Consider the following 53,814-nt stretch of genomic DNA (forward strand, 5'->3'; position numbering starts at 1 on the left):
TTAAATAGGCTGTTTAAAGGTGATAAGTTGTGTATTATTGTACGTGTTTTTTAGAGTTCATTTAGTTAGTTTTCGAGTCTAGATTAGTTGTTCATAGCTTAATTTGGCTTAATTAGGTTAATTTGTGATCATGACAGGGTAAAGTCGTATCCCCTAATCAAAAATAATTACCTAAGTCCTCTAACTAAAGTAGATAGGGAAGTAGGGTCGAACTCCACAGGGAAACAAGTCTTTCTATTCCTAATTAACTGATATAATCTAGATTATGAAATAACCAATATTTTTATATTTGAATAATAAACTAAACTATGAAGATTGAGAATAGGGAGAAAACAATATATAAAAGGATCTAGGTCATAGGTTCACCAATAAATAATATTTCAGGGTAAAACATAATAATCAATCATTGACATTGCATAAATAACATGATTAACAGGCTCTCGCAATTTATTAATCAACATAGACCTAACAGGCTCTCGCAATTTACTAGATCTAAGTTCCTATTGAAAATAGCCTTTAATATCAAATTAACATCTGCTCGATTCATCAATTCAATATTGCTATACTTTTACTAGACATAATTGTAAAGCGTTAGAACAATTCAATAAGAAATTATCATGCAATATAAAAAATCAATAATAGTCAATCATCAATGCATCAATTAACCAGATCGTAAAGGATTTTCGCTACGTATTACAATCACAGAATTAATCTACCGGTATTAAATCTCATCTCTCGAATCTCGACTTAACCATTTATAAATTAATCTGCCTATTGAAACTAGACCTAAACATCAATTCTCATCTGTCGAATCTCGAATCAATATTTTCAAACTCATGCATAAAAGATCAGGCCTAATCTAGTCACAAAGCATTAAATCAATCAATAGGAAATTAATCTAGCATTGATAATTAACAACAATAAATTACCCCTTCATATTATTTAAGGTTCCCCATAAACCCTAGAAATAGAACTACTCACACATGATAAAAACTAAACTAATAAAAGCAATAAAGTAAGACATAATTAAAGGAATAGAATAAACAACTAAGATTAAGAGAAGAGAAATAGTTACAAACGAATCTGGAATTAAGAATGGATTAAGAACAAAAGTTTAAGAGAGAGAGAATCTAAGAAAACAATTAAGAGAATAAAGAAAGAGTAAAAGGAAAGAAGAAGAGAGACGTAAAATCGTATTACGGAGGAGTATTTATACTCCGTACAAATCCTAAATTAAAACAAACTAAAATGACGCTAATCGTCTCCGAATAAATACACGCGCCCGATTAGGCGCGCCTTCTTGCTCGTCAGTACTAATCTCGCGCCCGGCCGGGCGCGTCACCAGGCGCCAGCCTTAACTTCTCCCGCCCGGCCGGGCGCGCCTCCGGGCGCCAGCCTCTTTAGCCGGGCGGCTCTCTTGGGCCACTATTTGGACTACGATTGGGCTCCAATTCTTCGGGCCAATCTGGGTTTCCTCTTCCGGTATTGAATACTCGGTCCAAATGCTCGGTATCACCTATACCGAGCCCTTAATCACCGGTTCGATGGCTCTAACCGGCTCTGGGCTATAAAATCTGGTCGTGCTTCTCTAATGTTTGTGATTGCTCCAAAATATCTCGGAAAAATACTCCAAAAGTATAAATCCCTGCAAAAGTCAACCAATTAGTAATAAAATTGGCTCTAAAGAGCCAAAAACACTACTAATTATGACCAGGGGACGGGGGTAAAATACTATATAAAATAGACATATCAGATCATATGATGCTTCTATGGGTAAATTCGTTGTTTTTTATGTATTTCAGGAACTAATTAGGTTATATAAAGGTATTATGAAGTTGCAAATCTTGATCATAGCTTGCAATTCACTTTAAAGGCTAATGTTTGATGTTGAAGTGAAAAGAAGCTAAATATCAGCCAGACATGCCCACACAATTGGACTACGAGAGGGTATTAGGGACCATGGTAAACATTTCGGCAATTATTATTTTCGAGCGAAAAAAGTCTAAAAATTCAAAAATTAAAGACTATAATCCACGCTTTTTGAGAAATTTTGGAGGTTTCAGGTCCCGGTATCGAAAATCCTTGAGATTCGAGGGAATATATCTCGAGGTCATATAATATCGTTTGGAACCATATGTGATTACTATTTGTTGTCATAAATGTTCGTGTTAGGCTTGAGTTAATGAAACAAGTTGTAAATCGGTAAATTGGCTTTAAAACCAAATTGGATGGTTTCACCCACACAATTGGACTACCAGAGGGTATTAGGGACCATGGTAAACATTTCGGCAATTATTATTTTCGAGCGAAAAAAGTCTAAAAATTCCAAAATTAAAGACTATAATCCACGCTTTTTGAGTAATTTTGGAGGTTTCAGGTCCCGATATCGAAAATCCTTGAGATTCAAGGGAATATATCTCAAGGTCATTTAATGTCGTTTGGAACCATATGTGATAACTATTTGTTGTCATAAATGTTCATGTTAGGCTTTAGTTAATGAAACAAGTTGTAAATCGGTAAATTGGTCGTTTAAAAGAAAGTTGGATGGTTCTACCCACCCAATTTGACTACTAGAGGGTATTAGGGACCATGGTAAACATTCCGGAAAATTTAGTTTTCTTGCTAAAAAAAAGTAAAAAATTCTAAAATTGAAGGCTAATATCCACGCTTTTTGAGAAATTTTGGAGACTTCGGGTCCCGGTGTCGAAAAGAAATGATATTTAAGGGGATACATCTCGGTGTCATATAATGCCGTTTGGAACCATATATGATCATTATTTGTTGTCATAAAAATTTGTGGTAGGCTTGAATTAATGAAATCGATGCAAGTTGTAAACCGGTAAATTGGTCGTTTAATTGCAAAATGGATGATTCCACCCACCCAATTGAACTCCCGGAGGGTATTAAGGACCATGGTAAACATTTCGGCAATTTTTATTTCCGGGCTAAAAAAAGTCAAAAAATTCCAAAATTGAAGGCTAATATCCACGCTTTTTGAGAAATTTTGGACATTTCGGGGCCCAATGTCGAAAAGTCTTGAAATTCTATGGGATACATCTCAGGGTCATATAATGTCGTTTGGAACCATATATGATCATTTTTTGTTGTCATAAATGTTCGTGGTAGGCTTGAATTAATGAAATCGATGTAAGTTGTAAACCGGTAAATTGGTCGTTTAAAGGAAAATTGGATGGTTCCACCCACCCAATTGAACTCCCGAAGGATATTAGTGACCATGGTAAACATTTCGTCATTTTTTATTTTCGGGCGAAAAAAATTCAAAAAATTTAAAAATTAAAGGCTAATATCCACGTTTTTTGAGAAATTTTGGAGGTTTCGGGGCCCGGTGTCGAAAAGTCTTGAAATTTAAGGGGATACATCTCGGGGTCATATAATGTTGTTTGGAACCATATATGATCATTATTTGTTGTCAGAAATGTTCATGGTAGGCTTGAGTTGATAAAATTGTTGCAAGTTGTAATTCGGTAAATTGGTAGTTTAAAGGCAAATTGGATGGTTCAACCAATTCAATCCAGTGGGACTCCCGGACAGTATTAGGGACTATGGTAAAAATTTTGTCAGTTTTTATTTTCCGACGAAAAAAAAGTCAAATATTTCAAAATTGAAGGTTAATATCCACGTTTTTAAGAAATTTTAGAGGATTCAGAGCCTGGTGTCGAAACGTCTAGAAATTTTAGGCGATGCATCTCGAGGTCATTTAATGTCGTTTGGAACCATATATGATCATTAATTGTTTTCATAAATGTTCGTGGTGGCCTTGAGTTAATGAAATCGGTGCAAGTTATAAACCGTTAAATAGGCTGTTTAAAGGCAAATTGGATAGTTTCACCCACCTAATTGGATTCCCGAAGTGTATTAGGGATCATGGTAAATATTTCGGCAATTATTATTTTCGAGCGAAAAAAGTCTAAAAATTCAAAAATTAAAGACTAATATCCACGCTTTTTGAGAATTTTTTGAGGTTTTAGATCCTGGTATCGAAAATCCTTGAGATTCGAGGGAATATATCTCGAGGTCATATAATGTCATTTGGAACCATATGTGATTACTATTTGTTGTCATAAATGTTCGTGTTAGGCTTGAGTTAATGAAACAAGTTGTAAATCGGTAAATTGGCCGTTTAAAAGCAAATTGGATGATTTCACCCACCCAATTGGACTACTAGAGGGTATTAGGAACCATGGTAAACATTTCGGCAATTTTCTTGCGAAAAAGAGTCAAAAATTTCCAAAATTGAAAGCTAATGCCCACGCTTTTTGAGAAATTTTGGAGGTTTCGGAGCCTGGTGTTGAAATTTTTAATATTTTAGGTGACATATTTCAGGGTCATATAATGCTGTATGGAACCATATATGGTAATTATATGTTGTCATAAATGTTCGTAGTAGGCTTGAGTTAATAAAATTCGTGCAAGTTGTAAACCGGTAATCAAATTGGCCATTTAAAGGAAAATTGGATGGTTCCACCAACCCAATTGGACTTCTTGAGGGTATTAGGGACCATAGTAAACATTTCGGAAATTATTATTTCAAGGCGAAAAAAGTCAAAAAATTCCAAAATTGAAGACTAATATCCACGCTTTTTGAGTAATTTTGGAGGTTTCGGAGCCCGGTGTCGAAAAGTCTTTAAATTTTAGGGGATACATCTTGAGGTCATATAATGATGTTTGGAACCTTATATGATCATTATTTGTTTTCATAAATGTTCGTCGTAGGTTTGAGTTAATGTAATCGGTGCAAGTTGTAAACCAGTAAGTTGGCTGTTTAAAGGAAAATTGAATGTTTCCACCCACCCAATTGGACTCTCGGAGGGTATTAGGGACCATGGTAAACATTTCGACAATATTATTTCCGGGCGAAAAAAATTCAAAAAATTCCAAAATTGAAGGCTAATATACACGTTTTTTGAGAAATTTTGGAGGTTTTGGATCTCGGTGTCGAAAAGAAATGAGATTTTAGGGGATACATCTCGGGGCATATAATGTCATTTGGAACCATATATGATCATTATTTGTCGTCATTAATGTACGTGGTGGGCTTGAATTAATGAAATCGATGCAAGTTGTAAACCGGTAATTAAATTGGTCGTTTAAAGGCAAATTGGATGGTTCTACCCACCCAATTGAACTCCTGGAGGGTATTAGGGACCACGGTAAACATTTCGGCAATTTTTATTTTCGGGCGAAAAAAGTCAAAAATTCCAAAATTGAATGCTAATATCCACGCTTTTTGAGAAATTTTGGAGTCTTCGGGACCCGGTGTCGAAAAGTCTTAAAATTCTAGGAAATACATCCCGGGTCATATAATGTCGTTTGGAACCATATATGATCATTATTTGTTGTCATAAATATTCGTGGTAGGCTTGAATTAATGAAATCGGTGTAAGTATTAAACCGGTAAATTGGTCGTTTAAAGGCAAATTGGATTGTTCCACCCATCCTATTGGACTCTCGGAGGGTATTTGGGACCATAGTAAACATATCGGCAATTTTATATCCGGGCGAACAATAGTAAAAAAAAAAAAAAAAAGAAGAAGAAAAAAAGAAAAGAAGGATAATATCCACGTTTTTTGAGAATTTTTGGAGGTTTCAAATATAGTTTTCAATTTGGGTAAACGGGTCGGGTTTGGGTCGGCTCAACTCGGGTCGGGTCAATTCGGATTAATTTTATAACCTATGCGGGTAGGGTCATGCTTGAATCGGGACACATCGGGTCATACTTATTATCGGGTTTAGGTCGGGTTACATTCGGGTCGGGTGAACAATAGGTCAGATTTAATTTGGGTTTTCATGGGTTAAAACGGGTTAGGGTAATTCTCGGGTTCGAGTCGGGTTTGGTTCAAGTCAATAATTTACGGGATAGAATCAGGTTGGGTCATTCTCTGGTTTGAGTCGGGTTCGGTACAAGTCAATAATTTGCTGGTTTTAATCAGGTCGGTTCATTTTCAAGTCGGATCATTCTCGGGTTCAAGTCGGGTTCGGTTCAAGTCAATAATTTGCGGGTTATAATCAGGTTGGGTCATTTCCAAGTCGGATCATTCTCGGAGTCAAGTCGGATTATGTTCAAGTCAATAAATTACAGGTTACATTCAGGTTGGGATGCATGTCCTGCAAATTAAGAGAACTACTATATGAAGTATGAATGAAGATTAGAGTTGTACCTTGTACCCTTGTTTATAAGGCTATGAAAATAGGTTAATGTGTTTTAAATATTGTATTTCGGTCTAATATTTCAGTGTTTCAGCTACACAAGTGTAAATGAACTGCAAGGGCTTAATTTTTTTTGACCTTGGATCTCCAAAACTTTTGAGGCCAACTATTATATTCTTGGGCTCATGGGCTTTATTAGTTTGAAGAGCCCACTGTGTTTACATTCACCAATAACAATCAAACTCTAGAATATATCTCCAAAATTTTTGTTCACTTCATAGTCACTCATACTACTATATGTTTTACTTTATTTTTATATATATTAAATGTATGGTATATATTTTTGATGGGTAGAGGAAGATATTTAAATAATATATGGATGATAAAATTAATATATTATTTGTTGAATATCATAATATTGAATAAATAACACCACATCCTCAATATTTATACTTCGTATATAAGAAAAACATTTTACCGTATTAACAACCTTTGGTTAGGACATGAGGGCAGTGTTTGTCGTAGCTCATAAGTACAACATTATTGTTTGGAAAAGCTCGTTGTACAATTGCAAATATATAAATTGATTTATAATATCATAGTTTTGTACAAACTTTAATTAATCGACATATGCATTTGATAAATATAAACTTATGGTAGAAATATTATTGCCTTTTGTGTGCACATTGTTTGAAATAGATTCTTCCTTCAAGTAGACACATACTGACCATTTTAATACTAAGATCAGAACGTATATTCATGTAACCTGACCATATTAGGTGATTTTTGGTTTTCAATGTGAGAAGAATTCAAAGAATTTTGGTTCACAAAACCAAAGAAAATCCTGACAACCATATCTTCTTCGATCAATTGTTTCTACATAAATATTTCTGCAGAGATTTTCAATCAAATAAAGTATGATCTTCAATCAAATAAAGTATGATTTCGATCAAATTCTTAATGAAATCCTGACTAAGTAGTACCTACCATACTCTCTTGTTTCTCTGTAATATAAGATTCTTCTTCTCTGTCTTCTAACATTTTTTTATGGCCTTTTAAATTATTAATTGTACACATTTTGTGAAGTTGTGAGTTGTGGATACCAAATCGATCTTCAATAATACTACTAACTTAATTTTGATATTGTTTTAATTAGTTGGGAGTAACGAAGAAGAATGATTGGCATAAAATTTGATCACGGATTTTAGGTATCATCTTCTACATAAAAAAAAAGGCGGAAAAAAAATCAACTACTCGATGATTGTACGATAGGTAAACAAGTAGAGCTATGAAAAAGAACGACTAACATGTAAAGTATATAAAGTTTAACGCCGCTAATTAGCTTTCCTTTTAAATTTGTAGGTAAGCAAAAGAGATCCATATTGGAGTGAATCATAACGGGACATTAGGGTGTACAAAGTGATCTTTATATTGACATTTTTTTAGGCTCAAATCTGATTTGTCTGAAGATAGATGTAGACATAATTATGGGTATGATAAGGATATGAAAAAGAAAATAAATAATTTCAATCTTTTTAAACATACAATATAAGCATATGTGTTCAAATTGAATCAATTTTGATATGTCACGACTTCAAATGTTCTTAACATCAAAATTCAAATATGGACGGAGTACAAAATCTACTTTGTATTAGCATGTGGCTAAAAAAACTCGATCTCTCTCATATTACAAAAACATTAAAAAGAGTTTCTTGTTATGTTTAAAAGTTTTAAATCCACTCTCAAAAAAATTGATTTTAACAATATTGGACTAATAAGTCAAAAGCTCATAAGTCATAACTCTGATTAAGAGTCAGAAGAAAAAAGGAAGAAAAAATTGGAGTTGTTCAATGTGAACAAATATCAATCAAGTAGATACATGAATGATGGTTTAAATTTATTTATGTTATAGCTAGGGTCTAGAATAAATTCGTTCTAACATTTTACACAAGACAATGGCTTAAGAGATCAACTAAATAGGTATACATTACACTCCGACAATTAACAAACAGGAAATTTGGACCATGTTGAATAAATTTATAAAGCTATTAACCTATCAATATCTAATTTTCTCGGTTTCACCTGTAAAACACAACATATTCGCTTATATGTGAGTCATTCATGGGATCTCAACATTGAATTGTGTAAAATCTTGTCTAATTACAATTCAAGACGGAATTTGTCATTTTGCCTATTAGGCACGTTTGTAATTAATACAGCAGTAAAAGGGAAAGTCCTAGTGAAAGCAACACCAGACAATGATGTAACAAGAGTAGTTTAACATCAACTACATGCATCGCATCTCTTATTCTGAAGGTGATGATAGGTTTATACTATCTGCGGCTTCAAAACATCCACCATATTAAGTACTTCGTCGTCAAATGTGCCATCCCCCACTTGTCTATCACTTGTTACATATGTACTATTCTTTGATTACACATATTCTTTATTCTTTAATTCATCTCAATTTATTTAATCATTAAATATCTTTAATTTAATTACGAGTTATAAATAATACTCCGTATAATTATTTTTAATCATTTAAGTATAAAACTATGTCTCAATACCAATTTATTGTGTTGAAAAATATAAAAGTATCTTAGAAATGGAATGGGTTTTAATTTTTATTTAATCATACCCACAATCTTTCTTTTTCGAGCATTTTTACCCTTGCCATTCCTATTTTCTATGTTAGACCACTTTCATATTTTAAAATGACCTCACTAATATTAAATAATTTATACAAGTAGGGTATATGTTGTGAAAGTATACTCACTCTGTTTTCGAGAATTCAATTCACATTAAATTTTGAGTCATTTCAAAAAGTTTGAGAAAAAAAGGAGTATAAATTATGGCTTTAAATTTGATAAAGTTGATTTTTACTAATGACTAAGAGAATCTAAAATGGTATTACTGCTTGTTTTAGAGTATAGTAAGAAAATTTGACACATTAAAATTGTATTTAGCCTAACAAAATCTCATATACTCGTACTAATTAATTTGAAGTATCTTTTCTAGCATATATATAATGAGTATAATCAGCATTTATTATTTTGACAAAAACTAAAACTAAAATAAGGAGACTTGTGTTTAGCTCATATGATTTAACCTAATATGAATTTTTCTAATTTGTTCTGATTTTCATATTTGACAAAACTTTGACTTAATAATTTACACCATATTTAGGGTCTGCTCTCTTCTGCTTAAGTTAAGTTCAATTTAGTTCAGCTTCAATCAATTCAGTTCAACTCCTAATTTTTTCTCTCATAAACAATTCATTTTAACTCTATTCAGTCCAGTTCAGGTTCAATTAGTTCAGTTCAATTCATTAAATCAGAACAGGCCTTTAGAGACTAAATAATTTAATTTACTTCAACATTGGGGCCATTTAATTACTAACAGTGATTTGTTGCAAAATGGGTGAACAAAATGAGATAAACAGTTAAATGGGGGTGGTCCCTGTACCAATTGCTGCTGCTCTGGATGGATATCAACTAGAGCTGGGCATGGGCCGGGTCAGCACGCGGGCGGCCCGGGCACGGCCCGAGGATGGCCCGGCACGGCACGGCCCGCTGAGTGGCCCGGCCCGGCACGACGGCACGCCCCTCGTGCCTCGTGCGGGCTGCGTTTAAAAAAAAGCAAAAAATGGCACGGCCCGGCACGAGCCCGTGAAATGGCCCGCCGGCACGGCCCGCCGGCACGGCCCGCAGGCACGGCCCACGGTGGAGGCAATATGTTATATTGTTATTTAATTTTTGTCTAATACTTATATAGTTATATGAATAATATGATATATAGTAAATTATGAATGAACAATAAATATTAATATAATTTAAACAATATTTAATATAACTTAACTCCATAAAAAATTTAATAATTATTAAATTCAAATATTAAATTGTATAATTATTCAATTCAATTTTTTCTTTCATAAAAAAAATTCAAGTTTTTTTAAAGTTTTTTTTAATTTTTTTTTTTAAAAAAAAAAAAGAAAAAAGGGTAAGCCGTGGGCCGGCACGGTGGCCGGCACGACGGGCGGCCCGGCACGGCACGACCGGCACGGTGGGCCGTGCCGTGCCGTGGACAGGGGAAGCTTGAAGGCCGGCACGGCACGGCACGGCCCGCCTCCACCGTGGGCCGGCACGGCCCGGCACGACACTGTTCATGGCCCGCCTAGGCACGGCCCACGGCAGGCCCGGCACGGCCCATGCCCACCACTATCAACCACGTGAGGTTTGACAATGCAATTTTATTAATGGATGGATTATGGAAAGCAATAACCAAAAAAAATTGATTGTTCCTTTTTTAAAAAATAATTTTAATTAGTATTATTATTGAGTAATTTATGGTGTACTCTCCATAAACATTGGGATGTGAATTATTGACTTTTGGTTGATATAAACACTCTACATAGGACAGACCATTTACCACGGAAATATGCCGGAATAAAAGCACAGAGAAATTGAAGATGGTCACTTCACTTTCCACTTTGGTTGAGATAGGGTTTGCTTTGCATTTCATCATTTGGATCCCATTTTGGCCATTGTGATCGAATTTGTGATAAAAAAAATTATATATGTCGCAAAGTGCTCTCTTTAACACTTCTTTTCTTAGCTAGTTTTATTTTGATTATTCTCCCATCGAAATAAAAACCTTATCTGAGAGGACTTAGTGACCTCACCTCGTCTTGTTAGTTAATTTATGGTGTCTTGTTTTGGATTTGTTATACCCTCCTTTGCTTTATATATATATATATATATATATATATATATATATATATATATATATATATATATATATATATATATATATATATATATATATAAAGTTTTAGTTTTTAATGGTTCTGTTGAATGAGCTTATTAAGTTATTCTTAGAATAACGATTTTAATTTGTGAATGAGGAGTCATATTTTTTCATGTACAGATTTGTAACTCGACATGAGCTTGAGAAACTAAATTAATATAAGATAATAGATTATTAATGTTAGAGATATTAGACTCACTGTGAGTCCGACTCACCCCATTTTTTTCGATTAAAATTTGAATTTTCAATTAATACTACCTCAATACTATACGGATAAAGACTCGGTTTTGTAGTTGATTAAAATGTACTTTTGTGCAGTACATTAGTACCTTTATGTAAGAATGATTTGTACTCCTTATATTTTGAATCTATTTTAAACAAATTATAAAATGCCCATTTGACAAAGTCCATTTGCATTTAAATTTGAGATTTTTTTTTTTTTTTTTTTTTTTTTTTTTTTTTTTTTTGTGTAAAAAGTTATGAAAAATTATTCTCTATTGAATATAATGTCGAAGTATCTTTAACACATACATTACACATATAGTAAGGACATAAACTTAATGAAGTACCAAAACCCAAATAAAAAAAATGATTAACAACAAGAAAATCTCTTTAGTGACCAAATCAGATCTTGCTAGTGTGTTTAAAATATAATTAGTCAATTATTACTACAAATTATATTAATTAAATGATAACCCTTTCCTTTACCCATTTAAATGATACCCTTATTTAGACAGCTCTTGGTCCACCGTCCATAAAGTTTGATATATAAATGGATGAACATATTTTTTTTTGTTATATTAATAAAAACTATACCATATACAAATATACAATACATTATATTATACACCTTCTTTTCTTTCTTCTTCTCTTCTTTCTCTTCCTTCTTTTACAGCATTTTTATGGTGCCCATTCTTCTTTCTCTTTGCAATTCGCATCATTTCTTAATCTTATAATCAATAATTAATCCAAACCCAATTAATTAATCACAATTTCTTTTTGCTTGTTAATTGGGATTTGCCACTTATTCAAAAAGATCTCTCAAATCCCCTAACCCTAACTACCAAATCTTCTTCTTTTAATTATTTTTTTCTTATTTACTGAACCAAATCTTCTTGAAATAAAACTTTTTTGATCTCCTCCATGTTTCCATTTCAAAGTGGTGAGTTATCTTTTCAAATTTCCAATGATTTAGAAAATAATAATAATAATAACAATAATATTACTACTAATACAAATACTAATTTTCTTTTTGAGCACCATATTAGTAGTACTAATGCTGCAGTTGCAGCTAGTACTACTACTACTAATATTGACCCCGTTCATCAACCTCATTATGGTGTTGATTCTAAACTCAAGAGCCCAAAAACACGAAAACCGCGATCCGGGAAGTCTGTCCAGGATAATACTAATGTTAATAAGATTAATAATGAAGATGAGATCAAAGGAGATGATAATACTAACAAGAAGGTTATTCATCGAGAAGTCGAACGACAACGAAGGCAAGAAATGTCCAATCTTTATGCTTCCCTTCGCTCCCTCCTTCCGGTAGACTATGTTAAGGTAAATTCTATAAATCTTTCCTTTTCTTTTTGAAAATAAATGTAATAAAAGTCTTAATTACCTAGAATAGTAACAAAAAAATAACAATTTTGGGGGTTTTTGGTTAAGGATAATATAGTAATTTACTTTCATACATTTGTTGTTGTTGTTGAATACTATTAAGCATTTGGCAATCAATCATGTTCATATTTTTTTTTTTGGTTATGTTCAAGATTGAGTTTGTTTAAGCTTGAAAAAATTTGTTTTGGATATTTTTAGGTTGATTTAAGTTGATTATCTAGTGATGGGGTTTTCAGGGAAAAAGATCGGTATCGGATCACATAACCGAGGCTACAAGGTACATCAAAGACTTGGAGAAGAATGTAAAGGAGCTAGGAGAGAAAAGGGATAGTCTTAAAGACACATTTTCTTCATTAGAAAATCGACGAAATAATAAAAGAGAGAATAACAATGTTGGATGTTCATCATCAAGTAGTACAACATCTACTACTTCAAGAAGTAGTAGTAGTTGTAGTACTAGAGATTATAATGTCAACATTCATAAATTTTCTAAAACACTTCAGATTGAGATAACAGCCGGGGTTGAAGAGGATGATCCATGTCCTATATCGAAAACTCTCAAAGTGTTAGCTCAAGAAGGCCTTGATGTTGTTAGTTGTGTTTCTAATAAAGTTAATCAGAGGTGGATTTATGTGATTTATTGTGAGGTATATATATAAGTTTTGTTATTGTAGGTTATAAACTTTGGAATCATTTTCTTGTATTATATCAATTTGATCAGTATTGTGTTGTTGTTGTTGTTTCTGTTGTTGTTGTTGTAGGTTACTGAAGAAACAGCCGTCGATTCGTGTCATTTGCGAGAGAAATTGATGAGTGTAGTTGTTTCTTCAAGTGATGTATAAGAAGTGGCCCTTTCATACGCAGGTTTGTTCTTGATCTCTTTATTTTTACCTTGCATAAGCTTTCTTTGAATCACTAATTCAATTACTTTATTTACCAAGTCAGCAGAATGACCTATTTTGCTTAAAATCACAATTTATGCTTAATGTTAGTTAGAAAAAGATTACAAATTTACAAGTAAAGGTTGGAAGAATAATTTGGTTGTTGTGAGATCAATTAATAATTGGGTTATCACCATTGTTGTTGTTGTAGATTTACTATGTTACGGGTGTTGCAAATGAAGTGGTTTTACACTTGCAAACCTTAACTTGTTTTGTGCTAATATTTTTGGCAATATTGATTTTGTCCCTTATTTGAATGTGCTCTACATGTGTAGACTTATGTCTTAACTTTCCCCTGCTTATTTATAGGCTACTCTCGTACTCTTTTTATATAGAGATTTTAAGTACTCATATGTATTTCATATTATTGTGAAAGAAGGTTGTGTATATCTTAACCTCTTTTTACACTTTTAAACTTATGAACCATACATATTCACGGATTTTTGAAAATTCATCTAATTTGTACGTAAATGAGATAGCTAGATAGACCTTGACCTATGGAGGGATACTTATTAATTACCATATGCTAAAGATCAGATCTTTTTCTTGCATGAAATCTTAGTTTCCTGTACTCTGAGAAAATTCCACATCCACAAACATGTCATCTGTTGTTGTATGTCTCTTTCTCAACACAAAAATAGTGGCTTGAGATATAGGATGACACACCATAATTAGCTACATACCGTTAAAGAGAGCATACTATGTCATTGTCAACAAGGTCCAGAGTTACAATAATTTTTGATGTTGATACTATATAAAGTATCAATAATAATCGAAAAATCAATGGCTAGCTTTCCTTAACTACGTTGAAAAGTTGCTAGGAGTTTTGAGTGTGACGACCCCAAACAGTCCACCATAACAAGTGTAAAACTCAAATGGATGGAGAAATTACTCATAGGCTCCAAGAAATTCAACGTGTTGGAAAGAGACTAATGATATGATGTTACATGTACGATCCATATTATTGAGGTTTTATCTCAAAATCAATTGGTGGTGGACGTGGAAATAATAAGAGGATATAATATAGCGTAGTCTTCCTTCAAGGATTATTGTTGTTACTTGCTGGCATGTTATGGCCTTTTGATAGTAACCTATTAATAAGTTTATATACAATTAATTGGAGATGAAACGATTTTGTTGTAAAAATGTAATGTATATGTTAGATAGCATGCATACTCCACGGTTTATCTTAGAGCAACCGAGGAAGGCTGGAGTGGCATCGAGCCTAAACCTTTGGAACGACTGAAAGTTCTCCTAGTTCCTAAGTGATACACCTTAGATTAGCTTCCTACATGAATTGGAATGATATAGATTTATGGTATATATATATAGTTTACAATTTTACAAAGAAAGAGTGCAGATTTACGTAGGACATATATATAAACACAACATCTACAATAATGTGTCAACTTGTACATTATCGATCATATTTCAACCTTCACGATCAACTAATGTGTCACTCATCATTTGAAATATTGTCAAATAACTGTGTGCTGGCCTGGAGTAGTACACATTTTCTCAAGTGTCCTTAAGTGTTACTTGAGGGTTGACAAACATCATTTGATCTCCTCTAATAATTAGCTTAGGTAGAAATCAAACATCATTATTAGCTAATTGATTTTGATTAGTCAATTGGAACATGGTTAATTATTGTGCTTGACAGATTCTTAAGCAATGACAAAATGAAAGAGATAGCTCTTTATTTTACTTTTACTTACTCTAGTATTTTAGTTTAATTTTATAGGATAGTGTGTAGATATTTTCAATTAAGTGTTTATTTACCTTAATAAATAACTTTGGCTTGAGTTGTTACTTTCCAAATTAAAGTTATTTTGATTTTTTCTCCCTTTTTTCTTACCCTTTATATATGCAATCTTAAATGAAAGGAAAAAATAGACATTATTTTTTGTATTTTTCCTCCTTTATTTATTTCATTTTGCATTTTAATTTCCATCTCTATTACTTTTACTCTAGATCGATGTAATATGTATAGAAAATAAATAAAAATTCGTACATTATTACGAGAACTGTACCATAGATAAGCTGATAAATAAATTAAAGCATGCAAGTGAAGTAAAAGAGAAAAACGGAAAAGAAAAAACTTTTGTTTGTAGATATTTATATGTTAGACATGACGACTATAAAAGTATTGTATATACAGCTAACTGCTTATATAATTCATGAAAGTTGTATGATGACCCAGATCATCAATGCTGTTAAGTGTTTGACAGGAATTCACTAACTAGAATTTCTGCACGTGATCCAAACAAGCAAGTGGATAGATCGGATATTAATATCGCTTTCTTGATATTTTCTGTGATTGTTTGGTAGACATAGAAAGTACGTACTCAATATATAAAAAAAGATATGAAGTAACAATAAATACTGTTCTATAAGAGTGAAATTGTTTGATCATTTGATTGAATGAAATAAATTTATTACCTCAATTTAGATCTCCCAGTTCATTTTTATCACATATCACTAGATTAAAGTCCTTTTTTTTTTTGAGAAAATTAGATTAAAGTCCTTAACTTATACCATTAACGTGATAATTAGTTCAATAAAGTATACTTAATCATACAAAGTATAATTTCCCACTTTCAACATTTCATACTATATATATAAGACCCTATTTACTTCACCTTGAAAAATTATGTTAAGTAAAAATAATTTCAATTCAGTAAAAATAGTTTCGATTCAGCAAAATTAAAGTGATGTGAACAGGGCTTAAGTGGTGTATGTTAGGGTATGTAGTACCTCTCAATCTCTCATAAAATCCAGTGGCTCATGCATCTGCCCTTACATTTACTAATGCTAAGTCCTACCTGCATGAAATGTCATAAATCTGCCTGGACTCCCTTCTCCCAACTAAAAATAATATTGTTACTTAAACTTATTTGATTTGTACTTTCCACTACGAGTACTTTTTTCTTTTTTCAGATGTTATAATTCATGGCATATTTAATTTCTGAGTTTGATCCTTCTACTTATTGATGAACTATGACCATTGATGAAAAGGAGACCTAAATATAGTGATTTCTTTTGCTATATACTCCATATACTTGGTATACTCCGTATTATATGCTACTCATCTTAATTAAATGTGGTAAGCTTGGATACATGATAAAAGTACATATTTCCTTTTTTTTTTTTTTTGAGTTTACATATTTCCTTTTTAATTTGATAGGATTGCATTACTTTGTATGGAACCTTTTTTATTTAATTAGTAGCAGCAAATAGATCAGACGAAAAAGTACCATATCAAAACACATACGAAAAATTGCATATTGAGATGAGTCATTGTGAGACTATATATATATATATATATATATATATATATATATATATATATATATATATATATATACACACGGTGAATTACTAATTTTAATTAGCTAGCCTTATAATTCTTAACGAACATGTCATATGCATAATAAGTTAGTTTGAAATCGCTAACAAATACAAATGCACATGAAATCTAATGCCATGAATTTAATGTGTTACTGTTGATACAGGTCCGAGCCTTTGCATAAATAGTGCACTGCATTATATTGTGTAGTTGGCCTTGGTGATCTTTGCAGTTCTGCCATGACATGACTACTACTTCAAGGCTTACAAATAAATCAGCAACATTTTGGCAGATAGAATTAATGCAAGAGGCCACATTATTTTGATTATTTTTTGGAAATTTGTATAATTGTATGGATAGAAAAAACTCTTCTTTGATAGATCGAATGATAGACCTATTTTTCTTAGAGACATTAATTAAGGTAACAGCTATGGTAATTATTACTATCGCTTTTGTTTTTTTTGGAAATATTTATGTTGTCCAAGGTTTTTTTTTTTAATTAAAAACTGAAGTTGGATATATTCTCAAGTCCAATGATTTCAAATAAAGGATGAAAGGGAAGATGAGAATTCTGGAATTGATGGAGGTGCACATATTATTGTTATCATATGATCAGGTTGGACTTAATTATTTGTAAATCATATAATTGTAAAGTTGTGTATCTTTGTCCAAAAAAAAAAAAAAAATATTTATCATCATGTGAGGTTGGTCATGTCAAGTTAGTTTGTACTTGTAGGATGACTATTCAATAGTTACATAACAATTGTGGTCACTATATATATTAGTTTTAAAAATTACCATGATTTAAAAATTACGGTGGCTACAAAATTTATGTATCCAGTTTAAAATTGTCTTATCTTTTTAAGAATTTGCTAATTATACTAAGGAAAATTTGGTTTTGATTTTCCCAATTTTGGCTAATTTTCTTTAAATAATTTCGACTTTTGGTAGTCTTGAAATAATGCTAACCTGAGGGTGCGTGTTTTTCTAATTGATTGATTTCAGAATTGAGATTATTAAAAAAAAAAAAAAAAAAAAAAAAAAAAAAAAAAAAAAAAAAATCTGTCAAAATTGAGATTATTTTTAGTACTTCACTACTTTGTAGGGAGGAATGAAGGCCGACCAAGTTTAGGCATCAATAGACAATAACCCAACACATTAGATATCTCACCTAATTCAATAATCAACAAATTCCCTCAAAAAACAGATATAAAAAAATATATAAATAAAAAAAATTAAAAAAAAAATCAACAATTAAACACAGTAGCATTCCCACCAAATACAAAATTTTTCCATTTAATTAACATGTGTGCTGTGTGACTGTGACTACAGTGAATATCTTTTGACTGAATATTCTTTGCTTTGTTAAGGTCAACTTCTCTTCTAAGCACCTCAAAAGCCTTATTTCATGACCTATTCAACTTATATTAATTTCATTTTTAATACCTGCATGTAATTTTTATATTCTGCTTTTTTTCTATAATTATTTTTATAAAGAGAGACCATAAAATACAGGTTAATTCTATTACATGATTTAAGATCTCTAGCATGACCAACAGAATCTCTACAGGTCACCAAACTTGCATCCATTTTTTGGAATTTTAGTATTTACCAAATGCAGCAATTTTTCTATTACTGACTATATATAGAATATCACGAGTTAAAAGAATTGTGAGCCGATAATTATTGTGACCTGTTCTCTTCTATAATGTTCGAAATAAAAAAAAAATGACATATTATAAGGGAATGGATAACAGTTCAATATAGATTAATGTTGCAATACCCCTTCACAATGGTGTGCTTTTGAATCCATCTTAACATTGAGAACTATTTTTAGAATGATATGATAATCCCATTGTTATTAATATTTTTACAAGGCATATGTAAATGCGCCTAGAGTATCATGGATGATACAAACAACAAACCTAGTCCAGAAATTTGGTTTTTAGACTTTTTACAATCAAATTATAGCACATTTATTAAGAGTCAAATAGAGTTCAGAATATATAGTCTTACGAGGACCTACTCTTAACAAACATGCACCTTTCATGAAACATATTTTTTTTCTTAGAGATCAATCTTGAGGAAAAAAAAATGATTTGAATATATTGTACTCTATATTTAGAAATTATAAATGGGTTTAGCATGTAAGAGACCCGTCCTACCAACCTATTCCAAAACTTCATTGATCAATTGATCTTCTGGCTCTACCAAAGATTGTTTGACAAAATGTAATCATCTTGTTGGATTCTGTTAATCAAGATATACATATTTATAATAGATATAGATCAAATGTCCCAAGATTAATAAATAAAATAAATTTTTTTGATTAGCTCCCATTAGTTAAAGGGTCCTAACACTAGGACATGGACATCGACCTTATCAACAAACCTACTATATGTTGATAATATCAATCCTCTTACTAATTGTATTTTGTACTATAGTAGTATTCTGATTTAGAAGACAATAACCTAATTTTGAAATATTGTTGATGTCACTAAACATCAACTATCTTAGATGACCATCAACAATTTAAGGTAATGCTTAGAGCTGGATGATTACTGAAATTTGTGTATTTAGACCCTTGAATAATAATTCTTAATCATCGTGTCTATTTTGTGCTGAACTGTAATAATTATGATTTATGTTTGTATGTCTCAATGACATATTTGCTTATACGATGTACTAGCTAGTTTCAGCGAATTTTTCATGTTACTTAAAACTTATATTGGTTTTCTTGGTTTAAATTTATAAGATCTAATAATTTCATTAGAAATTGTCGATTAATCAAGTTAAGTAACACAATTAGCCCTACCTATAAGTTACTAGACCATCTTTCTCTTTATGTCATTATATTTAAGGCCAGATTCAAATAAAGCCATATTATACTGTTATATGAAGATACAAGTATAAAGTAGTAGTGTATTAGATTACTAATCCTAGTAATAAAATAATAAATATGGAGTATAATATAAAGTGTGTCCAAGTCATGGTCAACAAATGGTAAGTGTTCGTGATTAAAAAAAAGTGGGGGCCACCTACATCATGTTATCATGTTATTCGCTGGAAGATTATCCTGTTTGATACACTGTTCATTTTGCTGCGACCCTTTTTGATTTTCCACTCAGGATAATTACGGACTACAGACCAATTATCTGTATGAATAATATAATAAAATATAATATAATATTAATACTCGTAGTCGTTTTCCGTACGTGTTGTTGATTAGTGGTCTTGTCGATTTACTTTGATATTTTAAGTTCCACCACAAATTAATATTCCACATGTTTTTGGTTTGTTGTACTTCAGTCTTTTTAAGAAGTTGGGTGTTCTTTCACATAAAAAATAAATAGATTAATTAGAAAAAAAAGTTTGGTGTAAAATGACCATTTTCCATCTATGACGGATTGAAAAATAACAATTATTAAATTGATAAATTGATTGTATGTGTAAATCACAAATTTTTATATGTGACTAGTTACATGATGTGACTATTTCATATGCAATTAATTAAATAATGAGGGTTATGGTAATGAACAAGTTAGGTTACTTTAACGGATAAAGGTTTCACAATAGAAAATTGGTGTTACTACCAATCAAGTGGAGTTTTTTTTTCAATATTAAAAAAGAGTCACTTAAATGAACTTTAAAACTATCCCTAATTCGGTAATTCCCTATCTAGCACCATTTTTGAATATTTGACACCGTCGTAACTTTAATTATAAAAGTATCATTATGTTTATGATAAATCTAACAAAATCTTTCTTATTAATGAGTAGTATATTATGGAACGAATTGAAAGTTTTTTTTTTTTTTTGGTGTTTAAAGAACCACAAGGGCGGGGGTGAGAATCGATCCCAGGATCTCCTAAAATCGGGAGGGAAGCTCTAACCACTTGAGCTATCTCTCACTCTCGTATTATGGAATGAAAGTAGTATTACTAAAGTGTGGTTTTGTTTATTTGTTCACAATACTTTGCATAAAAATTACTGTACATAAAAGGACTTGTTTATTCTTGTAAACTGATAAGAATCAGGCTCTGGCTAAGGTGGTCAGCCCATAAATCACTAGCCCATTAATCTCTCTAGGCATTATTACACTTTTATAATTTTATATATCAACTCGATGAGTGAAATCATTTTAATTATTTATTTATTTTTTTTAAAAAAAGGAACCATTTACTTTTGATGTTTTGGGTTCAGAAAAAGGTTATTCATAATCAAGTTTGTTGTTTGGGTTGTGCGATGTGTTAAATTCAACATATTTTTGCCTATAACTAGGTTAAATCCCGTGCCATATACGGTAATTTCAATATTTATCATTAGTTTAATACAATTATTAGACTATAAAAAATAATATCAAATTGTAAAATAGGATGAAAGTTCTGTAATTACAATTTTTTTGAATCTTAAAAAAAACAGAGGAAGAAATGCATGCACGACTAATAAAAATAACTATGGATTACATTACAAAGTTATAGATAATATTACATTATTGTATTACATGACTTTGTTCCCGTCATAAAATAAATAAATATATAAATCTTTGTTGAATGTGTAAAAATGAATATACTTGCCAAATAGAGAAGAAATATTATTGTAAAGTAAGTATTAAATTAAATACTTCTCTAAGAAGCTTTGGCCAAAAAAAAAAAAAAAAAAAAAAAAAAAAAAAAAAAAGACATTTTGGAGGAAAATTTTTTAACAGGTTATGACAAGTGTCATTTCTGATTTCGCCTTTAGTATAGGTATATGATATGTAAATACATTCATCATCCATAATCTCCAATATTTCGCATTATAAAGTACTAATTACGGTTCCCTCAAAAAAAAAAAAAAAAAATTACTAATTACGGACTACTTTTTATCAAAATTTAAACAATTCTAATTTAATAGAAAATGTACAACAAAGCATCATTTTAAGTTTTTAACAACTTTTTAATATTTTAACAAGATAAATGGAGAAATTAAAAGACATCAAGATTGATACAGTGATACATACAACTAGAGCTGTCAATTCGGGTAAATGGATCGGGTAAGAGTGGGTCGGGTCAATTAAGATTAATTCCATAACCTATGCGGGTCGGGTTTGAATTGGGTCATGCTTGAGTCGGGTCGGGTCGGGCATACATCATATCGGGTTTTGGTCAGGTTTAGGTCGGGTTACATTCGGGTCGGGTGAACAATAGGTCGGGTTTAATTCAGATTTTCACGGGTTAAAATGGGTTATGGTAATCACCGGTTTTAAGTCAGGTTCGGTTCAAGTCAATAATTTGTGGGTTATAATCAGGTCGGGTCATTTTCAAGTCGGGTCATTCTCGGGTTCAATAAGTCGGGTTCGGTTCAAGTCAATAATTTGCGGGTAATAATCAGGTTGGGTCATTCTCGGATTCAAGTCGGGCTATGTCGAGTCAATAATTTGCAGGTTACAATCAGAACAGGTCATTTCCAAGTTAGGTCATATTCGGGTTCAACTAACTATAAATATATGATTATCATTTTTATCAAGCTAATTATTTCCCTTTGACTATAATATATATAGCAATATAATAAGGAACTATAGTCTATAATTTAGGAAGATAATTATCTCCTTTGACCATACAACAAATACATATTATATTTAACTCTTAAATTTGAGGATGATACTCCTTTCTTTTGCCAGCGAGGACCGACTTGGTCTCCCAAGACAAAATGCTTTGATCAACCATAATAAAGTGATCTAAATTGCATTTAAGGTGATTTGAAATTGGGTCAAGAACAATTTGGGTAGAATTTAGGTCAGGTCAATAACAAGTCGTGTTTATTTCGAGTCGGGTTAGTAACAAATCGGGTTGAATTTTTGGGTTAGGTAAGTAATAGGTATGGTAAAATTCGGGTCGGATCAATAATCAGGTCAATAACAAGTCAGGTTGATTTCGGGTCGGGTTTGTAATTGGTTGGGTTAAATTCGGGTCGGGTTAGGAACGGGTCGGGGTTGAATTCAGGTCAGGTTAGTAGCAAGTCGGTTTAAATTCGGATTTTGACGGGGTAAAACGGGTTTGGGTCAATTTCGGTTGTTAAGTGCCAGTTAATTAAATTTGTCGTTGTAAACCAGTAAATCGGTGCAAGTTGTAAACAAGTAAATTGGCTGTTTAAAAGAAAATTGAATGGTTCCACACACCCAGTTGGACTCCCGGAGGGTATTAGGGACCATGGTAAATATTTCGGCAATTTTTCTTTTCTCGCGAAAAAATGTTAAAAAAATTCCAAAATTGAAGGCTAATATCCACGCTTTTTGAGAAATTTTGGAGGTTTCGGGGTATGGTGTCAAAAAGTCTTGAAATTCTATGGGATACATCTCGGGGTCATATAATGCCGTTTGGAACCATATATGATCATTATTTTTTGTCATAAATGTTCGTGGTAGGCTTAAATTAATGAAATCGGTGCAAGTTATAAACTGGTAAATTGGTCGTTTAAAGGCAAATTGGATGGTTCCACCAAACCAATTGGACTCCCGAAAGGTATTAGGAACGACCATAGTAAACAATTCGAAAATTTTTATTTTTGGACGAAAAAAGTCAAAAAATTCCTAAATTGAAGGCTAATATCCACGTTTTTTGAGAAATTTCAAAGGTTTCGGGGCAAGGTATCGAAAAGAAATGAGATTTTATTAGATACATCTCGGGGTTATATAATGACATTTGAAACCATAAATGACCATTATATGTTGTCATAAATGTTCATTGTAGGCTTGAGTTAATGAAATAAGTGCAAGTGGTAAACCAGTAAATTGGTCATTTAAATGCAAATTGGATGGTTCGACCCACCCAATTGGACTACTGGAGGGTATTAGGGACCATGGTAAACATTTCGGCAATTTTAATTTTCGGGCAAAAAAAAGTTAAAAAATTCCAAAATTGAAGGCTAATATCCACGCGTTTTGAAATTTTTTTTTGGGTTACGGGGCCCGGTGTCGAAAAGGTTTGAGATTTTAGGGGATACATCTCAAGGTCATATAATATTGTTTTAAATCATAAATGATCATTATATGTTGTCATAAATGTTCGTGGTAGCCTTGAGTTAATGAAATCGGTGTAAGTTGTAATTCAGTAAATTCGCCATCTAAAGGCAAATTGGATAGTTCCACCCACCTAATTGGACTCTCGGATTTTGGCAATTTTTATTTACAGGCGAAAAAAGTCAAAAAATTCCAATATTGAAGGCTTATATCCACGCTTTTTGAGAAATTTTGGAGGTTTCGAGGCCCGGTATCGAAAATCCTTGATATTTTGGGGGACACATCTCGGGGTCATATAATACCTTTTGGAACCATCTATGATCATTATATGTTGTCATAAATATTCGTGGTAGGCTTGAGTTAATGAAATCGGTACAAGTTGTAAACCACTAATTTGGTCGTTTAAAGGAAAATTGGATGGTTCCACCCAACCAATTGGAGTCCTGGAGGGTATTAGGGTGGTATACATTTTAGCAATTTTTATTTCCGAGCAAAAAAAGTCAAAAAATTCAAAAATTGAACACTAATATCCATGCATTTTGCGAAATTTTAAAAGTTTCGAAATTCGGTGTCGAAAAGTCTTAAAATACCAAGAAATACTTCTTGGTGTTATATAATGCCATTTGGAACCATATATAATTATTATATGTTTTCATAAATGTTCGTGGTAGACTTGAGTTAATGAAATCTGTGCAAATTGTAAATCGGTAAATTTGTCGTTTACAAGCAAATTGGATGGTTCCACCCACTCAATGGGACTCCCGGAGGGTATTAGGGATCATGGAAAATATTTCGTCAATTTTTATTTTTGGCGAAAAAGGTAAAAAAATTCCAAAATTGAAGGCTAATATCCACGCTTTTTGAGAAATTTTAGAGGTTTCGGGGCCCGTTGTCGAAAAGTTATAAGATTTTAGTGCATACATCTCGGGGTCATATAATGTCGTTTGGAACCATATATGATCATTATATGTTGTCATAATTGTTCGTGGCAGGCTTTAATAAATGAAATCGGTACAAGTTGTAAATTGATAAATTGATTGTTTAAAGGCAAATTGGATGGTTCCACCTACCCAATTGGACTCCGGGAGGGTATTATGGACCACGATAAACATTTCGGCAATTTTTATTTCCGTGCGAAAAAATTCAAAAAATTTAAAAATTGAATGCTAATATCCATTCATTTTTAGAAATTTCGAAGGTTTAGGGGCCCGGTGTCGAAAAGAAATGAGATTATAGGGTGATACATCTCGGGGTCATATAATGTCGTTTGGAACCATAAATGATCATTATATGTTGTCATAAATGTTCGTGGTAGGCTTGAGTAAATAAAATCGGTGCAAGATGTAAACCGATAAATTGGCCTTTTAAAGGCAAATTGGATGGTTTCACCTATCCAATTGGACTCTCGGAGGGTATTAGGGACCATGGTAAATATTTCGGCAATTTTTATATATGATCATTATATACTTTCGTAAATGTTCGTGGTAGTCTTGAATTAATTAAATCGGTGCAAGTTGTAAATCGGTAAATTGGTCGTTTAAAGGCGAATCGGATGGTTCCACTCAACCAATTGGACTCCTAAAGGGAATTAGGGACCATGGAAAACCTTACTGCAATTTTTATTTTCGAGCGAAAAAAGTCAAAAAATTCCAAAATTGAAGGCTAATATTCACACTTTTTGAGAAATTTTAATTTGGAGGTTTTAGGGCCCGGTATCGAAAAGTCTTGAAATTCTAAGGGATATATCTCGGGGTCATATAATGTCGTTTAGAACCATACATGATCAATATATGTTGTCATAAATGTTTGTAATAGACTTGAGTTAATTTAATTGGTGCAAGTTGTAATTTAAATCGGTAAATTGGCTGTTTAAAGGCAAATAGGATGGTTCCACCCACCCAAGGACCCCCGGAGGCTATTAGGGAACATGTGAATCATTTCGGCAATTTTCATTTCCGGGTGAAGAAAAGTAAAAAATTCCAAAAGCGAAGGCTAATATCCACGGTTTTTCAGAAATTTGGAGGTTTTCGGGTCCGGTGTCGAAAAACCTTTAGATTTTAGGGGATACATCTTGGGGTCATATTATGCCGTTTGGAACTATATATGATCATTATTTGTTGTCATAAATGTTTGTGGTAGGCTTGAGTTAATGAAATCGGCGCATGTACACCGGTAAATTTGCCGTTTAAAGGAAAATTGGATGATTCTACCTACCCAATTGGACTATCGGAGGATATTACAAACCATGGTAAACGTTTCGGCAATTTTTATTTTCGGGCGAAAAAAAGTCGAAAAATTAAAAAATTGAAGGGGTTTATCCATGCTTTTTGAGAATTTTTCGAGTCTTCGGTCCTGGTGTTAAAAAGTCGTGAAATTGTAGGGAATACATCTCGGGGTTATATAATGTCGTTTGGAATTGTATATGATCATTATTTGTTGTCATAAATGTTTGTGGTAGGCTTGAATTAATCAAATCGGTGTAAGTTGTAAACCGGTAAATTGGTTGTTTAAAAGCAAATTTGATGGTTCCATCCCACCCAATTGGACTTCCGGAGAGTATTTGGGACCATGGTAAACATTTCGAAAATTTTTATGTCCGGGCGAAAAAAAAAAGATTCCAAAATTAAAGGCTAATATCCACGCTTTTTGAGAAATTTCGAATGTTTCGGGGCCTGGTGTCGAAAAGCATTGAGATTTTAGGGGATACATCTCGGGGTCATATAATGCCTTTTGGATCCATACATGATCATTATATGTTGTCATAAATGTTCGTGGTAAGCTTGAGTTAATGAAATCGATGCAATTTGTAAACCGGTAAATTGGTAGTTTAAAGGCAAATTGGATGGTTCCACCCAACCAGTTGACTCCCAGAGGGTATTAGGGACCATGATAAACATTTCGGCAATTTTTATTTCCTGGTGAAAAAAAAGTCAAAAAATTCCAAAACTGAAGGCTAATATCTACGTTTTTTGAGAAATTTTAAAGGTTTCGGGTAGAGCTGTCAATTCGGGTAAATGGGTCGGGTCAACTCGGGTCGGGTCAATTTGGATGAATTCCATAACCTATGCGGGTCGGGTTTGGGTTCGGTCATGCTTGAGTCGGGTCATGTCGGGTCATACTTCTTATCAGTTTTGGGTCGGGTTAATAATAAGTCGGGTTACATTCGGGTCAGGTGAACAATAGGTCGGGTTTAATTCGATTTTTCATGGGTTAAAATGGGTTAGGGTAATCATCGGGTTCGAGTCGGGTTCGGTTCAAGTCAATAATTTGCGGGTTAGAATTAGGTCGGGTCGTTCTCGTGTTTGAGTCGGGTTCGATTCAAGTCATTAATTTGTGGGTTATAATCAGGTCGGGTCATTTTCAAGTCGGGTCATTCTCTGGTTCAAGTCGGGTTCGGTTCAAGTCAATAATTTGCGGGTTATAATCAGGTTGGGTCATTTCCAAGTCGAGTCATTCTCGGAGTCAAGTCGGGTTATGTTCAAGTCAATGATTTGTAGTTACAATCAGGTCAAGTCATATTCGGGTTCAACTAACTATAAATAGATAATTATCATTTTTATCAAGCTAATTATTTCCCTTTGACTATAATATATATGACAATATAATAGGGAACTATAGTTTATAATTTAGGAAGATAATTATCTCCTTTGACCATACAACAAATATATACTATATTTAACTCTTAAATGTGAGGATGATCCTCCTTTCTTTTGCTGGCCTTGACCGACTTAGTCTTCCTAGACAAAATGCTTTGATCAACAATAATAATGTGGTCTAAACTGCATTTAAGGTGATTTGAAATCGGGTCTGGAACAATTTAGGTTGAATTTAGGTCGGGTAAATAACAAGTCGTGTTGATTTCGAGTCGGATTAGTAACAGATCTGGTTGAATTTTTGGGCCAGGTTAGTAATAGGTCTGGTATAATTCGGGTCAGGTCAATAACAAGTCGGGTTGAATTTGGGTCAGGTCAATAACAAGTCGGGTTTATTTCGGGTCGGGTTTGTAACAGGTTGGGTTAAATTATGGTCGGGTTAGGAACGAGTCGGGTTGAATTCAGGTCAGGTTAGTAACAAGTCGGGTTAAATTTGGGTTTTGACGGATTAAAACGGATTTGGGTCAATTTCGGTTCAAGACGTGTTCGGTTCAGGTCAATAAATTACGGGTTACATTCAGGTCGGGACATCTCCAGGTCAATTCATGTTCGGGTCTCACAAACTAGGGTTAACTCGGGCCTATGTTGGTTTCAGGTTGGGTCAGGTCGGGTTTGGGTCACTATTTTTTCGGCTTCAGATGGATCGGTTAATAATCGAGTTTGAGTCGGTATTTCGCGTTAGGTCAACTTTTGATACCTTTACATACAACATTATGAACTTGTAAACATTAGGTGTTATTCTTATATATTTATTAAGGTAAATGTTGTTTATAGTATTCTTTTGAGAAGACGTTTGAGATGACGGTCTTGTAAACATTAGATAGTGGGTTCTTACCTTTTTAAGGCCTTTTCGTGTCGAGATGATGAGGGCAGTTGCAATAGCTTTGGAGGAGTAGTATAGTCCAACGTCTAATGCTTTTAATGGATGACCAGCTACTCTTTTGGCATGACAGAATGGCGATTCTTATGGGCTGTTTACGTTCTTTCGCTTCGTAGAAAAGAAATCGGGTTTGGTAAGAGTGTTTATTGGCCTGGGTTGGAATAAACCGATTCAACTAAACTATTACCGTTACTTAGTGGTTGATTAGAAGTTTTAGGTAACAGTTATCATTACCTAGGGGTAATGGTTTTCACCTAATTGTTACCTCTCTTAAATCTAAGGTAATAATTTCACTTACCCCCCTCAAATAAAAAGAGAGGAAGTTATGTTTAAGTAATTCCTTTTCATGGTTAAACCAAACATATGAAAAAGGTAATGCAAGATGCTTCCTTTCCCCTCTCTTATTTGTTTCATTTTCATTTGATTTCCAATATTCATATCAAACGCCCCAAATTGAAGCATTATGCCGGTTAAGTATTACAGTAACATACTAGCTAGTCATTAGTGCTTCTAAAGGCGTGGAAAAAAATCATCGAACTATATTATATTAGAGTACACTGCACGAAAATGTAGCAAGAATAACTGTACCAAGTTTTAATTTATTATGTGTAATGTTATATGTAGGCCTAAGGGTTTTATATAAGCATTAAATGTATTCTTGGGAATTGTATAAAATTAGGAATTTATGACAAAAACACGCGGAAATCAGTGTTATTAGTGTTTATATTTTGATGATTTCTTTAATTTTTACGATTTTCAAGTGTAAATTTAATGCTTATATGTATCCCTAAGGGCTATGTTTACTAATACTCTATATTTTTGGAGTATTAGAACATCATTACGTGAAAAATGTAGCAGTTTTATTTCTAGTTATTGAGTTGTTTTTATGTTTAACAGTAAGCCCTTGTTTGAAGCTAAGAAACGAAAAATTAAATTTTATTTGGAAATTTGAAATACATTAAATTGGATCCAATATGTAAGTAATTTTAAAATAAAAAAAAAATGAAATTTAAACCAATCCACATCCATTCAAAAATAAATATAATAAATACATTTAAAGATTTAGTTTAGTTTGGATTGAATGACATGTTGTTATGGTAGTCTTCCTATACTGCCACTATATTAAAGCCCTTTTCTGATGCGATTATTTTCAGTTCAGTTCAGTCCAGCTCTAATAAGTTCAGTTCAGTTCGATTTAGCTCCTAATTTCCTTCTCTTATAAAATATTAAGTTCAGTTCATTTCAGCTCTAATCAGTTCAGTTCACTTCTATTTAGTTCAGCTCTAATAAGTTCAGTTCAGTTAAGTTCAGCTCTAATAAGTTCAGTTTAGTTCAGTCAATGAGGACAAACCCTTAATTTTCATTGGCCGATCTCTGATTTATTTTTTTGCTGGTCAAATTATTAAAAAAATGCATTTAAAAAAAAAAATCAGAAATTAATTACGAAAATAAAAAATTTGAAAATTCAGAAAATAAATGAAATTTTCTTTAAAAATGTAATGAAAAATTAAGTTTAAGTATAGCATTTTCAGATTGAATTACACTTAATTGTACTTGAATAATTTTCTCCCCTTAATCTCACATTACAAAACAAATTCATACTCATGAAGTCATGAGTAGCAAAAGACATAAATTGCAGACTTTGCAGCATAATAAAAGCTAAAAATACCCTCCCTAAAAAGAGTTACCTAGCTATACATTCCCTCTTATTAAAAAACACACATACATTCCAAACATAATGCAATTTCTTGATAATTATTATTACATCATTAACATTAATCAACACCTATTATTGGATCAACTCAACATAAAATAATTAATCTAGTAGATTCTATGTATCCTAAACAAAGTCTTGGTCTTTATTGAGTAGACTACACTATATTACTTAGTTGGTGCGTCTACACCCAATACTATAATACGTGCTTACGATAATTAATTAGATACTGTAGATCTTTCCTTAATCATCATGATCTTCCTATATCTTTCCTTGATCATAATACATCATCAAATCATATCATCAGATCAAGCGGCTATTATTAAAAGCGAGCTCATCATAAGAGTGTACGACAACTCTAGGGTAGTCCCACAAAGATTTTTATTCCATCAAATTATGGATTACCCTTAGATTAAATAATGCCCTTTTATTATTTAATTATGTTTTCTTGTCTTAAAATAAATAAATAATTAAAAACTCTTTTAGAAAGAATTATTAAATCTCTACCCTTATTTCTCCCTAATTATTTCTTCTAGTTAGTGTGAAATGATCTTGATGTGATCCGTTTGATTTTCTCTCTCCTAAATTAAGAGAAACAAAGAAAAAATCCTGTTCCCTTTCCAACGAAGTTGTGAGCTGTCGTTCAAAATTAGTGATGAGGGGGACCAATTTGAAGAAGAAGATGAGATTATGTTGAATGATAATAATAATGTTTCTGTTGGCCTAGTCAATAATACAACTAGTACTAATCCTGGCCGAGGCCGAGGTAGAGGTGGTCGTGGTCGAGGCCGAGGTCGTAAATCATCATCATCGTTAGCTAGTAGTAGTAATACTAATACTAATACTACTACTAATATTGATGATGATGAAAGAAAGGTTATGCATAGAGAATATGAACTTCAAAGGAGGCAAGAAATGGCTGATCTTTATAATTCCCTTCGTTTAACTCTTCCTTCTGAATCTATTCAGGTTTAATTTCATTTAATTTCTTAGGTTACTTTAATTTTTGATTTATGAATATTGGTGTTTTTTTTCTTTTTTATTGGTTTGTTTAATTTGATGGGTATATATTATTTTTGATTTAGTTTGTAGTTTTTTATTAGGGTTTTTATTTAGGGTTATAATGAGTTTAATTAGAAACATTTGAGGTAATTAATTAGGTTTAATTTAAGGGTTGTTATTAATTATGGAGTTTCAGGGAAAGAGATCAACAAGTGAGCATATAGGGGAAGCAGTAAATTACATACAACACTTGAAAAAGAATGTAAAGGAGCTTGAAGAGAGAAGAGATCAGCTTAAACAATCAGTAGAACAACAAGAATCGACGAGTTCGACTTCTGAATTAGGTGGATCCAGCAACTCATCTGTAACAATTAGACAATCTGTAGTTGGTTTTGAAGTAGAAATTAGTGTTGGATGTGAAGATGAAGACCGATTTTCGCTATCAAGCGCTATACAAGTAATTTTTGATGAAGGACTTGAAGTTGTGAGTTGCACTTCAACCAAATTCAATGATAGACTAATTCACCATTTGCAATGTCAGGTAAATGTACCTTTTTTTTTACATGTATATATAGTTGATGTGTGGAGCTTGATTAGTACTATATATCTTGAATTGAAGCTAAGTTGGTTAAAATTTTCGATCTCCCTACACCTTAGGGTGTCCAATTGTCCATCTAGACACTCGAGTGTAATTTAGATCATAGATAGAGTACACGAAAAAGAGAATGTGAAGGGGTGTAAACATTTGGGTGTTATGTAGGATGCCGATTACATTCCCAACATCTAGGATCACAAGATTCTATCTGGTTTGATGTCATTGTCGTTGTTGCTATCATGAAAACATGGTAAAATTAACAGAGATACTACAATACATGGATAATCTAAATTTCATGTGAAGTTTTTATCTTAAAATTAGGCTTTTTTAAAATTATAACCGCCTTTTTCTAATGGTAATTATTCTACCATCCATTTGGTAGGTGGTAAAAATTGGTGGTAATAATTTGTGTTCATTTTGCAAGAAAAGTTCTTTGCCAAGTTGTATCATATTAATGCGTAAAATTCTATTAGCCTTTTTATATGTATTTGGTATTATTGAGGGACATAATAATGGATTTATCTGAAGAAAATCATATATTTGTAGATGTTATACTTCACATATAACATCATTATTGTCTACCAATTCAATCATATGGTCTACAATTTTCATTCTCTTTATATAAGATTATGCTTGTTATTTTAATTAGATCTTCGGTATGATTAGCTAATAGTACGTACGAAATAGCTACTCATGGAGTCTAAGCTAGGATCATGTAAGTATATATGTAGAGCCTTGAGTCAATGAGTCATGCATATTACTCTGTCATCCTCAAGTGTAGATTTGTTATGTTCTTTGATTCACAAGTATGTTGTAACTTGTAAGACCCTATTTATTTTCTATATTAAGGTAGTTTAAGCAGTTTACTTTTGGAAGAGGTTTAATTTCATGCTACTTGGTTCAACCAATTCAGAGAAAAAAGAATATAGATGTACCAGTTTGAACTAACATGTGCATGCATATTTGTTTTGTAAAATGAACTATACATTCAAATGTCACATTTAACTTGATGTATTTCATTTTATTGTGAAATAGCAATATTTTTTATGTTATCTTATGGGTAAGGCAACTCACATACTTACATCCGACTCCCTAGCCTATTAAGGCCGTGAGTATATCTCTTTAACGATATTGGGGAAATGTTTATGTTGATTTTAATGTTGGTTATCAGATGTTTTATGTGAGTTTTGAGAATTTTGTAAATCGAAGGAGAGCAATTTTTATATATACGATACATTTTTTTGATAAAAATTAGTTTGACACACAATTTGTTTATGATGCAGGTAGGAAACACAGCATGCATTGATTTGAATCAACTACAACAGAAATTAAACGACCTCCTTTGCTGATTATATATACTATCATTATTACCTTTATAGTTTATACATAGCTTGTTATGGTGTGACTTGATCCAATTCTAGGTTATTGATGTTTTTGAAACAAGTTACGAAAGTAGACATATATGTTCATTTGATTCTTCATTTAGTATGTAGGCAATCAAATGCATTGCTAGAGCAGGAAGGGTGTATGTATGAAACAAGTTACGAGTGTAGATGAACAATCGATCATTTGGTTGTTCTTCTATTAATTAGGCAATAGAATATTGCTAGAGCAGTGAGGGTGTATGAACAAAGTGTAGTTGTATTCTTGTATATTATAAATGTTTGAGAGAAATTTGTTTATTCTTTAAGGGAAGTAAAATATATAATAGCAAGAAAATTATGATACATTATGCTTGAAAAACTTGTATATTCTAAGATTGTACTGATTTATGTGCATGAAGGTAGCTATCTATATAACAAAGCTTTGATAATGTTCCAATTAAAAATCATCTATATATGTGCAAAAGATATACTTAAATGAATTTGATGTAATATAACCCAAGAGATTTTCATCAATGTTGGAAAAAATTGGCCCTATACTACTTTAAGAATTTCATTATTTCAACCTCATACTTCATAGAAAAAACATAACTTTGTTGTGGTTAGGATGTTTGCTTGATAATTTCAACATTTTAATGATAATGATTTATTTTCTAGCATGTGTCCATATTGAGTTAATTCAACAATCACATGATCATATCAGTTGTCATAAGGACGTACTCATGCAACGGCCTTATTCAAGTGGTAGATGTAGAGCATTTAACAGCTTCTTTGACCACAAATCAATCAAATAATGTGGTTTATTTAACGATATAGAAAACGAATAAGATTTGAAACAGATAATTGTTCCTCTAAAAGGTAAATATGATTAGATGTCTAAAACTAACGCAACTATATTATAAATAAGGGTGAATTGTATACAATTTACTTTAATAAAGGCATTTAGGATATATATGTCGTCCTTTTTAATAGACCAATCAATTATCAACGACACCGAGTAGGTAGACTATTTCTTTTAAGAATGATGTCAAAATGAACAAAGAGCATTATGGGGTAAAATTTTCATAGGTGTGGCCCAAATAATATTTTGGACATGGTCAGTAAAGCTTACTACTCCCTCCGTTTCTTTTTATATGCATCACTTTCTTTTTATGGGTGTTTTTTTTTTTTTTTATATATGCATCACTTTTATATTTGGTAAAATTATACTATATTTTATTATTTCTCTCTCTTACTTTAAACCCCACTCAAATTATTTTATCATTTCTCTCTCTTCTATGTCCTTACTTAAATAATAAAATATCTATTCTCTCTCACATACTTTCTCTTTCATGGTCCCCATCATACTTTTATTATAATAATTTATTCATTCACTCACAATATTATATTTATCTCCTAAAACTATGTGCATTCCCAAGTGATGCATATAAAAAAACGGAGGGAGTAATATGTAATGAAAAGATGGTAAGACTATTAGCAAAGTGCAATCCAATAGTCTTGGTTTTGGCATATCCCTCATTATACTGCACTGTATAATTTGCTGCCTGCCGCCCTGTCGACTTTCTTGACATTTGACATGGAAAATGTTGTGTAGCAATTAAGTACTAGGGACAATCAAGTAGTTAGATGCATATTGTTGTATAAAATATACTCCGTATTTGTTATTATTGCTATATTTGAACTTTCTATTAGAATATTATTATATTTTAGACCTTACATGTGTATATATGTGCATGTTTTTAATCTTGCAAATCGTGCAATATTTGTGCACGTACGATTGCATGATTGATAAGATGGTTGGCTACCTACTAAGATCAATTCCATTTGTCACATTACTTATTTACTCACATATAATACGAATATCTGATCATTAATTCAGCTTGTATTAAATTATTGGTTGGTTAATATTTTGTGGGAGGTGGTTAATCTCAATCTTCTACATCATTTGTTCTTATAACTCACATATATATATATATATATATATATATATATATATATATATATATATATATATATATATATATATATATATATATTTAACATTGACATAACCAAGCTAAGTGTACTTGGTGGAAAACTCACCTTATGACTTGAAGGTCACAAGTTTAAGCCCCACAACTACAAAATGTTTGGGACTATGGGGATTCTCTTACCTCCCCACACTGCTCTCAAGCGATGACCTGCAGAGCCGAGCCGACTAAATCCGTGAGAGATGTCGGTTAAGTATAGTCCTTCATCACAACTTAACTTTTAAGTCCAACCATTTGCATCACTTACATCCTTTTCATTGCTTTCTTTTCTTTCAATTCTTATTTTATGTATATATCAAGAATCACTTACATTGTAGAATGTTGACAAGCAACTCAATCAAACGTTTTGTATTAACTTTTCTAGTTAATCAAACAATCATATTTATTTCTTGTCAAGATTTAAATATTTAATAAACTTTATTTAAACATCGTGAATCATACTCTTAAACCTCGATTACATGCATCAATAAACCTTTTTAAAAGTCTACCCTCGAGATTGACACGAATTAAAAATATTATAATCTACTTTAATTTGTTGAAATAATTTATCACGAGCTTGCTAATTCATTAAACTGTTCATTAATCGGCGAGAAACCAAATCATTAAAGAGGTGCCGCCCATTTATATTAAGCCGATTTAGGTTAAAGAGGTTTTAAAGACATGTGTTAATTAGGAGTACGGTGTGATTGTTTCAGTCAAAACTCAAAAGTATACGATGTGACATTACTTTCAAAGTTATTATATTTGGACTTTGATTAATTTTAAGTTTGTACACTAGATTACTTGTACACAATTACATGACATGATGAAGAAGTGGTTACTACCTCCCAGCTCCGACTTTTTTTTTTCCCTTTATTTGACTTTTTACGGTTTTTAAGAAGCGTTTTAATTATATATATTTTTTCAACTATACGCATAAATCTTGTAAAAACTTGATATTATAAATCATATAATGAGACGATTTCGATTCCCTATGAATATAGTATTATTGTATGTCTGTATGACTGTATCTCAACCACAATTTATGGTCAAAACTTTAAAAGTTTGACCAAATATATACAATGTAACAAAAAATAAGGGACTAAGGGAGTCCTAAAATAGTGTTTAGTCCAATCTCTATTACTACTTTGTACTACTCCCTCCCTCCCTTAATTAGATGCCTAGTTCTTTTTATTACGTGAGTTTTAAATACTAGAAATAGGCATCTAATAAAGGGATAGAGGGAGCACCTTCATTTCAACACATGGTTTATACTAATTTGGATTTTGGCATTTATTACTAGCTTTGCTTTGACTATTATTGGTGTTATAAAGACACTAGAAACAAAATATAAATATATAATCATTTTCATTGGATTTTGTCTTGATTTTTTTTATTGAATAAGATTATTTGTAAAATACATAATAGAATTATCTTAAAATACATAATTAGAGATATTATTGTGATCATGAAGAGTGAAAAGATAAAGTGTAACCATTTTATGAACACAGATGAATTATTTAAAGACATATTGCAAAATTATAAGTTGTTTGATGTTACTAGTTATTTTGATCAGTACTTTGTATTGCATTAAAATTAATAGTTCCTACTATATGGAACAGTTTATCGTACATATTTTTTTGACGGGAGTTTATTTTAGAACTACATCTATCATTTTCCAAAAGTTAAATGTGTAATGCTCCAATATTAAACAAATGTAACATAAAAAGGATATTTTAATAAATTTTTTCATTAAAAGAAACAATTCCTACACCTAAAAATTTCATCCAATAATGCATCAAATCAAATAGATACTAGACAGTCGAGATCTTTCCATAATCATAGTAAATGCTCATTTCCTCATCATCAAATCATAGAAGGGACAGAAAATATTCTAGATCAAAGCATATGTACAAAATCATGGACCCCGCAAAAAGGATACACGCAGCTTCATGTTTACTCCTACGATATACATATACTTATAGGGTTTCGGCTCTAATAATGCAACCGTTGTATATTTTATGTAGTGTGACAAATAGGTAGCACAACCTTTCTTCTTATATCTATATATTCTACTTCGTATAAATAAGTGAAGATATATGTTAGATATCACAAGGCCAACGGCTACAATAGTAAAAAAAACACAATCTTCTTGCCTTTTCCTTCAAATCTCCCCAGGAAAAAAATATTTAAATATAGTATTATAAAGTTGTAGATTTTTCTCTCAATTATTTTCACTCAAAAAAAAAAAAAAAAAAAAATCCATAAAAATGTTTCCTTTCCAAAGATCTGGTGAGCTTTCCTTCCAAACCACTGAATTTGTTGCGGAGGAAGAACAAATAGACGCGGAGAATCAGATTTATTGGTTGGATGGTGCACCGGTGAACATAGGAGATATGAACACAACAAATGTTAGCCTTGGCCCTAATAACAATAGAGGAAGAAGTCGAGGTCGAGGTCGGGGTCGAGGCCGAGTATCCTCTAACAATACTAATAATTGTAATGAGAATAATGATGATGAGCAAAAGAAGGCTATTCACAAAGAAGTTGAGCGACAAAGAAGATTGGAAATGTCTAATCTTTATTCTTCTCTCCGCTCTACCCTTCCTCCGGAATATATTAAGGTATTTATCAAATTGATTATTTTTTTTTTTAAGAAAATAAGCAAATTATATTCAACAAATTAAGTTTTTAGTTTCTATTTTTGAAGTGTAAAATGTTGATTCAAATTATTTTGTTTGGCTTCTGATGTTGAATTAGGGTTTTTACTTTTTTTGTTATTTAGGGTTTGTCGGACTTTACTAAAATCATTCCCACCAAAACCTACTTTATTTTGTTGACTTTACTAGTTACAAAAATAAACACATACATATGTATATATAACTAAAAACGGGGGCTAATAATACAGATTAATTGAAGAATTGTGCATTAAATGTAATGTGACAATATATCTGGTAATTTTATAAAATTATAACTCATTATTTGTTTGATATCGATCGAAATTAATCAAAAGTAGAAAATATGCAAATTATTTGGTTATCATTTGATTATATGTGTTCTACTTCACACAAAATTGGCGACTAGGCCTAAATGAAGCTCAACTACCACTAGTGAATTTTTTTTTAAAAAAATTATTTAATTGAAGAAAGTGGAATTGAATAAAATGGTAAAGTAAATTCTTAGAGAGTTTATGATATACGGAGTAATTTATACTTGTATGAAATATAAATTCAGGGAAAGAGGTCTACAAGTGATCACTTAGCTGAAGCAGTGAATTACATCAAAGACTTGGAAAAGAACATACAAGAGCTTTCTGATAAGAGAGATCAGCTAAAAGCCGCCCCGGAAAGTCATACTTCAACGTATCAAGTGGGCAGTTCGAGTCATCCAAGAGCATCCCTTGGAAGTGTAGAGATAAGTCCATGCCTAGGCGGGCTCGATATAGACATCAATGCAGGCTATGAAGACCAAAGTTTTACTCTATCAAGTGCTCTCCAAGTTATTTTTGAGGAAGGGCTTAGTGTTACAAGCTGCTCATCAACCAAAGTTAACCAAAGAATAATTCATAAGATAGTATGTGAGGTAAAATGCAACTTTTTTTTTTTCAAGGTAATATGATTTTACTTCAATTGACTTATTAAAGTAGTTGTGTATAGTAGAGGATTTTCTCAAATTATAACTTGATCATCAAGAGTTGTCTCCGAAATTCCCTAGTATCCAAGTAACTAGAACATCTAGTCAGTAGATAGAATTTTGATCCCTAGTCGTCTAAGGCAAACTATGAGCAGTATATAATGAGACTATATATCATATACTCCGTAGTAACATTTGCAAGATGTTACTCAATGATGTCTTGGCCTACTTCTTAAGATTGAGGGCATGTATACGACATGTTACAGGTTCAATTCCCCCATATACTCAATTGTAACTTGTACTATACTTGTGGCTCATTCACACTTAAATAACTATTTGCTAGATGTTATATAATGTATGTTAATTAGAGTATGGTAATTATGAAGTATATATTTATCAATGATGCTAATAATTTTGTTGCAATATTGTAGGTGACAGACGTAACATGCATAGATTTCCAGCGGCTTCACCAGAGATTGGTCAATCTAGTTTCCTAAGCAAATAATCGGTCTTATTACCTTGCATTATCGTGTGTTGCTTCACCTTCATCCAGGTTTTGCATTCTTTATTTTACCACTTGATCTTTTTGATGTTACACTGCCTGAATTCTCACTGGAGAGAACTTCTAGTCAGTACTTAAGCTAGAGTGTGATCTTATATATATTGATATAATGATATGTTTAGGAGAAATGTATGGTTAATCTTTTTAGCCATTGGAGGTGGATAAAAAATCCGATATAGGTGAACAGAAAATGTAGTGGCTGTGGTAGTTTTTTGAACGGATACATATGGTTGTATCTTGTATCTCATATATATAAGTACGGGGATTTATGTTTATGGTGGTACTTTGGATAATCGTGGTGTTATGCACTCGTACGTACCTTGTATATGTAGTGGTGTTCGTAAATGTATGTGATATTAGATGAGAGGTAAAATATATATATGGTACTAGCTCTTGGAGAGTTATCTGCCATTATTGCTAGCTTGTATATCTAGTAGTGCAGCTTGTGTCATATGTTTTTTGAGCTTGCTTAGGGTATTAATCATTTGATTGTAATTTTGATGTACATTTTTTGTTTAATTCAATCATAATACTTATCCAACAATGATTCATATATATAATTAATATAAATATGCAACATCTGCATATAAACGATAGTATGTTATGTAGTACTACAAGTTATTAGCTGATACTTCATTTATATATATGTAACATTTACTTCAATGCTAGTGTTTGGTGTAACATTTACATTTCTCCCGAGTGCATGCATCAATTTATCATATACTTAATACAATATACTACGAACTTACGAAGTATATTATAATGTTGTACAAATGTATAATATAAATGTATGTGGCATTTTCTTGATTATTACAATATATGATTCTTGTTATATTTTTGCGCCAATATTATCTTGAAAGATTGCCATCCATCATCATTCTAACTTTTTATATACGTAGTATATAAGTATCCTATCAACTTTTTCCTTCATCATAAGTTTATATGAGTAACCATAATCCATATGTATAAGTTCAAAGAACATGATTAGCATACAATCATGTTTTGATTTTGCTGATTAATTTAGATGCCTTTATATCTTACTTTTAGACTAAATAACAAAAAAGAGTACTTTGTTTTTAAGGTAATGTTGTTTCTAAACCATGCATAAAAGAGATGTCACAAAACAATGTACCCTTATTAGTTTTTTTATTCTATATGACACTATGATTAATCATTGATTAATTCCATTGGATGTCCTTACTATTTGTTTATAAGTGTGTGTTGCTAACAAATCATGGGATTCGATTTATACGATATTGATCCTCGTTCTAAATCAAATATAATATTATAAACACAAGTATGAAACACCGGGTGTAATTAACAAATATGCAACCATGGGAAGAGGATCAAAGAAGATTTTTTCCAGAAAATAGGATGACAAAATCTTGATAATGGTTTAGTTGGGTATCTTTAAAAGATTTTAATACCTCATTTGATGCTTTATTAGTTGTAATGATTATTGGAAGATGTGTTATTTTAAGTGAAATATGATAATTGAAAGATAGAAATTTCGATTTTCTTCTCAATATACTATTTAAAATTATTTATACATCTATCATGGATGGTGTACGTATACAATAAAATTAGATTTGGACCTTTATTTTTAATACATCTATCATGAATTGTGAATGCAATAAAATTAGCTTTTGATATGTATTTTACAACTACTAGGATATTCTTTACAAAAGTATATAATTGGTTGCTAATGAATAAATCATATAAATGGGTAAATAAAATTATGTGCGTTATTACACATTTAATATGACTATCAGATTAGCTCAACATTTTATGGGTGTATGTGTTACAACTCACAAGGTAGTCGAAAAAGTTACGTGGCGAACCCGAGTTATCAACTCCATAACACAAAAATGTTGTAATATTTCCAAAGTATGGGTGCAATTCAGTGAATAAAACACCTAAAGAGTAAAGGCTATGTACTTGACACAACTAAGCCCACTATAGTCAAGCTGATTATGCACATTTGAAGCCCATCAAATACAACAACATAATTTCAAACAAAGATGTTGGTTTGGGCATAATATCAAACAAGTACATACCTCTCCAATTCTCCAAATAGCTACATAAATTACCAATAAACAGATTGGTGCTTAAGACTATTGTTATGGAAAACTCATTTCTCCAACACAGCAGTACATTAGTACTAGTAGTACAAGATTCTAGAAGAAAGATCACTAATATTTACGGAAAGTGCTCTTAGAGTACATTAGACTTCTTTGCATCTCAAGTGTATGCTCAATGTTCATTTTATGCCAATAGCAGCATGAATATAATCAATCCGTGCAATCAAGCAATTATTCGTACAACAATATAATGCTTGACACACCAACTTAAACTCATATTTCGACGTTGTATGATCAGTGGCTCTATGCAAGTGCTGCTGTTTCTCTACACTCTATGGTGCGTCATTACAGGAGTAGACACTTATATGCAAGTGCTGCTGTTTAACAGTGCCTTAAGAAGAGAATGATATTTTTGTTTTACTTAACACAATTGATGATAATAGGTTGTAAATGAAAGGAAACAATGATTATGTGCTAACTCATGACTAGTGTCTAGATCAATTTGTTTGCAACGAGTACTCCGTACTATTTATTACGGATCGGAGTAATAATCACAAAGTCATAATATAGATTAGATGGTAAGTCATTTGCATTCCAAGTGAATATTATATTGATAGAGATATTTTTTTTTATTTCAAGAGAAAGTCATTTGTTTAATTATTGAAGGCCAGGCTTTTGTATTCAAGGGTTTATAGAATGAAATAAATAGATGTTATTGAGTGACAAATTAAATGTACGAAATTGGAAATGGTTTATTATAGATAGGCCATAAAATCAATGGATAAGATGAGAATTTGAGTATGACCCTTTTCAATTAGTTTTTAATTTTTATTAGTAGTCATATATATAAAATAGTTAGCTAGTAATTAGTTTTATTTACTCCGTAGTAAAAGTTTGTTTTATTAAAGTATAACTACTTGACAAAAAAATTGATTTCAATTTGGAGAGTGCAGGTTGCTTGAACAAGACTGGTATCTTCAAGTGTAGGTTGAGTTCTACATAAAATATGATCTCTTAGTCTCTTACAGTCTTACATAGATATCCCTTTTTTTCTTTTTTTTTTTTTTTTCTTTTTTTTTTTTTTTTTTGAAAACCTTTCAAAAAAAACAAAAACATAAAAATCCCTAATAAGGTGATATTCATACATGAAAACCTTTAAAAACCTAATAATTAACTTTTAGTAAACATGACTTGATCTTTACCCTTAATCATGTGAAATGACTGTTAATTACAAAAATTATAATTTCATAAAGTTTATATTTCTCTGAAAGACTGAAATAGCTCTAACTTTCAATTTCGATGAAAAAAGTTAATCCACCATCAAACACTTTTGTACCTTGTTAAGCTTGCATTGCAAAGTCTCTACACATCAGGCATCAATCACCTTTTGTGCCCCCTTATTTAAAAAAAAAGTTGGTAAATCTTTTAGGAGGATAATTATACCCATAATCTGGATTTAAATCATCCATATATTGATTGGTGGATATGCAATATGCCTCCACATGCGTCCAACAATAACAACAAAATATTACTTGCTGATAGTGGCAGATTCCAGTCAAAATAAGTCAATAAAAAGTGGGGATTGCTCCATATTGTTAAAAAAAAGGTTTATTTCTTAAAAAAAAAAAAAAATTAAATGGGTTGACCTTGTGTAAAATTGTTGTCAAGATGATGTGAAATTAAGGGCTTGTTCACTTTAGCTTAATTTCAGTTCAGTTCGATTCAATTCAGTTTATTTTAGCTCCAATCAGTTCACTTCACTTTAGTTCAGTTCCTAATTTCCTTCTCTTATAAAATATTCATTTTCAGCTCAGTTCAGTTCAGCTCCAATCAGTTTAGTTCAGTTCAGCTCAATTCAGTAAATGTGAACAGGCCTTAAAGCTCAACAATGCTATAATTTTTTTATTTTATTTAATTAGCTTGGTCTTGTCCGATTATTCTATTTGTTGGTTAACATTTGGGGTATTTATACGTTAGGTTACAAGTTTAAATCCCCTACCCTAACTTTATTTGTAATTTGTATTTTCCTTAAGAATCATTCAACTTTAACTATACTTTATTTAGCCTATAACAAGATTTAGGGCATGTTCACATTTACTGAACTGAGCTGAATTGAACTGAACTTAACTGATTGGAGCTGGGCTGAACTGAACTGAACTGAACTGAACTGAACCGAGCTGAAATGAATATTTTATGAGATAAGGAAAGTAGGAGCTGAACTGAACTGAACTGATTGGAGCTGAACTAAACTGAACTGAACTGAAATTAAGTAAATGTGAACAGACCCTTAATAAAACATGCATGAGTTATACAGAGTCTAAGCCATGTACAGTGTTATGAAAAAAAGGGGGTATTGTGAACTACTACGAGTGTATGTTGATTGGGCCTAAAATTAAGCCATATAGGGGGTGTTTTGTATGTGGGAAGTGGGGCTTGGAATGGGAATTGAGGAGGTGGGAGTATATATTGCCTTGTTTATTGTTTTGTGGGAAGGGGGATTGTAGTTGGGATTGAAAATGGGAATAAAATTGCACCATTCTCATGATTTTATTACCTACCGTACCTAGTGGGAGGAGGAGGAGGGGGGGCAAGTAATAGAGATGAGAATTGGAAATAAAGAAGAAAAGACCAATTTGCCATTAATAAAAGCATAAGGATATTACATTGGTAAGGGGGTGATTGTAAATAGAAATTTATTCTCAATCAATTCCCTTTACAGCCCAAACAAGCAATTGACAATATTTTATTGAATTTTCAACCATAAATTCCCGATCCTATTCCCGACTTCGAATTCCCACTAACCAAACGCACCATTAGTAGAAAACGGTTTGGGATAAATTGTCCCACATAAAGCAAGAAAAACATTACTCCATGTTACTATCAACATATACTTCAGGACTTAAATTTGAAGGCCCTGAATTATAAGTTCTATTATTTTGTAATTATAGGACAGCTCAAGTTGCATTCTTTAAAGAGTGTTAACACCAAATTAATCAAAGTAGTACGTGTTAATAATTTTAGGTTTGAGATTTAATTACTTCGCACAGCCTTTGAACTATATATGAAACAAAGATCCAATGTTATGACTTATGATGAATCTTATAATCTTGTAGAGAGTCCTTTATGTTTTTGCCCTGTCCCTAATATACATGCATGAATGGTTGGCCAATATGCTTATGTTCAACCTGCCTCTAAAAATAGATTTATAACATATTTGAAGAAATCAAAACTTATAAAAATTATTGCACTAGTATAATTATATGATGTGGATGAAAGTCCTAAAAGAAAGTGCATCACCAAGTATAAGTGGTATCTTTCCAAACAGTAAATTATGATTGCAAATTGCAAAGTCAGGGATTTGGTGCCCCAAAAGAATAGTGGAAATCCTAGCACAAATCATCCAACAGTTGTACCCCACATGTTTAGGCAATTGGAGGAATAATACCATTTGAGGACCCCACTATAAGATTTCCTACACTTCCTCTAATGGATGCTCCATCAATTTTTTTTTTTAAATTATGGAAAATTCTTTTAACTAATAATTTTATTATTATAATTATTTAGGCAATCATAATATTACTTCATATATTGCACGGGTTATTTCATTTCATGTAGGATATACAACGGTTGTACAAGTTGTTTTCCGAGTATACTGATATGTATGATCGAGTAAACATGATCTAAATGAAAGATTTTGAAGTATTTGTACTAGAATGCACTATTCTTTTGTGAAGATATGACTGGTGGGTACGAATAGTACTAGTATTGAAAGAGAAATATGCCTTCAAATTGCCAGAAGTGGTTGATGATTCATATTATAGAGAGCCCCAGGAGACTTTATTAATATTCAACTTTTTCTAGTTGGCCATTTTGTGTGCATCAACACCGACCTCATTCTTTGTTAGTACAATTAAATCTTTTACATAATGTTTATATATATACAAAAAAAATAAAATTATACAAGTATTTTCATTCATTGCTAAGATTCAGAATGTGGTGATTTTGTATATGAATGAATGTGAATTGAATCAAATCCGATATCTTAAATGTATGGGCTTATTTGTTTGACCTTAGCTTGCTGCTTTAAACTTCGTCCTCTTGTGTTTGGCATGATATGGGTGTTGAATATTAGTAGGAACGAAGTAAAATACTTGGGCTTAGTACAACTCTTTATTGTTGTATTTAATTAGCAATTACGATCATTTAATTTGATTGAATTAAGATAACGTACTGCTTGTATAGTTGTATAACTTGTATTGGCATAAAGTTCAAGTACTACGTACGTATACAACTCTTAGGCGAGCTTACCTTCTAGGAACACCACTGCTACCTCAGCCCTGTTTTTTTGAGCTTTTGCCTCCTGTTCTTTTATGCTTCTGAGCAGATCAGAGTAGAACAATTGTCAGCAGAATATAATAGCTTATTTATACTAACCCTACCTAAATTCAACCCAAATTATTCCTGACCCGATTTCAAATCACCTTAAATGCAATTTAGACCACCTTATTATTGTTGATCAAAGCATTTTGTCTAGGAAGACCAAGTCAGTCAAGGCCAGCAAAAGAAAGAAGCACCATCCTCAAATTTAAGAGTTAAATATAGTATATATTTGTTGTATGGTCAAAGGAGATAATTATCTTCCTAAATTATAAATTATAGTTCTCTTGTATATTGCCATATATATTATACTCAAAGGAAATAATTAGCTTGATAAAAAATGATAATTATCTGTTTATAATTAGTTGAACCCGAATATGACCCGACTTGGAAATGACCCGACCTGATTGTAACCTGCAAATTATTGACTTGAACATACCCGATTTGACTCCAAGAATGACCCGACTAGAAAATGCCTCAACCTAATTATAATCCGCAAATTATTAACTTGAACCGAACCCGACTTGAACCCAAGAATGACCCGACTTGAAAATGACACGACCTGATTATAACCCGCAAATTATTGACTTGAACCGAACCCGACTCAAACCCGAGAATGACCCAACCTGATTCTAACCTGCATATTATTGATTTAAACCAAACCCGACTCGAACCCAAGAGTTACCCTAACCTAATTTAACCCATGAAAATCGGAATTAAACCCGACCTATTATTTACCCGACCTGTTATTAACCCGACATAAACTCGACCCAAACCCAATAAGAAGTATGACCCGACGTGACCCGACTCAAGCATGACCCAACCCAAACCCGACCCGCATAGGTTATGAAATTAATCCGAGTTGACCCGACCCACTCTTATCGACCCAAACCTGGCCCGTTTACCCGAATTTACAGCTCTACCCGAAACCTCCAAAATTTCTCAAAAAACGTGGATATTAGCCTTCAATTTTGGAATTTTTTGACTTTTTTTTCACCCGGAAATAAAAATTGCCGAAATGTTTACCATGGTCCCTAATACCCTCTAGGAGTCCAATTGGGTGGGTAGAACCATCCAATTTGCCTTTAAACGACCAATTTACCGGTTTACAACTTGCACCGATTTCATTAACTCAAGCTTACCACGAACATTTATGACACATATATGATCATATAGGGATCCAAACGACATTATATGACCCCGAGATGTATCCCCTAAAATCTCAATGCTTTTCGACACCGGGCCCCGAAACACTCGCAAATTCTCAAAAAGCATGGATATTAACCTTCAATTTTGGAATTTTTTGACTTTTTTTCGCTCGAAAATAAAAATTGCCGAAATTTTTACCATGGTTCCTAATACCCTCCAGGAGTCCAATTAGGTGGGTATTTCCATCCAATTTGCCTTTAAACGGCCAATTTATCGGTTTACAACATGCATTGATTTCATTAAATCAAGCCTACCACGAACATTTATAACAACGTCTAATGATCATAAATGGTTCCAAACGGCATTATATGACCCCGAGATGCATCACCTAAAATTTCAAGGATTTTCGACTCCGGACCTCGAATCCTCCAAAATCTCTAAAAAAACATTGATATTAGCCTTCAATTTTGGAATTTTTTGACTTTTTTTCACTCAAAAATAAAAATTGCTGAAATATTTACCATGATCCCTAATACCCTCCGGGTGTCCAATTGGGTGGGTGGAACCATCCAATTTGCCTTTAAACAGCCAATTTACCGGTTTACTAAATGCATCGATTTGATTTACTCAAGCCTACCACTAACATCTACGACAACATATAATGATCATATATGGTTCCAAACGGCATTATATGACCCCCAAATTTATTCCCTAAATTCTCAAGACTCTGCGACATCGGGACCCGAAACCTCCAAATTTTTTCAAAAAGCATGGACATTAGCCTTTAATTTGTGAAATTTTTAACTTTTTTTTGACATAAAATAAAAATTGCCGAAATGTTTATCATGATCCCTAATACCCTCCGGTAGTCCAATTAGGTGGGTAGAACCATCCAATTTGTCTTTAAACGGCCAATTTACTGATTTACAACTTGCACCGATTTCATTAACTCAAGCCTAACAAAAAACATTTATGACAAAAAATAGTGATTGTATATGGTTCCAAACCACATTATATGACCCCAAGATGTATTCCCTAAAATCTCAAGGCTTTTCGACACCGGGCCCCGAAACCTCCAATATTTCTCAAAAAGCGTGGATATTAACCTTTAATTTTGGAATTTTTACACTTTTTTTCAGCCGGAAATAATAATTGCCGAAATATTTACCATGGTCCCTACTACCCATCGGAAGTCCAATTGTGTGGGTGGAACCATCCAAATTGTCTTTAAACGGCCTATTTACCGGTTTATAACTTGCACTAATTTTATTAAATCAAACCTACCACGAATATTTATGACAACAAATAATGATCATACATGGTTCCAAACGACAATAAATGACCCCGAGATGTATCCCCTAGAATTATAAGACTTTTCGACATCGGGTCCCGAATCCTCCAAAATTTCTCAAAAAGCATGGATATTAGCCTTCAATTTTGAATTTTTTTGACTTTTTTTTCGTCCGAAAATAAAAATTTCCGAAATGTTTACCATGGTCCTTAATACCGTCTCGAAGTCCCATTGGATTGGTGGAACCATCCAATTTGCTTTTAAACAACCAATTTACCGTTTTACATGCAACTTGCACCGATTTCATTAACTCAAGCTTACCACGGACATTTATGACAACAAATAATGATCATATATGGTTCCAAACATCATTATATGACCCCGTGATGTATCCCCTAAAATTTCAAGACTTTTCGACACCGGGCCTCGAAACCTCTAAATTTTTTTAAAAAGCGTGGATATATAGTCTTCAATTTTGGAATTTTTTGACTTTTTGTCACCCGGATATAAAAATTGCCGAAATTTTTACCATGGTCCCTAATATCCTCCGGGAGTCCAATTAGGTTGGTGGAACCATACAATTTGCCTTTAAACGGCCAATTTAATTACTGTTTTACAACTTTCACGGATTTCATTAACTCAAGCCTACTACGAATATTTATGACAACATATAATGATCATATATGGTTCCAAACGGCATTATATGACCTCGAGATGTATCCTCTAAAATATTATTACTTTTCTACATCGAGCCCCGAAACCTCCAAAATTTCTCAAAAATCGTGGATATTAGCCTTCAATTTTGAAATTTTTTGATTTTTTTTTTCGCCCGGAAATAAATATTGTTGAAATGTTTACCATGGTCCCTAATATCCTCTGGGAGTCCAATTGGGTGGGTGGAACCATACAATTTGCCTTTAAACGACCAATTTACCGGTTTGACTCAAACTCGAGAATGACCCGACCTGATTTTAACCCGCAAATTATTGACTTGAACTGAACCTGACTCAAACCCAAGAATTACCCTAACCCGTTTTAACCCGTGAAAACCCAAATTAAACCCGACCTATTGTTCACCCGACCCGAATTTAACCCGATCTGTTTTTAACCCGACCTAAACCATATAAGATGTATGACTCGACGTGACCTGACCCAAGCATGACCAACCCAAACCCAAGCATCACCTTAAATGCAATTTAGACCACCTTATTATTGTTGATCAAAGCATTTTGTCTAGGGAGACCAAGTCGGTCCAGGCCAGCAAAAGAAAGGAGCATTATCCTCAAATTTAAGTGTTAAATATAATATGTATTTGTTGTGTGGTTAAAGGAGATAATTGTCTTCCTAAATTATAGACTATATAGTTCCCTAGTATTTTCCATATTTATTATAGTCAAAGGAAATAATTAGTTTGATAAAAATGATAATTATCTATTTATAGTTAGTTGAACCCGAATATGACCTAACATGGAAATGACCCGACCTGATTGCAACCTGCAAATTATTGACTAGAACATAACTCGACTTGAATCCGATAATGACCTGACTTGGAAATGACCCAACCTGATTATAACCCGTAAATTATTGACTTGAACCTAACCCGTCTTGAACCCGAGAATGACCTGACTTGAAAATGACCTGACTAGATTATAATCCGCAAATTATTGACTTGAACCGACTCCGACTCAAACTCGAGAATGACCCGACCTGATTCTAACCCACAAATTATTGACTTGAACCGAACCTGACTCAAACCCGAGAATTACCCTAACCCGTTTTAACCCGTGAAAACCCGAATTAAACCCGACCTATTGTTCACCCGACCCGAATTTAACCCGATCTGTTTTTAACCCGACCTAAACCTTATAAGAAGTATGACTCGACGTGACCCGACCCAAGCATGACCAACCCAAACCCGACCCGCTTAGGTTATGAAATTAATCTTAATTAATCCGACCCGAGTTGACCCGACCCACTCTTATCCGACCCACACCCAACCCATTTACCCGAATTGACAGCTCTACATACGACCACCCAACACAGTACATCCATGTTTAATGATTGAACATATACGTTCGGGTCTAATTGCAAAACATTATAAAATAACATCTGTAATTATTTACACTAATTATATACACTAGGCTCAATGGCTCAACAATACTTAAGCCAGTTAGAACAATAGCCAGGCCAGAAAGGCTAGATGCTCGTATATTTTAGGTCTAACCAATTTATTGTGATTTATAATGACAATACAACATAATTATTGAATTAATTTACAAAGCAATTAATCTTTATTTTGAAGTGACATTGCCTACAAATTATAAATATAATTTAGTGCACTACTAATTTTAGAAATAACAAAAGCAGCCACAAACAGCTATAATGTTCCCTACTCATTTCCTCATTAATTTATGTCCGACATTAAAGCTTAGGTAGGACTTGTGAAAAATCAGTGACTTAAATAAATAAATAAATACATTATTTTTATTTGACAAGATAAATAAATAAAATAAAATAATTGAACAATCTCTTTCTTACTAAAAAGTCCTAAAACATAAACTCGTGAATGAGCAATAATGAAATGAAGCTAGCTTATTTATGCATGGTTTGGTTTATTTGCTGCATATTTCTCAGACGCATGCAATTATATGCATGTATAAAGTGAGAGACGCCACCCTAGCTATGACCTAAGTGCTAACCCTATATACCTACTTATATTTATAATTAATACTATAGTATATATAACAGTCTATATTATCAGACCTTAGGTTTATTAATTATATTACATGAATATTGAATATGCAAAAGCTAACGGTTTCTGAATTTTATGGAGTTTTTTCTGTGCTAAGGATAAAAGTCATACAAGAAAAGTTTATTTAAGTTATAAGCATGCATTATACAAGGACAAGGATAAAAGGAACTTTTAAGTTTTGTTGATGAGACAAAATGACAAAACTATATATAGCATCCAAGATAGACCCGAAATTTATGTTGATCATCTCTACACATTTTGCAAACATCAGAGTCAATGCTGTTTGATAGTGATAGTGCAAATGTTTCTGTACTACTTTTCAAGTCTCATTTATAAGTAAGAGCTTTGAATTTATCGTCGAGATGTACTGTATCGAATGTAGTCCGTATGACTTTGTTCATTTTATCTAAATGAAAGTAATTTTTGGGAAAAATAAGTTCAAGTAGAAAGTCAGTAAGTTCTGAATTGAGTTTCCGAGCTTTAAAACAAGTAGGAAAATTCTAGTAAAAATAACGAAACATATATAATCAAAACGGTATTATGTGAAATAGCGACGTTAGGAGTTCTTTGGTGTATTATATGACCACGTAGGGAGAAGTACAATATTTTAGGAAATTCATGTGCTATAGTTTGATGGGCTTGATCCATCGCATTTTGTAGAGTACAACAAGTCCCTGGTAGTAGGGACATTATCACATGATTATGTAGGCTATTGGAGGATTAATCTCTTGACTGAGACTGCTAAACATGCTATAATATGGGCCTAAATTCTTGAACCATAACCTTCTTAATCATAAGTCCACTAGTGATTATTTTTTATAAGCACATATTTTAAGTGGCCTTATTAGAAGAGAACATTTAAGTTGTGAGATCAAAATTTTTATTTTGAAGAGGTTTCAATTAATAAAATTAACCTTATTTCAAAATAAATTTTAATCTTAACTTCAAAAATAATTTCAAAATTTGGAAGGTATAATGTCTCATATCTCACCTGTCCATCCCCAATGTTTCATCATCAAATGCTCATTCAATAATTTATACAACCACTTGAGCTCTTAAGAAAAAGCTACACTTGAGCTCATTCACTATGCTTATTTAAAAAATAGACAAAAATAAATGTTGATTTAGTTTGAAATGAGCAACAAATACCTCTATGACTACCTTCATTCGATTCCAATATCTTGATTGAAAATGTAGCTAAGAACCTATTCTCTCCAGCTTATTTTCAATTCAGTTTAGTTCAGCTCCAATCAATTCATTTCAGTTCCTAATTTCCTTTTCTCATAAAACATTGGGTTCAGTTTTAATTCATTTCAGCTCCAATCAATTTAGTTCAGTTCAGTAAATTAGAACAGAGCCTAATGCCCTAATTGTTCATGTCAATTGCTCTTTGTGTCTTTCTATATATATAAAAATGCATATATATATATATATATATATAAACCTTAATACGAGTATTTATAAAGGGGAAACATCAAGCCCACATTTATGTAAGGCCAGACTACTTCATTTCCCTTTCTTTGAATCTATTATTTAGCAATCTAAATTCACTAATCGTTTGTGTACGAATCGCGAGCTTATATACAGTAGTTATACGTAAGGTTAAAAGAATTTGGAAATTGAATTTTCTATTATTATAGTGGATTTTGGAAATTAATCTAAATAATCCATCACGTTTATAATTAATTGAATCCTTTGATTAATCTATTTGTCTAAGTTGTTTCAAACAAAAAAAAAAAAGTTCTATTTGTCAAGGTAATAAAATTGAATGGTTCCTTATCCCAATCCTAGTGGTGGAGCTGCATACATTACCACTTAAAAACAAAAACAATGTTGTATATTTTCCATTTTCTCTTTTTCTTTTCCCTCTATTATTTCGGGGTATATCTGATCGTGATGATGATATTTTGTAGTTCACTGTCGATATCTCTGCATGCTTCTGTTTTGTTATACAGTAGAAAAAGTGATTGAGATAGTTAAATTAAAAGATTAAAACATGTGGAAATCAAGGACTATCCCACATATTATTTTATTAATTAATTAACTAATTAATATTGACTGTCTCCCAATAAATCAATTTATAAAGACATTATTATTCCTAAAAATCTTTAGATTATCTATATTTGTATTATTGTTGAAAATTATTTACAATTTCATTTGTCAAAAAAAAAAAAAAAAAAAAAAAGATTTCAAAAATTTCTTGTGAAAAAAAGAAATTTGCCCAGTTTTCACAATATCAAAACCCACAACATTATTCATTTATTTGCCAAAAAAAAAAAAAAAAAAATGTAATGCAAATCCAAAAATATTATTTTTCCTTTCCTAATAAATATTTTCCAATTTCTGTACGTATATAATTTGTGTTTGTCAACTCCAAATTCTTGAGTAGTCATTGAATTTGTGTAGTCCACATCCCTAAAAATAAAGAACCCACCCTGGAAAATAGACCCAAATAGATAGAAAGCTCAATAAAAGTCGGAGATCTCCTATCTCCTATCACCTTTCGGCTTTCTCTGCCTCATTTTCATTCGTATAATATTATGCTCTAAAGATTGCATCAATTCGGACCTGCTCATCAAGGCATGGCACGACCAAAATACACTACTTGGATAATACGGCACTATGCACTACTCATTTACGTTACAATGTTCGATTCGATAATTTTAATTGATCTATATTTCTATTGAAAAAAACATGATCACAAGGTATAAGATTTGATTTAAACACAAACACATTGAAACATGACATGACACGTAACTATGTCAACCAACTACTCAAGTCATACTTCGGCCACTCTTTGACCTTGCTATTTTTTTTAACAGGTTTAAGATAGCTAAGCTAGTTGTTT

General features: G+C 32.2%; 3 protein-coding genes across 4 annotated transcripts; all 3 read left to right on the forward strand.

Annotated features, from left to right (window-relative positions):
- The first annotated feature begins 11,782 nt into the window (after nucleotides 1-11,782).
- Nucleotides 11,783-17,406, forward strand: LOC145630013 (transcription factor bHLH118-like). The gene is made up of 4 exons (XM_081682255.1): nucleotides 11,783-12,537; nucleotides 12,834-13,244; nucleotides 13,359-13,461; nucleotides 17,054-17,406. The coding sequence occupies exons 1-3, from the start codon at nucleotides 12,118-12,120 to the stop codon at nucleotides 13,437-13,439; spliced, it is 912 nt and encodes a 303-aa protein (XP_081538381.1). The 5' UTR covers nucleotides 11,783-12,117; the 3' UTR covers nucleotides 13,440-13,461; nucleotides 17,054-17,406.
- A 13,243-nt stretch (nucleotides 17,407-30,649) lies between these two features.
- LOC145630014 (transcription factor bHLH118-like) lies at nucleotides 30,650-33,164 on the forward strand. Of its 2 annotated transcripts, none has more exons than XM_081682256.1 (3): nucleotides 30,650-31,102; nucleotides 31,326-31,676; nucleotides 33,014-33,164. In XM_081682256.1, the coding sequence occupies exons 1-3, from the start codon at nucleotides 30,824-30,826 to the stop codon at nucleotides 33,077-33,079; spliced, it is 696 nt and encodes a 231-aa protein (XP_081538382.1). In that variant the 5' UTR covers nucleotides 30,650-30,823; the 3' UTR covers nucleotides 33,080-33,164. The 2 variants fall into 2 exon arrangements, with proteins under 2 accessions (XP_081538382.1, XP_081538383.1); XM_081682257.1 differs by having other exon boundaries at nucleotides 30,651-31,102; nucleotides 31,332-31,676.
- Nucleotides 33,165-37,137: 3,973 nt separating this feature from the next.
- Nucleotides 37,138-40,139, forward strand: LOC145630015 (transcription factor bHLH118-like). Its single transcript, XM_081682258.1, has 3 exons — nucleotides 37,138-37,745; nucleotides 38,356-38,703; nucleotides 39,186-40,139. Exons 1-3 carry the CDS (start codon nucleotides 37,392-37,394, stop codon nucleotides 39,249-39,251), a joined length of 768 nt encoding a protein of 255 aa, XP_081538384.1. The 5' UTR covers nucleotides 37,138-37,391; the 3' UTR covers nucleotides 39,252-40,139.
- Nucleotides 40,140-53,814: the final 13,675 nt, after the last annotated feature.

The sequence above is a fragment of the Chenopodium album genome, chromosome 5, assembly GCF_948465745.1.
Source record: "Chenopodium album chromosome 5, dcCheAlbu1.1, whole genome shotgun sequence".
Classification (NCBI taxonomy): domain Eukaryota; kingdom Viridiplantae; phylum Streptophyta; class Magnoliopsida; order Caryophyllales; family Amaranthaceae; genus Chenopodium; species Chenopodium album.

Excerpts from the sequence above, each read along its gene's own strand:
- LOC145630013 (XM_081682255.1), top strand. The coding sequence starts at position 12,118 with ATGTTTCCATTTCAAAGTGGTGAGTTATCTTTTCAAATTTCCAATGAT. Across the intron at positions 12,538-12,833 it reads TTCCGGTAGACTATGTTAAG|GGAAAAAGATCGGTATCGGA; the intron begins GTAAATTCTATA and ends TGGGGTTTTCAG. Across the intron at positions 13,245-13,358 it reads TTTATGTGATTTATTGTGAG|GTTACTGAAGAAACAGCCGT; the intron begins GTATATATATAA and ends TTGTTGTTGTAG.
- LOC145630014 (XM_081682256.1), top strand. The coding sequence starts at position 30,824 with ATGTTGAATGATAATAATAATGTTTCTGTTGGCCTAGTCAATAATACA. Across the intron at positions 31,103-31,325 it reads TTCCTTCTGAATCTATTCAG|TTTCAGGGAAAGAGATCAAC; the intron begins GTTTAATTTCAT and ends TTAATTATGGAG. Across the intron at positions 31,677-33,013 it reads TTCACCATTTGCAATGTCAG|GTAGGAAACACAGCATGCAT; the intron begins GTAAATGTACCT and ends TTTATGATGCAG.
- LOC145630015 (XM_081682258.1), top strand. The coding sequence starts at position 37,392 with ATGTTTCCTTTCCAAAGATCTGGTGAGCTTTCCTTCCAAACCACTGAA. Across the intron at positions 37,746-38,355 it reads TTCCTCCGGAATATATTAAG|GGAAAGAGGTCTACAAGTGA; the intron begins GTATTTATCAAA and ends ATATAAATTCAG. Across the intron at positions 38,704-39,185 it reads TTCATAAGATAGTATGTGAG|GTGACAGACGTAACATGCAT; the intron begins GTAAAATGCAAC and ends GCAATATTGTAG.